Source organism: Parasteatoda tepidariorum, chromosome 4 (assembly GCF_982258835.1).
Source record: "Parasteatoda tepidariorum strain Cologne lab strain chromosome 4, Ptep-v5.0, whole genome shotgun sequence".
NCBI classification, from domain to species: domain Eukaryota; kingdom Metazoa; phylum Arthropoda; class Arachnida; order Araneae; family Theridiidae; genus Parasteatoda; species Parasteatoda tepidariorum.
This window is the reverse complement of record NC_141758.1, coordinates 97,420,491-97,492,579: the sequence shown is the minus strand read 5'-3', so window position 1 is coordinate 97,492,579 and position 72,089 is coordinate 97,420,491. Positions and strand designations below refer to the sequence as shown.

General features: G+C 33.4%; 1 protein-coding gene, 1 long non-coding RNA gene and 1 pseudogene across 3 annotated transcripts; 1 reads left to right on the top strand and 2 right to left on the bottom strand.

Moving 5' to 3' along the window:
• The first annotated feature begins 11,819 nt into the window (after positions 1–11,819).
• LOC107439159 (flavin-containing monooxygenase 5-like) lies at positions 11,820–22,650 on the top strand (annotated as a pseudogene). Its single transcript, XR_015433211.1, has 3 exons — positions 11,820–11,955; positions 17,829–18,458; positions 21,571–22,650. The product of XR_015433211.1 is annotated as a flavin-containing monooxygenase 5-like (transcript).
• A 5,372-nt stretch (positions 22,651–28,022) lies between these two features.
• On the bottom strand, positions 28,023–46,611 carry LOC122271447 (uncharacterized). The gene is made up of 7 exons (XM_087162314.1): positions 46,534–46,611; positions 45,016–45,115; positions 41,081–41,144; positions 39,546–39,588; positions 34,701–34,756; positions 33,176–33,251; positions 28,023–29,023 (listed from the first exon to the last, which is right to left on the bottom strand). Exons 1-7 carry the CDS (start codon positions 46,609–46,611, stop codon positions 28,877–28,879), a joined length of 564 nt encoding a protein of 187 aa, XP_087018440.1. The 3' UTR covers positions 28,023–28,876.
• A 95-nt stretch (positions 46,612–46,706) lies between these two features.
• Positions 46,707–52,866, bottom strand: LOC147812061 (uncharacterized). The gene is made up of 2 exons (XR_015432886.1): positions 52,709–52,866; positions 46,707–46,997 (listed from the first exon to the last, which is right to left on the bottom strand). It is a non-coding gene; the product is annotated as an uncharacterized LOC147812061 (long non-coding RNA).
• Positions 52,867–72,089: the final 19,223 nt, after the last annotated feature.

Below are 72,089 nucleotides of genomic sequence, written 5' to 3'. Positions count from 1 at the left end.
TATATATTTTCAGATTCTTAGAAAAAATATAACTATATCTATTTAACTACATCTGTTGAAAGAGTTGTGTACACAAAAAGATAATTAAAAAAATACCTTAATAGCCATTGATAGAAAGTGAACTTATTTAATTTTTAGAAAGCATAAAGAATCAGAATTTGCATAGTTTTTCTATTTAATTCTATACAATTAGTACTTTATCAGAGTTTTTCACGAAATCCACCTTAAATATAGATTTTTAAAATCCATGTTAAAGATTAATACCATTTACAGAATCCATAATAATTTAGAAAATGTTCTATAAAATTTTTAAAAAAAGGCAATCGTTTTATTTTATTCTCTAAATATTAATTTGAAAAATTATTTTGTTTTACTTTAGGTAGGGTTTTTTAAAATAAATATTTATACTATAATATGTATTCTCCTCAGTAATAAAGAAATTGGAAAAGTTAGTAAACGGATTGCCCAAGACCAAACTAAAGGAAAACAGGGCACTAGGGGACATGTACTATCAGAATTGGCGAAATCAGAATAGTTTAATTAGTTTCTACTTACCAATTTTTTTTTCAAGAAATACAAATAATTTTCATTTAAAAAATTCAAATAAATACAGTCACTGCAACTTCTGAGTTAAAAGTACTAAAATTGAAGGGATATTAAAACATTTAAAATTTCCAAAAGTCTTCTGTTGCCTTTGACCAGTCTCGATTTCCTCCAGTCATCAAACATATTTGCATTGCATGTCATGTAGTTGATTGAATAGCGATAGCATTTTAGGGAATATTTTGTGTATTTAACTCGTCAGTTTATGAAGAAATATAAAATGTACATCTGTTGTGAAGCTATTTTATTCCTAACAAAAGATATTTTTGTCACATGATTATTCTTTTTCTTTTTATGGAACACATTTTTCTCAATGAATTTTTATCAGTCTTACATCTCAGGAATACCAGATCTATAATCCTAAGTAACCATAACAGATTATTGGGACCAGAAATGCAGTTTTAGTCACGAAACCGTAACAAAACCATAATAACCATCATAAATCATAACAAATGATTAAAATTGTACAATATTAGCCAAATAGAAACAGAAAATTTCAAATAATTTGAATTTATTATTAACTTCATCAATTTCGACAAACAAATTCCGAAACTCTTGAAAGCAAAATTTTCTCCTTCTGGAGCAAAAGAAGAAATATTCTGTTTCTTAGATGGTTTCTAACTAAAGAAATTCTTAATCGTTCGTAATCACGTATTTTATACTTATTGTGAGATTAAAAAAAATGGATGTGAAGTTAGACTGTATAATGAAAAAAGTGGCGATGAAATAGTAATAATGGTTTGATTTTAATACAGGACTATTCATAACTGTGTCAGATATTTCAAAACGCTAAATTTGGAAATAAAAAACTGAGTTTTATAAAGCAGAAACGAGTCTTGCTGTTACTGCTGAAACAGTTACGGTTTTATTTAAAGTTGCCAGTTTTGATGGTAATGTTTTTACTCTATTCTAAAATAAATGAGTGTTAGCATTGATTTATTTTGTAAGGGTACACTAACTTCAAGCATGTTAACTGGTAAATGGCCTTTGTTAAATTGCCATCTAAAATAAGTCTGAATGGTTACCTCTTTTCAAAAGTTGTAGCCGAATGAAATATGAGCAGGTTTTGACTATATCAATTGCTATTTAAGTAAATAAAAATAAATGTCTGACAGGTAAGAAAAGTAACACGTGAAAGAAAAGTGCCAATGCAAGTCGAGTGATAAAAGAGTAAATGGTATATGCTGTGCAAAGACGATCACACAAAAAAAGTTTTCCCGGTTTAAATACAAAACTGGTGAATTGAATAAAAAACATGGCACTTGAACAACGAGTGAATTATGAAAAGAAAAAAAAAAACTTTTATTTCAAAAAATAGTAAAAGAAATATTCGACCTAGATTGGAAAATTGTGAAATGACTTTTAAAAAAAAAATAGTGTGTGGAGTACCTCCGCGCGGAAGAAGTTAAACTTCGCAACCTGCGACGTTAATTGTAGAAGAATCAGCAGTCGTAGAAGGATCACTAGTTCTATTCAACGACTCTTTTTCCTGCTCCGCTCGCTTCCGTGCTCTGTAATAACGGTAATATTGTGCATTTTTCCCTCGTTGACCTCTTGAATCAGTGGAAGTGCTTGTGGTTGCCTCGTCGTCTCGCCATGGATAATGTATTTGTATTAATAATGTATGTGAATTCGTCATAATGTAATTTCAGAAGAGAAAGCATAACAATCGATATTCACAAGAGACGTACCTTGACATAACCTTAAATCCGTCACATTGTCCGTGGGATTGTTTTCACTCATTTTTTACAATTGTTATCCTCTAAATTTGAAAATAAAAAATACTGCCCTATTAAATTATATGTGTATCAAAACAAACTAAAAAAATATTTATAGAAAAACAATACTTTCATGACTTTTATTATTTTTATGCTAGTGAGAACCAAAAGAACATGGAAATGAATGAGGGAAAACTGGATCCTACCACGTGATTTCCCGGCCAATAAAAATGTAGCGTTAAACGTTTAACGCAACCTTGTTGGAAGTCGCATAAGAAGTATAACTTCAAAAATTATATAGATAATCATAAAATCCAAAGCATCTTGTACTAAAAGGAGAATGGAATAATTGTTTGAAAAACATTAGTGAAATCAAAATTGTCGAACCCAAGAAAATGCAGACTTTGGATGAAGTCGTTGGGAGAAAGTATTTGGGAAATTAGTTCAAAATGAAAAGAGTTTTGGATAGATTATAAAATTAGGGCAGAAAATTTAAATGTGTTAACTCTAGAAATGGAAAGAAAGAAACCAATACAATTGACTTTTCATGTAAGGAATTTAAAGAAAAGTACAAAAACTCGCTAAATAGCCCGATTGTCTCAAAAGTACACCAAGAGAAAGATGAAAAGAATGGAATTCACTTTAAAATGATAGGCTTTGAAATTATGTGTTTATAAAAATTAAATTAAAATTTGAATATTATACTTAAATAAATTGTGTTTTTCTATACTTAAAAATAAATATTTTTTCATTATTTCTCTACTTATTATGTTTGCCCCATTAACATTAATTTCCACGACTGACATTTAATTATAAACTTATTACAATCACAGAGTCCGGTGTGGCTTAAAATATAGTGATATGACAACTTGTATATTAAATGAAAAAGACGAAATTTGGTTTTTGAATTTTATGCTAGTTAGAGGAAAGCCTGTTCTGTTTTTAAGATGTTGTAACTGGATTTCTTTATATTGTTAGCAAAGCTTACAACTATTTATTTTAAGTAAAAATATCAAAGTAAAAGATCAAAACGTAACAACCTAGCAGATTTTGCAAAGCATAAATGCTACTCTACGAATTGTTTCATTTTATGTTGCATCTTAATTAAATGTTTTGTGTTTGTGATCAAATATCTTATTATTATTTAAACCATAACATCAAACATATTTTACTAAGTATGAGTTAAAAGTCAAACAAATATGAAACTTAACTTAGTATATTTTCAATATCGTTTTCGAAAAAATAAAACTTTTATATGATTCTATCTAATTTCAAAATTCACAAGTTTGAAAGGTCTAACAAATGTAAATCACTGGAATTTTTTTTTTGGCTTTCCAAAAAAAAATATTTTTAAAAAATCATTGGCCAAAGAAAAATATTATTTCCTTCATTCGGTAAATCAGTTTTATTAAGTAATTAAAATAATATTAAAACGATAGGTAATTATCCTATTTAATTAAAAAAATTATTATGTTGTATAAAACATGTTACATATAAATTATTATTGTTATGTAATTAAAATAGCATAAAAAGAATACCGAGCAATAGCCGTTATAATTTATTAAATAATATCAGTGTTAGGAATATACGGCAATGACCTGCGCATTTCACCTTAGTAATAATCCTATTTAATTAAAAGCTATTTGACAGAGTTGGAGAACTTCAGATTACTCGTACTTTATTAAATTGTCAGAATTAAAAATGGTGGAATTAAAACTATCAAAATTAAATAACTCACATATCTTCATCAAGATTTAACATTTTAGTATCTTGTGATTTATATTCCTCTTCGCACAACAGCGAGATAAAAAATGGCTTTAATAAACATAAAATTAGTTTTTTTTTTTTAAGTTTTAAAATAACTATTGTTGCTTTTTATCTGTTGCTGTCAGAAAAGTCAACGCAACAATACCAGATGTGGAAACAAATAATTTCTTTATTTTTAAATACATTTAATGTGACACTCATATCAGACATCAACATATTTTTGCTAATAAAATAAACCGAAGAAAAAAATCAAACAAACTAGAATAGCTTTGATTAATTTTTTGTTTCTTGATATTTTCAATGCATATATAATATGTTAAAAAAATGATTTGATTATTTTTAGTTTTTTTTTAAATACAATTTATAAGAAGTGAGATTCTCAACGGCCCCCTGAGTGCATGGAGCCCTCGGGCACTGCCAGGTGGCGCTCATGCGTTAAGACGGTACCGGTCCCCTTACTTGTTTATAACTAATTTCTTTGGAATAGTAGTATAGTAAAATATAATCTCCAACCGAGTTTGAAAATTATAATTACCATGATCCCAATAGTGTCCTGTTACCAAAATAGAGCATCATTGGTGTCACTAATAGTGTGGCGAAATTTTAAGTACATTTTCTTGTACTTAATTAATTTTGCAATTTAGTTCATAGCTTATTTTTTTATTTCAATTCGTTCCTTCAACCAAAATTAATTAAGCGTAAGTTACGTCAATTTGCCAATGTTTACTCTCTCTCAAGTAATTTAGTAACATTTCTCCATTAATTTTGCTTTTTAGCTTATCATTTTGCTTCAAGTAACTATTATCAATATTATTTATTACTGGAGTAAATTATAATATTGCTGTTTTTTCATGCTTTCCCTCAGAGAATTAGCACTATTTCTGCATTAATTCTGTTTCACAGTACAAAACTTACTGAGCGTAATGACACGGTTCCCAGTAGAACTCCGAAGTCAAACATCACTGGCTGCGATCAGTAAGCAGGTAGGGGATCACTTTAATCATTCTGCGTAGGAACCGAGGGTGCCCGTAATCGGTCCTCGTTAAACTGTTCTACCGTAAAGTGCTCGCGCAATGTGCGCAGGTTGTCGGATTACCAAAGCAGGAGAGCCAATCCCTCGGCAGAGGATCAAAATTGTGATGGAATGTATTCAGATCATCCTCAGGGATGTTTCCCAGGCCAATAGCCCATTGTGACGTAATTAAAGTACCTACTTACCTACCTACAAAACTTATTTTTTTACTTCAATACAGGCTATTTTAAATTATTTAATTTTATAGTAACACGTTTTAAAAGCATATCTATAAGCAAAATAAACACGTTCTATTTTGATGACGCAGCACGCCTATGCAACTACGATCACGTTGATCATTCTAATCTGGCCTAACGAATTAAAAAAATATTAAGTATTACAGAACGCACATTACAACACTTTTTTTTATTAGAGCTGTAAGCTAACAGACATCACTTATGCTATTTTTAATATGTTTGACTAAACTAAATCCCCTGTAATTTATTTTAAAACAACGGCTACCTCTGAGCCAATCAAATGCTCCATTTTTTTAAATGTCTCTGAAAATCTGATTAAAAAAATCAAAAATCGGGTTTCTTACTTATATATATATATATATATATATATATATATATATATATATATATATATATATATATATATATATATATACACAAATAAAAGCAAAATACAAAATTTTGAGCGAAATCGGTTTAATAGCTCCCGGAAAATTGAATTTTGAAAAAAGTCGTATATTTAATATTCGATTTCTCAGAAACTATTCAACCGATGCTCTGAATAAGGGTGGTCCATTTTTTTACGCACTGTATTTATTTAGCTTCATGTTAAATGTCCTATTTTTTAGAGTTTACGGTAAACCCGCTAAACTGATACAAGGACAGACGCGTAAATTCTTTGTTTTAAATTATTTAGCTAGTAATTATGAATAATTTAAGTAATTATTAATAATTTAAGTAATTATTAATAATTTAAGTAGTTATTAATAAAGTTTGTAATTATTACTAAAGTTGGTAATTATTAGTTATTGGTATAAATATGCATACATAGAATATGAGTGATTTGCTATCTTGCATTTCTAATCAATCAAAAATTTGCTTAATCGCACGTTTTTCTGGAATATTTATCTTTCGTTTCTTTTGTTATATTATCACAAATAAAATCAACATTAATAATTTCGCAACGTATTTTGATGACATGGCAGAATTCATATTTTAAAAGGTATATGAAACCACGTTTTTTTTTTTTTTTATATTGATACTTTAGAAGTTGTAAGAGCATGTTTCTATAAATTTAAAAACGGAAACTCAACAATAACTGATAATTAAATTTGCAGTTTTCGATTAAACGCTGGGTAAATTCTGAATACCATATTTTAAATTAAACTATATGTATAAATATATATATAGTCAATCTTTTTGGGGAGTGGAAGTTCTAACTCATATTATTCTATATCTAATAGCATGAAGCAGCACCAGAATATGCAACAAATAATTTTTAAAAAAAGTAAAGGCTGTACATTAGGTGCTAGGAATGCATAGCATTGTAATATTAGGGAAATAATCCATTTTGGAATGTGGATAAAAACCTATTACTACCATACCTATGTTAGACACCTATAATAGGCATAAAAAGTTTCTCATCACCACAATACTTTTAACGCAAACATCAGTAGTATTTAATGTCAACGTTTGTAATAATTTGGCGATTTTCTACGTCCATCAAAAGAAGTACCGATAGTAGTTCATTCGCTAAAAATGATTATAAAAATATTAATCTCCCTATTAATAATTTTAAAGAATTAAAATTAATAAATTTTTGCAATAGAAATTGAAATAAAAATAATCGTTTTATTAGGAATCAAAACTAATCGAGAAAAGATTATATCTCGTTCACCAGGAGTTGGTGAGGGAATTATATTATCGACGATGTCAACCTTCATTTATCAAAGGGTACCTCCAGTTAGAAATTAAGTTAACATGTCTTATATACTAGTGAATTAGTATTTAATATTTATAGTGGTAGTTACACCACTATACTTGACTCTGCCTTCATCACGTTTTACGCGACGATGCCATTTCGTTATTTTGGGGAGAAGGTGGTGAGCAATCCTGAACAAGGTTGCTATTTGGCGATCGTATGGCGAAAATATTTACTTCGCAAACTTTATCCGCATTTTTTAAACATTAAATTATTTAATAAATTGGATGATATCTCGCTGCATTTTTTATAGTATTTCTCTCTTTTGAGTGAATAGTTTGTCCTTTTTGAGACATTTTGCAGGGAAAACAACAGTTTTAAAATATATTTAATTAGCTGGAGAAACGAAGGATATAATAGCAGATGATAAAACGAAGTGACTGAAAAAGAATTAACTATTTGTGTTTGGTGCGCATTAAGGGTTGTCTCAATTTCAAGAGCGGAGATGTTTCTCTTCTTACTCCCCCGCTGAAATGAACTCTGAGTTCGAGGAGGTGAAGTCAAGTGCAACTCCTGGTAAACGAACTATATTCGTAAATGAGAATCGTAAAAATTTGGCATTTTGTTATTGTCGCCAATGATGCTCAATTACTTTTGGTAATAAGTACAAATTGAAATAAGAAAAAAATTATGCTCTTAAAAGGTAAATTAATGGAGTAAAGGTACTTATTCATCAGGATAAACCAGAAAAATTCACCTTATTATTGAAGCCAATGGTTCTTAATTAATTTTAGTAATAGGTATCAATGGTTTTATGTTAATTGGTGCTTTTAATAGAAACTAAATATCCTAATATTCGTACTAAAATATCTGCTATTTGTGCCGTTGAAAGTGGTTTTTATGGCACATCATAAAAGATATGTTCCAAAAAAAAAAATTTTGATTGTGGTACTTATTAATTATAGAGAGTTGACCTCGAAAAAAAAACATTATGCCATGCCAAACGATATAGGGTGTAATTAATCGTTATTTTGATGAGAAGAAGTTCGAGTGTTTTATTTAATTTGATAACATGTTTTATTTAATTTAATAACATAAAGCCACAGGGAAGGGCAATAGATGATAACGGGGGGGGGGATTGGAATTCATTTAGCTTAATTAAATGTATCGGTATGTGTTTTTTAGTTTAGAGCACAATTTCGAAGAGTTTATTGATACCAATTTATCGATTATTCACTTCTTTATATATGCATAATAAATGGATATTCAGATAATAATAAATAATCATCTTTACTTTCACTTCTTAGTTTTTTATTGTTAATTGTAATAAATGAATTTCATGAAAATATTGTTAGAATCGTAATCTTAATGTACGATTGATAGGCAGGTCGCACTAGTGCTGCACGAAGGGCTATTTCATTTATTCCATTACCATCGTTGAACAGCCGACCCAATTTTGGGTTTACGACTACTAATGTTCAATTCCGTACCTTTGTAATTTTGAACACAATCTAGAAGACGAGGGAACTCCTGAATCAAGTATTGGGAGGCATTTGCTTTCACGGAGGACTCTTTGATGGAACTAACTACATTTACTTTACATGGAGAAGAAAACCATGAAAACCTCCCATGAGGGGGCGAGTCCCTCCCAAGGTTTAGAGTCCCCTTGCCCGAAGGCAAGGGGACTCTAACCCCTGATCCGTCTACCACTGATGATGTCACTACGTCAGTAGCGTGGGTCGGTGCAAACCGGAAGCGAATTCGCATCGACCAGTTATAGCTGGGATTCGATTCCAGTTAGCTCATCGAAAAAGCGAATGCTCTATCCCCTGAGCCACCACGGATCACAATGGGCTATTGACGACTGTCTGGGAAACATCCTCGAGGATGATCCAATGACGTACCATCACAATTTTGCTCCTTTGCAGAGGGGATAGCTCCTCCACTTTGGTAACACGACGATCTGCGAGTGAAGTCAAGCACTTTACGGTAGAACAGTTTAACGAGGACCGATACCGCGCACCCTCGGTCCCTACGAAGGCTGATCAAAGTGGTTACCCACCCGCTTACTGATCGGTAGCCAGTGATACTTGACTTCGGTGTTCTACTGGGAACCGTGTCTTTACAATCTGTGCACTGCAGGACAGTGTATGATAGATTGTGGCAGAAAATAATTGTTTACTTGATAATTAATGTAACTTTTTTTTTTGCAATCTTGAGTATTTATGAACCAGCGTATTTAGAACAAGTTATATAAAATAAAAAAAATAAAGTCAATTTCTAGTAAGGTCAACAGAGAAAATTTTTATTTTAGTTACTTTTTGTTAAATAATTGCAAATTAATATAAATATGTATATACATATGACAGAAACACAATATTAAGTGGGAAAATAGATAGCGAATTTCCTTGCAATTTTCCTTTTTCTTTTCTATGCTTGGTGTTGGACTATTATTTTTTTATTTTATTATCATTGTTTGTTACTATTTTCTTCGCTTTCTATTTTTTGAAGTGAAACTTCTAATGCGGCTTCCAACAAGGTTGCGTTAAACGTTTAACGCTCCCATGGCAACGAGCGGCCTGTGATCCTTGGAGGAGATTTTAATGTGAATTTCTCGTTACCTGAAACATTATTAACCTTCCTTAAAGACAAATTTTGATTGGAAATGAAAAATGGTAGGAACGATCCAACAGGGGTAACTACCATTGATGCAGTTTTTGCAAGAAATATTGAAAAAATAGAACTCAAACATTTCCTATCTTACCTTAGTTATCATAATCCCATTGTAAATGATTTGGATATTTCTCCACTCGAAAATGATAATTAAAAGATGCGATCAATTGTGGATTGTAAGCAATGTTAATAAAGTTTGTCTTAAAGAAACAATATGATTTCACTGAAAATCAATTTCTACCCCTTCCTATTTTCATTTCCACATTACGAAGTTTCACTTCTTCCGCGCGGAGGGACTCCACGCACTACTTTTTTTCTTTCGTTTCTAATTCATGAAACTAATGGTGGTCTATAATTTCTCATTTTATCTATCTCTTGCAATTCCATTATATCATGCTAAATATCTTATATATAAGAAATTTTTGCCTCCCATATGAAACTAAAATTAATTAATTAAATTTAATTAATGAATTAATATTTAAAAAAAAATTATTTTATTAACATCAAGTACCATCATCTACCAGTTTAAAAAATGTATTTGAACTCGAATTGGTGAATAAAAAGTACTCTATTAACGATTGAAAACTTTAAGATATATAAATACATATAGGAAAAGTGTGGAGTAATAGTAGGAATTAAAGAAGAAAAAATTATTTAAAATTGTAATTTTGATGTATGATTACAATCAATCGACTATCAGTAATTAATGTAATTTGTTGCAACTTTGAATATGCTTAGAAAACGTGTTGTTTAGCAAAGGAATTTATGATATGTAAATAAAACATGGAGATACTACATGTAAAATGCTTGAAAAATTATTAACGTCCATAAGACGTTTTGTTTTCCTAAAATTCAAATTTCAAATGCAAATGTTTCATCTAGAGCAGAGGTCGCCAAAGTGGTCTATATAGACCCCCAGGGGTCTATTTAACAAAAGTGGGGGTCGATCTGAGCCAGGGGGTCGATTCGAATCGGAAGGGTCGATTGCTGGTCGAAGAAAAAGCAGTTCTTAATACGTAAATCCCAAATATCTAATTGAGTATGTAAAATTTGTGAATTTTTTTTATAATTGACTTAATATCAGTTTCTTTATCGAACATAAATTAATAAACGCATCATCAAAAACGTGGACATCAACCTGCAAGAGGAGTTTGCTGAATTATTATCGGATCTTGAAGCAAAGACGTTTTCTAAAAATTTAACAATAAGTAAATTTTGAACGAATATAAATATGATGCAAAAATATGTAGAACTTTATGAAATAGCTCAGCCTTTTTATGCTAGCTTTTCCAAGTTCCTATATGGTTGAAACCGGTTTCAGTGACGTAAATTCAATCTTAACTAAGTACAGAAATAAATTAAATGTGGAGTTACGAGGGGGTATAAAATTAAAATTGACCAATTTTGAACTCAATATAGCGAGCCTTGCAAAATAACACCAGGCACACTCATCTCATTGGTTAAGAAGCAATAAATCTGTAGTTACTTTACTTATTATTTCTACTTATTTATAATTACTTATTATTTAATAAATATTAAGGTATTTAAATTTCAATATTAATATAATTTTCATTAAACTATTGTTACACAACGTACTATTACTTTAATAAATGTTTAAATCATAAAATAAATGTATAAACACAGTATCTAATAGAGTTTTATCTGAATTAAATGTAGAATGGGGGTCGATGGAGATTTCGAAAAGTTATATAGGGGTCGAAGATGAAAAAAGTTGGGCGACCCATGATCTAGAGCCTAAGAAAATGCATGCAACATTTTATCATCTTTTCTTTTAAGTAACAGTTGATGCTTGGTAATATTTATAAAAGATTCGTTTTAAATATTTGCATGCATTTTGCAGATAATAATTTTTTTTTTATTCCCGCATAAACTCTCAAATATTGTCTACGTAGTAATACGCATTTTTTACGTGATTCAGATTTTTTTTGTGAGGCTGTACTAACAAAAACAATATCTGACCTATTGAAATGTCAGATAATGCATTTTTGTTTTTAAGATTCTAATCATATTCTAGATAACAAGATGGTAGAAGGAAAAAAAACAGAAAAGATTTGAATTACATAACTTATCAAAAAATGTGTATAAATTGACGAGAAAAAGCTTCAGAATGTTTAATCATAACTCGTTTACAACTATTATTTGATGAAAAGCAACAGACAAGTTAAACTATTATTAAAACTAGGAAAATCCATAGATCAGTGGTTTGCTTTGAAGTTAAATAAAGTAAGTATAAAAATAATATGAACAGTTATCAAAATATATTGCGCCCTGAAGTTTCATTATTTTTTATATAAATATATTTGATTGTTTTGATAGTTAAAAAGTTTAAGGTTATTTTTGAATGATTTTAAAAAATAAACTGAATTTATTCGGTATCTGTAATAATTAAAGCAGGATCGTCTCTCTTCTTTGTGTTATTCTTATTCACTGTCTGTGCTGGTGCTTTATTTTTTTTTTTAATTATAAAATACGACGTTTCCTTTTTAGTTATCTAAAAATTGATTCGTAATTCAGTAAAAAATTTGAATAAAACATTTTATTGAATAAAAAAGCATTTTATTCAACGAATATTGAGTTTTATAAAAGCATGCTTTTGATAGAAAATTGATTTTACATCAGATTGGGCTTATATTTAATGTGATTATATTTTATTTTTTGGTTTGTTTTTTCAATAATTGATAAATTTCAATAATATACATATGTTGGTATAGATTTGGAATAGTATATTTATCAATTTCTTCAATAGATATTTTATAATTATTAATACGAATACGTAGTCAACAGTTTTAATTATATTTTTTTTAATTACCTGTCCACTGGTGTTTCGCAGAACTATTTTAGCAACTATTTAATCAGATTTTAACATTTTTAAAATTCTTATTCTTTTCGCTACCACGTATATTATTTTTTCATTAATAAACTAATCAATTTTTTTATTACTTTAATTTCGGTTTTTCCCTTAATGTTAAATTCTTTTTTAACTTATTGTAAAGTTTTCATTAAAAGAAGTTTAGAATTATTGTCAGCTAGCTGAGAACAAAATCATGTGAAGAAATTAAAAACATTCTGTTGTTTAAAGTTATTCGATACGAAACAGCTGACTATTTACTAAGCATACTATTTTTTCGAAAAATGGAGATAAATTACTGATTGTCCTTTTCTTTATTATTTCGTTATATTCACAGTATAAAGATATCAAACATAAAAAAATGTCAAATACGTAGCCAAAGTATTTAAGCGTCTTAAAATATCTCAGTATCTTAAATTTCGTCGCAACATCATAACTATAAAATTGAATTTTTAAATACCTGACCGCTTGTGATTCACAGAACTATTTAACTAATTAGTTCATTATATTTTTTACTCTTTCTTTACTTTTACTTTTTCCCATAATATAGCAAACTATTTTGTTTAATTTTCATTGGTGCTTAAAGGTTTTCTTTACATTTACTCTCGTCGTAATTAATTGTTAAGTTTTTTTTATTGTTTCAGAACTAGTCTGTTAGCTGATAAGGTTTTAAGAACATTTTCTATGCTAAAATTACTGAGTCCAAAGTCTGACTGATCATAGTTAATAAGTGCACCCTTCTCTCTAATGTTGAACAAGCAAATTATTTAATAATTTACTTAATTGTTTCTTATTTATTCTGTTTGTGAAAAGTAAATACATTTTAGTGCAACTCCAAAAAAACCACAACTGTTTGCTTTGTTTTTTAAATGAACAAATTCGAACCGCTATTTTATTTTGATGTTTAAACATATATATTATATACTTAATGTTAAGAAAGCCGCTCTTCTAAAAAACGATGCTGAAAAAATTTGCTTTTGTTAAAATTATTTTCCAACTTTAATACTAAAAATTGAAATTTGTAAAAAGATTCCAAAGCCGTGTAAATTTTAGAATCATTTGATTTGAAAAATGTAATAAAGAACACGTAAATTATTTTGATTAAAAAAAAGTAAGCCGCTGGAAGGTAAAGATACTTTTTACAAAAAACTGTGAAAACCAATTTTTCCTATATTTCGTCATACGAGGATAAGATTACATTGTTCCAAGGAACATACTCAATCATTTCGCTATTTCCAGAATTGAAATCTGATTGCCGAAATAAATTATTCCATGAAAGCTAAAACGATAAAAAATATAACAATTATTATTTATATAAGCTTATTCCATTGATTTAATGATAGCGGTATCAAGGTTCAGCATATGCGATGGATGCCCCTTTTACTATTATACTATAAATGTATTAAATCATAGAGCTTCAATAATTTATTTTAAGCAAATCATTTAACACTTTTAAGCAAATAAGGGTATAAAAATAAATTCGATCGAAATACGCCTAAAGTATACCCTAAAGTATATGTCGAACAAACTGTGGAATCCATAAATAAAAAATACGTTTTCAAACAACTTCGAGTAGACAGAAACGCTAACTTGTTTAAAATAGCCGTCCTTGTAACTATTTCATTTTGATTTATGGTGCTGGGGGACATTTTCACATTTGACTTTTGAAATTTCAATTGCAAACGGATTTTTTTTTATGTCCTTCAAAAGTGTTATTAAGGCTTGCAGTAAACAAAAATTGTACTGCATTTATTTTTTTAGAAAGTAGTGACTAATTATTATTTTTTCAATCTCCGAATCTATACCTTTATCTTATGTAAAACTTATTTTAATATCAAAATACGAAATTTAATATATTGTCCTACTTTATGAATTCATTCAAGGAACTGAATCAAAAAGATAAAAACTTCCTTGATTTGAAAAATAATAGATGATAATAAAAATAGACCTATTTTTCGACTTTTATTTCCCTCTTCATTTTCCTTCCTGAAGTTTTTATCATCAATTATACTGTTTTACATTTTTGTCTCGATCGTTATTTTGATAAGAACTTTGCGCTATTTAAAATTAAACATATGTATTTTAATATTTTAACAGGATTCCTGTCGTCTTTAAAGAAATTAAGAGAACCGTAGCATCCATATTGTATCTATGAAGTTATCATCAACTTTAAAATTAAAATTTTGAGACCAAACATTTCGAGTTAATGAAAGTGACCATTTGATCTTATAAGTTTTTGTTCCACAATATCAGTATACTAAGCATCCTACGAACTCCGTTCAAACGGAGGATATAGTATCGGATAACCGTAAGAAGACAGAGAAACTAAAGAAGCGGTATATGGGGATAAATGTAGTTTCTTGTAATTGAAGATCATGTTGTGCGACATTTTATGGTGAATATGCGAAAATAAGGTTCAGAATGTATTTAAACATCTTATTTTTTTTATTTATAACAGCTTTTTTATTTATACAGCTGACCTAATTTTATGGGTTTACGACTACTGATGTTCAACTCCGTAGCCTTGTAATTTTGAACCCAATCCAGAAGAGAAGGGAACTCCTGGTTCGAGCATTGGGAGAAATTTGTCTTCGTGGAGGACTTTTTGATCGAGCTAAAGCGCATTTGCGTTACATGGAGAGGAAGACCACGAGAACCTTCCACGGTTAACCTGGCGGCAAGGGGACTCAAATCCATGATCCGTTTACTACTGAGGATATTTCACGTCAGCACTGTGGTTGGTGCAAGCCGGATGCTGAATTCGTATCGACTGGGATTTGAACCCGGTTTGCCTTAGTGTAAGGCGAATGCCCTATCGCTCTATCCCATCGCGGCTCATTTAAACATCTTCAATCAAATCATCTCTATCCAAAGAAAACCATGTAACTTAAATATCTGACAGAATGAACCCTGGTCAGCTCATTGGAAGGCAAACGCTCTATTACCCTGAGCCATCACGGCTCAGTAGAAGTTTATTGTACATTTCTATATAATCATTACCTATGACTTTTTTTTATTTCATGTTAAAAGCAGGTAAAATAAAAGTAGATATTTTTCACAGAAAATGATATGACGTCACCAATTTGGTATTTTGAGATCTATGAGAAAGTATGAATTTCAAGTTTATAAAGGAAAAATGACCGATTTTTAAAATTATATTGCTATGAAAGAGCTTGAAAAAATTGTTGCGAAGTTAATTCCGCAATTTCACTGCCAAAAACGGTCGGTTGCTGACGATCATTGCCTGTGACGTCATTGTACGTAAAGCATTCTAGCAAGTACCTACTATCAGTGTTGTTTACATCTACACACACACACACACACATCTTTGTCAATACAGGTTTATTATAAATTTAGTGATGGAGCAATTCAGTTAAGTTCATTCCAAAGCAGAATATAAATTTAAGATATGGATCATATTCATTATTCGATCTCATTTAAAATTCTAAAATATTGAGAACATGCAGTTTTTAAAAATGAATAAGCATGAAAAAATCATAGATATTTAGTTAATAATTTTTAATAATTAATAATTTAGTTAATAATTTGTAACAAACCTGACATTTCAAATTATTGAAATTCAGAAAAACTGAATAATTTTAAAAAATATTAAAATTCGATTTGATGTAGACTAAGCACTCAGTTAGCAAACTGAACTAATGAATAAATAAATATTTTCATGAAACTTACTGTTGTAATAAACATGACATAATAAAACAGCATCTAGCTTCATCAACTAAACATAGAACATTCGAAATATCTGCTTATATTTCTTTACCTACAGCTTTTAAAAAAGAGAGCAGATATTGCATCAATTTGCTAAAAGTGGTAATATTTAGTTAGGCAAAAACAATTTTTAGTTCCTTTTCAGCCAGTCTCTTTAAAATTAAGATTAGTAAACTTTGTTTATTTTCGCTTGTTTTTAGCATTTTGTGCACAGGGAGACTTCGGCCGCCAAGGATCGAACTCACGACATCTTCGACATGGGCCCAACGCCTATGCTATCCAGCCAACCAAGCTATCCTGGTCAGGCTATTGCTCTACATATATCAAGGAAACAGATTACTGACTAGTCGATTAAACTATTATTTTATATTTTACAGCTAAAATGAAAATATTACAATTTGTTGCCTTTTTTGCCAAAACAGTTGATGTAAAATATCTAAGTATTAATTTAAGGTCTAATGCGTAGTCTGTTACCTAAGTTGAGCTTTGATGAGTAACGCAAGAATGAAGAAAAAAAATAAATTTCATTAAAGCTATGTGATTTTGAAAAGAAGTTGATTTTGGGTCTTTTTTGAAAAGTCCTCCCACATTGTCAACAAATTTTTTCCTTCATATTTTTTGTATTTATACCACGCTTTAGAGTATAATACACAGATAAATTCAAATAAAAAACAGTCCCGTAGTGGACTGATCGTAAAGACACTGTTCTCAGTTGAACACCGAAGTCAAGCATCACTGGCTGATGTCAGTAAGCAACGGGTGACCATTTTGATCAGCTGCGCTGGAACCGAGGATAGGCGGTATCGGTCCTCGTTAAACTGTTCTACCGTGCTCGACTTCGCGAGCAGGACGTAGGGTCACCATAGCATGAGAGCCATCCCCTCTGCAGAGGATCAAAAGTGCGATGGCATGTCTTCGGATCATCCTCAGTTGTCATCCTCAGGCGATGTTTCCCAGACCATCGCCAATAATCCATTGTGCAGATGTAGTGCGACGTAAATAAGGTACCAACCAAATAGAAACATTTCTAAGTTTAAAAATGTCAAAATTTTGCCTCCGAAGGTATTCGGATACATTACTGTTGCTGTAGTTCATTTACGTCACACTAGAGCTGCACAATGGGCTATCGGCGACCGTCTGGGAAATATTCCTGAGGATGATCCGAAAACAAGTCATCACAAATTTGATCCTCTGCAGAGGGGATGGCACCCCTACTTCGGTAGCCCAACCACCTGGTCACGAAATCGAGCACTTTGAACAGTTTAACGAGGACCCATACCGCTCACCCTCGGTCCCTAAGCAAACTGATCCAAGTGGTCACCCACCCTCACATTGACGACAGCCAGTGATGCTTGACTTCGGTGATCTGCTGGGAGCCGTGTCTTGACGATCAGTCCACTGCGGGACTCGGTTACTTTAAAATTTATGTATATCTAAAAAAATAATATTTTTTAATCGAATAAATTTAAAAGAAAATTGTTTCGGTGATATTTTTCTCATCGTTCCTCTTTTTTTTCTTCAGAATTATGGTACCAGCACTGAAAAAGAGAATAGCCATTGTAGGTGGCGGTTTCTCTGGATGTGGAATCGTAGCAATGCTGAAAGAGGAGGGCGGCATGGAGCCCATCTGCTTTGAGAAATCAGACAGACCAGGTGGCACTTGGAGCTATAGAGAAGAATCCACAGTCGGAGTTCCTTCAATCATGCCAACAACAATCATCAACCACAGCAAAGAGTTCGGAGCGTTGAGCAACTATCCTCCACCCAAAGAATTGCCCAATTATATGAAACACTCTGAGTTTTTACATGAGCTATGCAGCTGAAAAAGGAGTCTTAAATCACATTCAGTACAACTCAGAAGTCGTTGAGGTAAAACGGGCTGCTGATTATGAAGAGACAGGCAGGTGGACCGTGAGCGTAAAAAATACTCTATCAGGTGAGGTCACCTCGGATACTTATGATGCAGTGGCTATTTGTGTGGGGCACATTAATATGGCCCTCATACGAAGGTCAAGACACGTTTAAAGGGAAAATAATCCATTCCCACAGTGTGAAAGGTGTAGCACCATACGAAAAGAAAAATGTAATTGTTGTTGGTATGGGTTGTTCTGGCTTAGATGCTGCAGTTGAAATCAGTAGCGTGGCAAAACAGGTAAGTGTTAGCTTGATACAATTTGTTTGTGCAACTTAAACGACTCTATTTTCTCATATTTTATCCGTATTTTTTTAAGTCTCGACTTTTTCCTTAGTTATTCACTCTCTACCCCTTAACGATCTGTTAATTTTCAACAACAAAAAAAAACGTTTATAAGATTGCCTATTTTTTATACACGTATTTGAATCACGCTGACATCAAGTTTAAAATAAACTAACTATCTAAATTACCTTAAAAATTATCCTGGTACTGCCTCCTGGTGTGTAAAATGAGAAATGAAATGTTTTCCGGGCAAAAGAAAGGAATTACTTTTATTCTTATTGGCGCGTTACTACTGAACACTCCAGCTCGGAAATATCACGAGAGCGAGAAGAACTATTCGCTATAGAACTATTCGAACTGACGTAAACTATTCGCGTTGGCGAAACACCAAAATTCCTAGCAATAATGCTGATGTTGGATGAGACAAAATTTAAATGGTAATTCAGGGTTGCCAACTTTCAATGCTTTTCATAAATATTTATTCTAGTGGTAGCTATGTTTAAGTTTTAATGTATTATTTTTTATTCATTTATACTCATTTTCCACACCACTATAAATAAGTGATTTGAAAGATCAAGTGGAACGCCACTTTGTTCCAGCTCTTTCGTGGTAAGGATTTTAAAATGTTTGCAAATTACCAAAAATTTTGAAAGCTATGGATTTTTTAGCTGTCTACCACTCTATAAAATATTTTTTCAGAAAGCGCAGTAGTTGGCAGGCCTGGTCATTAAGCATTTCGGACGTAATTTAAATTTGAATCAAATGAAATATCGAAAATTAGAATAGACATATTTTGTACTTCATTTTGTCCCGCAGTGGACTGATCGTTAAGACACGGTTCCCAGCAGATGACCGAAGTCAAGCATCACTGGCTACGGTCAGTGTGCGGGTGGGTGACCACTTGGATCAGCCTGCGTAGGGACCGAGGGTGTGCGGTATGGATCTTCGTTAAACTGTTCTACCGTAAAATGCTCGACTTCGAGTGCAGGTCGTCAGGCTACCGAAGTGGGGGTGCCATCCCCTCTGCAGAGGATCGAAATTGTGATGGCATGTCTTCGGATCATCCTCAGGGATGTTTCCCAGACCGTCGCCAATAGGCCATTGTGCTGCTCTAGTGCGACGTAAATGAACAACAACAGCAGCAACTTTACTTTAAAATAAATCTATGCAATATGAATAAAGTCCCAAAATCAGATATACATAAGTTTCGGTTCTATAATCCCTAGGCTCGAGACACCAAACGAGAGGAAGAAAACGGGGAGGTGATGAAGAAAAATTGGAAGCAAGTTGCAACAAGGAAAAAACTGATTTAACTGGAAGGGAACGAGAAACAAGTTTTGAAAAAAACAATGAAACAAATAAAATAAAATAAAATAAATAAAACTGTTTGTGAGAGCAGAGGTGTGAGAACCTCAGAAGTACGATATTGAACTGAAATAGATTCCCAAACATTTTGAAAGAATGAAATATAAAAATTGTCCTTAATTGGAATTTCTTCGAACTATGAATTGTGTTTCCGTTATTAAGATTGCTTAGCCGACCAGGTGGCCGAGTGGTTAGCGTGTCTGACAGCGGAGCCATTGGCCGTGGGTTCGAATCCTGCTCAGGGCATGGATGCTTCTTTCTCTCTGTGTGTTCTATGTCCTTTCTCCTTTGTGTGAATGTGACCCGCCCTATAAACGAGAATGTGGTTGTGTGACGTGGGCGACGCTGCTCCACAGCAGTGGCTTCGCCACAGGTGCCCACTGGGTAACGAGAAGAGAGTAGCAGTTCTTGCATTCCTGTGGCCAATGGGACAAACCCCAAGTGCCGGCTATTTAAAAAAAAAGAAAGATTGCTGAAGAACAATGTTGAAAAGTTTTTATTAGCAATAAGAATATGAACGAAACTAACTATAAGAATTCAAACGAAGGAAACAATGAGAATACTTAGGGCAATAGTCGGCAGTTCAATACACTGATTCGGAAATATCTCTCATGTTCTTTTGATACAAAAATGACCAAGCACTGCCCAATACACCGTCTATTTAATATACCGTCTAATATATACAAAATTGCTCGGACCGGAAATGATGTAAATAGCCAATTTGTCGTACCCTCTTCATAAATCAAAGCCTTCCAGCGATCCTAACGATATCAAATAGTCGATTAATATAGTAAGTTTAACTAATATGGGGCCGTTCAAAAAGTACGTACACAAAAATGGAGAAATTATAAACCCCTCCCCCCCTTCGTACATTACCGTACATAAGGTCGTACTCCCCCCCCCCCTTAGAGTACGTACATTTTATTAGTCTACCCCCTTTTTTCATAAAAATTAAAATAATTATGTTTTAAATAAAATTAAATATTTATTTAAGGAGTGTGTAGGATAAAGTCATATTTAAATTTGGTGTATGTTTATAAAGTACGTACTTTGTATAATACCTCCCCCCCTCCCCATCGTACAAAATCGTACAAAATAGCAAATCCCCTCCCCCCTTCAGGTTGTACGTACTTTTTGAACGGCCCCTATAGTAAAAATTAGGTTTAACACAAACTGGCGACAAAATTAGAATTTGTAAAAAGTAAATAATAACAATTTAATGAAAAAAATGTATGCTTAAATTTAATTTGAAATTTATATGGTAATGCTTAAAAGAAAGATGGTATAAATCATATTTGAATCCTCTACATAACTATAGAGGAAAAAATTAATATTAAGTTCTAAGTTTTATGCAATAAAATGTCTCTAAGATATATTACTTCAGACTAAACTTTTTCCGATTATTTCATATAAACTTATTCCGATATTCTTTTTTAAAGTAATAATTAAGTTTAAAAATTTAATTTAATTAAGTAAAAATTATATTCATTATGTTTGAAAAAGTCGAGCTTATTTACAAAATCGTATGCGAAAAATACATAAATCTGAGTACTCCATAACATAATTATGCACTCACTAGAAATATATACCGCTCTCACAGTCTAAAATTTTATAACGAATCAGAAAAAATAAAAACTTTTTCCAAAAAGTAAATCTCATAAGAATAAAATCAATTCTTCAATACATATTTTTTTCCTTTTAGGTTTATCTAAGTACACGAACTGGAGCACACGTTTTGAGTCGAGTTGGTCCTGATGGCTTACCAATGGATTATGCTTTGGCTCGACGCTATCTCACCATTTTAATTGACTTGCTTCCGACAAATTTATTAAGTTGGCTTGTTGAAACTACCCTCATTGACACGAAGTTTAATTCAAACTTGTACGCAGTTAAACCAAAGTTTCATGTACTTTCTAAAGATCCAGTCTTCAACGACCATCTTGCATCAAAATTACTCTCCGGCTCTATCATTCAAAAACGAGACATATCGAAATTTACCGAGAATGGGGTCCTCTTTGAAGGCGAATCGTCCGTCACCGAAGCCGATGTAGTTATAATGGCTACCGGATACACGTGGAAATTTCCTTTCCTCGAAGACGACATCCGTGCAGATATGGAAAACCAGCTTACTTTGTACAAATGCACATGGTCTCCTAAATTAAAGCACTCCACATTGGCCTTTGTGGGGTTCTTTTTACCGTTTGGTGCATCTTTTCCAATGGGAGAACTGCAGTGTCGGTGGGTGGCTCAAGTGTTTGCAGGGAATCTAAGACTACCTTCGAGAGAGACAATGATGGATGACATCAAGAAAAGGCTCGAAATCAACGAGAAAAGATATGCACCCTGCCGTAAACAAGGTGTTCGCGTCGACTACACGCAGTTTCAATACGAGATTGCTGAGCAAATAGGCGCTAAGCCTAATTTTTACAGAATGTTGTTTACAGATCCGCAGCTCTGGTTCAAATTAATATTTGGTCCTAGTGTTCCCTATCAGTACAGACTACAAGGACCACATCCGTGGGAAGGAGCGAGAGAAGCTATTATGAAATGTGATGAAAGAGTACTGTGGCCATTAAAAAGAAAGGAAGTAGAAAGAGTGGAATCGTCATATGTTCGATATGCAAAGAAATTTCTATATTTCCTGCTTCCCTTTTCGTAAACTTGGCACTTGGGTTTAACTAGTGTTATGCACAATCATGCTTGTGTATTACAATTGTTGAATGGTTATTTGTTCTGTATTGTATCGATGTATGTACAGATCAAATTTCCTTGAAATCGTTCCATTAGTTCTAGAGATAATCGTCTGCAATTCTGTCTCTTAATCGATAATCGACCAAGTCTGTCTCTTAATTTCTTACACCAGTGTATTTAATGCATAGCTCGCGATATTGAAGTATTCTTTATTGCATAAAAAATCTCTAGATGCAATCACAATTTGTATCTTTCTTATTCAACAAGTATTGTAAATCACATGGTATGATCTTTACTGAACGAAATAGTTTCATATTCTCGCTAACATTTTTAATGAAATAGTGTATTTTATGCATAGTTTGCGATATTGAAGTATTCTTTATTGCATAAAAAACTCTAGAAGCAATCACAATTTGTATCTTTCTTATTCAACAAGAATTGTAAATCACACAATATGATCTTTACTGAACGAAATAGTTTCATATTTTCGCTAACATTTTTAATAAAATAGTGTATTTTGCACACAGTTTGCAAAATTGAAGTATTCTTTATTGCATAAAAAACTCTAGAAGCAATCACAATTTGTATCTTTCTTATTCAACAAGTAGGTGTAAATCACATGGTATGATCTTTACTGAACGAAATAGTTTCATATTCTCGTCAACTATTTTAATAAAATAGTTATCTGATAATCTATTAGATGTAAACTAGAGCTTCATATTTTATGTTATTTATACATTTTGATTTTTACTCCAAATTAAACGTGTTACTCCAAATTAAAATTATTTAATCCGGTGATTTTGCTTTCATTTTGGAAATCTTTTTGTAATCTTTTTGTTTGGAAATCTTATTATCTTTTTGTAAATATGGTGTTTCATAACAAATGAAACGAAGCAAAGGATAAATTTACTAATTATTTGACAGGACATAAAGAGCTAATTTTCTTCTTCACGGTTGGAGACAGTTATTAAATTATTAAAGACTTAAATATGATTACGTATTATTAAAGACTTAAATACGATACAAAAAGTTATAAAAAGGAAATTAAATTACCATTCTGAACTGTCCGAATCTTTCTTTCTTAAATTTTTCAGTGGCAAAGTAAAATGATTCATTCTTATGAGATTAGAAAAGAACAGGAATAAAAGAGAACACATAAAGAGAAAAAGAGCCCATGTCAGATCAGCAGATATCGAGCGGTTCTCCAATATCGCTTCACCCGGAACACCCCGCCATGTCCATGTTTCTGTCCATGACATCGTCCATTCCACAAAGCATGCTTTTAAAACTCGTGAAAATGCCATTTCGGTGAAGGTGGTTCGCCAGGCAGACATGGCTTACCGCGAATCTGAATTCCGCAACAGCCTGTCCACGGGGCTTCTCTGAAATATTTTGGCTTAAGTTATTCCTCCAAGTAATTTCTTCAACAGATTTTTGTGAAATGGAAAGAGCTAGAAGTGTTTGGATGTTGAATTATAGTTCGTTCACCAGGAGTTGGCACTTGGCTCCGCCTTCATCACGTGGTTTCCGGCGATACTATTTCGCTATTTTTGGGAGAAAGATGTGAACAAACCTCAACAAGGTTGCTATTTGGTGATAAAAATATTTATTTCGCAATCCTTATGTGCATTTTTTTAACATTAAATATTTCGTAACTTGGATGATATTTCTCTCTTTTGAGTGAATAGTTTGTCCTTTTTGAGACATGTTGCTGCAATATATTTAATTAGATAGAGTTACGAAAGGTATAATAGCAGATGATGAAGTAAAGTAAGTGACTGAAGAAGAATTCACTGTTTGCGTTTGGCGTGTATTAAGGGTTGCCTCAATTTCAAGTGCGGATAAGTTTCTCTCATCGTCCGAGGAGATGGAGCCAAGTGCCAACTCCTGGTGAACGAACTATACTTGAACATACTACACTATACTATACTATACTTTACTATACTATACAGTACTATGCTATACTATACTGTACTATGCTATACTATACTGTACTGTACTGTACTATACTGTACTATCCTATACTATCCTATACTATTCTATACTATACTATACTATACTATACTATACTATACTATACTATACTTTACTATACTATACAGTACTATGCTATACTATACTGTACTATGCTATACTATACTGTACTGTACTGTACTGTACTATCCTATACTATACTATACTATACTATACTATACTATACTATACTATACCTGGTGAACGAACTATACTAAGGCTTCTTGAACACTGTCCAAATCTTTTATGAACATTATGTAAAGGACAAGGCCTTTACTATCTAATTGGGTATTATCATATTTGACTCGAAAACTAAATTTTGTGAATGGATGCAATAAAAAGTTTTACGAGATTTTAGTTAAATAATTTTTGTAACAAGTAGTTTAAAGTAACAAGAATTATTGTGGACTATATAACCGAGCAATCGCACTTGACCTTAAAAAAACATCAGTGTAGTAGCGGGTATCGGGCAAATGTAACGCCCAAACATCAGTAAGTAACGGGCAAACATCAGTATCAGGCAAATGTATACCGGACAATGGCACTTAACTGGGCACTTAACTGGGCACTTAACCGGGCAATGGCACTTCAATTAAGGCAATGGCACTAGTATGACTAGATCTTTGGTAAATGTCCGAAATATATACTAGGTCTAGTAAGTGCCATTGCCCGGTATATCCTACACGGATTTTTTTTAAGGTACAGTGCCACTGCCCGGTATACATTTGCCCGGTATACCCAACACTGATGTTTTTTTAAGGTTCAGTGCCACTGCCTGGTATACATTTGCCCCGTATACCCTATACTGATATTTTTTTAAGGTCAAGTATCATTGCCCGGTATATATTTACCCGATACTCCAAACACTGATGTTTCTTCTAATATATCGTCAGTAAGTATTAAAATATCGAATAAATGTAATTATATCCACGAATAAATTAATATCAAATCGGATGTAATAAATATTTCGGACATTCACCAAAGCAACCATGTGATTGTCAACATTCACCGATTTCGGTCATTCTCAGTAACATGCACATCATTCACATAATAACCTCATCAGGACGTTTATTTCAAACTTCGCCTAAATAGCATCCGGCATTATATAGAATGCCTAGGCAATGTGTGAAATATAAATCATTTCATACGTTGCCGGCTAGTTTCAGGCATCATATATAATGCCGGATTTCAAACTTTGCCGGTAGCATATATACTACTCTGCATACGCCTCCACATAAGAGCCCGACGATCTGGTGACCCGGACGTGACACTTCTGACTCCAGATAGGAAGGTCACCTATAAGGGGATTTAAATATCGACTATGTTAACTTTCATCTATCTAATGGTACCTCACGATAGAATCAAGTTAGAACGTCTTATATATTAGTGAATTGGTATTTAATATTTATAGTGGTAGCTACGCCGCAGAAATTAAGAATAAAAACTTTTCTTTTGAACACATAATCACGACATAACGTTATAAGAATAAATTATACTGTAGACGAATATAATGTGCTTTCGTTTCATAAAGTTAAAAGACATTGCAATAATTTTCGGTGTGTTTTAGTTTCACGATAGAATCAAGTTTGGATGCAAAAATGTTATTATTAATGTACAATAAGCGTTCCAGTAACGTGAAACCTATTCAGTATCGTATTGTATTGTATCGTGTGTTTACATATTTATTTAATTGGTTTTAGAATCTTAAAAACTTTTTTTTTCTCCATAAAATATCATCAATAGCTTAAAGGCTTTTCTATTGTAACTAGTTGAATAAACTTAAAAGATAAAATAAGTTTCATGGAAATGCAAGAAGATTATAAAGAATTCTTTATGACAAATTGAACTGTAAGCTTTCATAGAAAGTCTATTTAAGGTGCTTATTATTTCAAATTTTGTGTACATAATTTAGTATCCATTAATATAGTATATCCATTAAAAATATGACTTAACTTTAAGTCCATAATAGGTTTTATATTTCTGACTAGAAATGCTTCCCTTTTTTTTCTCAAAGCATGAAAAAGCCACTTTATTGTAAAATAACAGATGGGCTGAAAAGTTCGTAGGTTAACATAGAAAAAATTTTTTTGTTGATAAAATTTCATTTTATTATTCAATATAGTTTCTTTCATGGGCGATACAACAATTATGGCGGTTATATAATTTTTCGATACCATTTTTATAGTACTATTTGTCTTTAGCCTCAAAATAGGCCTTAGTTTCGGTGATTACTTCTTCATCGACGCTAAATTTCTTTCCAGCGAGCATTCTCTTGAGGTCTGAGAACAGGAAAAAGTCGCTGAGGACCAGAACTGGAGAATACGGTGGATGCGGAAGTAATTCGAATGCCAATTCATAGAATTTTGCCATCGTTTTCATTGACTTGTGACACGATACATTGTCTTGATGAAACAGCACTTTCTTCAAATGGGGCCGTTTCTCTTCGATTTCGTAGTTCAAACGCTCCAATAACGCTATGTAATAGTCGCTGTTGAAGGTTTTTCCCCTTTCAAGACAGTCAGTGAATATTATACCATGAGCATCCCAAAATACTGATGTCATAACTTGCCAGCTGTCTGTTGCGTCTTTCCACGCTTTGGAGTTGGTTCTTCTCGTGCAGTTCATTCGGCTGACCGTCGATTGGACTCTGGTGTGAAATTATGGAGCCATGTTTCATCCATTGTCACATATCGACGCATAAAGTCGGGTTCATTACGATTAAACAGCTTCAAACACAGCTCAGAATCATCAATTCGTTGCTGTTTTTGATCAATTGTGAGCTCGTGCGGCACCCACTTTGCCTAGAGCTTTCGCAGACCCAAATATTCATTCACGATATGTCCAACACGTTCCCCTGATATCTTTAGAGTCTCAGATATTTTGATCAACTTCCCTTTACGGTAATCTAAAATTATTTTGTGAACTTTTTTGATGTTTTCGTCGGTAACAGCCTCTTTGGGGCGTCCACTGTGTGCATCGTCGTCGGCGCTCATTTCGCCTCGTTTAAACTTAGCAAACCACTTCTCAATGGTTGATTTTCCTAGTACAGAGTCCGAATAATGTTTCTCGAGCCAAGCCTTGGCTTCAAGAAAAATAATTTTAGCTAAAAAGCAATGATTTATAAACACATGAAATTCCTTTTTATCCATTGTTTTTAAATTAACAAAAGTTGCTTCACTAAAAATACTATATCTCTCAAACTAATAGTCCGACAGCTGTCAAATTAATGCACGTGTCTTTCGAAGGTTAGAACTAACAAAAAATCATATGTATTTAATAATAGTAGCCCCATCTATGTGTCAGCCTACGAATTTTTCAGCTCAACTGTGATAAGCTTTTAAAATTCAGATTCAGACGAATGTTCAATACTTGATAATGAATACAATTATTACCCATACCGTTTGATAGTTTGTAATAATAAATTAAATGAGGAATAAATAATGCATCGAATAAAAAAATATGAATTCTCTTTAATGTTTACATTTCGCATGCTGTAGTGGCATTTCAGTTCTTGCTCTACTTTCAAGTTTGCTTACATTTAGATTAAAGCAATATCCAACAATTTTATAATTCAAAATAGGAAAGAATAGTGCATTTGGTAAAATATGTATGGATTATTTCTCACTTTTTATCTTATTATTCAATTATAACGGCTCTTTCTGAAAAATCCCGGATGTAATTACCGTAAAATACGGTAATACTTATTGTAATATTTTCTGTAAAATCACATAACCACTGCAATTCAATAAATATTAATGTAAAAATTACGGTGTGAAATTTTACGGTATAAAATTTTAAAGAAAAAAAAGGATTTTACGGATCTCAGAGTAAAATTTTACGGTATAAGACATTAAAGGTGAAAAAATGGATATTTCGGATTTCAGGTTGTCAAATACAGTGTCAAATACAGCGTCTTTTGCAGTGCAGATTTCTTTTTAACAAAATTCGTGATGCAAATGTAAATGTATTCAGATAGTTTGTATAATAAATCAGAGATTGATATGATAGAGTACGTGATTTTACACAGTAATACTTACTGTGAAATCACATAATCACTGCAAATAAACAAATATTAATGTAAAAATTACGGTGTAAAACTTTACGGTATAAAATTTTAAGGAAAAAAAATGGATTACACGTATTTCAGGGTGCTAGATTTCTTTACAGTGAAATTGCATTATCACTACAAATAAATAAATATTAATGTAAATATTGCGGTGTAAAATTTTAAGGTTTGAAACTTTAAGGAAAAATATGGATTTCAGGGTGCTAGAACCTTTTGCCGTAATTTGATCCGAATTTTTTCACAGTGTAGATTTCTTTTTGACAAATTTCATGATGTAAATGTAGATGAATTCAGATAGTTTGTATAATAAATCAGAGACTGATATGATAGAGGATCCAATCCAAATGCCCAAGAATCCACCGATGTTGCTGAACAACTCCATTGGCTAGAAATATCAATACAAAATTAATCTTACAATGTATTTTATTCATTAAACAAGAACGAGAAAGTTCATGTAGTAGAACAAATATGTAAAAGAACAAAATACATATAATAGAACAAAATTTAAGGATCACAATGGGTACTAATTGAATTCTATGTCATTGAAATGATACCAATTGAATTCTATGGTGGGTAGGTACTTTATTTACGTCACACTAGAGTTGCTCAATTGGCTATTGCCGTCGGTCTGGGGTGCATCCCTGAGGATGATCCTAAGACATGCCATCGCAATTTTGATCCTCTGCAGAGGAGAGGACTTCTCCGCTTTGGTAGCCCGACGACCTGCTGGCGAAGTCGATCACTTTACGGTAGAACAGTTTAACGAGTACCGATAATGCGCACCCTCCGGTCCCTTCGCAGGCTGATCAAAGCGGTCACCCACCCACTTACTGACAGCAGGTAGTGCTTCATGACTTCGGTGTTCTACTGGGAACCGTGTCTTTACGATCAGTCCACCAATTCTTCGGAATTGAATGGATATTAATTAAATGTGGTTCAGATATTGTATTTTTTTCTGTATTTTAAATTTGCATTATGAAAGTTTTGATAAAATATTTTCCTCAGGCGCCAAAATGAAATAATCTGTATACATTATAAACGTACATCTCCAAACTATTCAATAAATTTTATGTTGTTGTTGTTGTTAATTTACGTCGCACTAGAGCTGCACAACGGGGTATTGGCGACGATCAGGGAGACATCCCGGAGGATGATCCGAAGACATGCCATCACAATTTTGATCCTCTGCGGAGGGGATGGCACCCCCGCTTCGCAATAAATTTTATAATACTACTTTTTGCTTGTTTTTTTTTTCTTATTAAAAGGAATTTGATAGTAGGCAAATAAAAGAGCGTTGCCTCAGGAGTTCAAGTAGATCCTCATATAAATAAGAAAGATGTAGCGTTTTCAGACGTAGCGCCCTTGACGTGAAAGGAAAAAGTTTTGCGTTCTTTAAATGTTTTAAATTGCATTTGTTTCAAAATAGTTTTTTTCAGGTAAGCAAACACGATAATTCATTCAATTTTAATAGGAATGAATTAGAAATTTTAAAACAGGCTTGTATTTTAGTCCTTTATACTGCTAAAAAGGGAGACTACTCTTAATGCTGTTAAACTTATGATAATACACTCATTAAAGATAATAGCAACTCCGGCAGATAAAGTTACAGAAACAAAACAAATATAGCTCATTCATTAAGCCCATTTATTAGCCAAAAGATAAAAAACAAAAAAGATGGTAAGATACCATTCATAAAAACTACGATTTTTGCTCACTGGAGCAATTCTAAAAAATACCTCCTTTACAAAAACTAAATAATACATGATTGGTATAATGGTGGAACGCATTTTGTACCTCCCATGTAATGTAATGCAATACAGTCTTTACAACTCCTGGGCATGCTGAGTATCAGAATATTGAGCTGTTCTTGGGGAAGATGACCACACTCAGCAAACAAAGCTCTCCAAAGTTCCGGTACAAGTTCCATCAACGATCTTCAACTCGTCGGTCAAACCTGTCATGTCCCACTCATGCTTCATCGAATTCAAGTCAGGTTTAAATGCTGGCCATTTCATGCGGATGATGCCCTCAGCTTGAAAGGATTCGTTTTGGATGTTTGCAGGGTGAGAACAGGCGTTGACAGCCATAAACACGAATTCGGCGCCTATTGCACCCCTAAACAGACGTACATATTGTTGCAGAACATGAGACCTGTTCTGGAGACCAGTGTAATTCGACCCCAAATTAGTAATCCTGCACCAGCATGACGGTGTCATTCAATGAAATTATATTGATGGTAACTGACATCTGGATTTTTCCACACGAGATTTCAATGCGAATCAGACGGTAGCTAAACCTGTACTCGTAGTAAAAAAAGCACACAAACCTACTGTGACGATGCTACAATTTCATATTTTCTACTTCAAGCATATTGATGGTGACAGTGGCTCCATCAATATGCCTGCAGCGGCCGTGAGTGGAACACATCTCACAGGACATATAGATCAATATTTCCAAAGCATCTGCACGTGAGCCGTAGTGACTCAGGGGATAGTGCATTCGCCAGTGAAGTGAACCGGGTTCGAATCCAAGAAATGGCAGGTCGATAAGAATTCCTCACCCGGCTTGCTTGACCACAGTGCTGACGTAAACTATCCTCAGTGATAGATGGATCATGGGTTAGAGTCCCCTTGGCCTGAGGCTAACCGTGAGATATTCTCGCCGTTCTCCACACCATGTAACGCAAATACGTGTTGGTTCCATAAAAAAGTCCTCCACGAAGGCTAAATTTCTCCCAATACTTGATCCAGGAGTGCTCTTGTCTTCTTGGTAGGGTTCCAAACTACAAGGCTACGGAGTTGACTATTGGTTGACTACCAATGAGTAGTCCTAAACCCAGAAATTGGGTCAACTGTTCGACGACGGTTATAAGTTGGAACCTGTGGATGCTGACGAAACAGGCTGTATGCTGTGCTCAGTCTGCTTGTTTCGGCAGCTATTGTCAAATACCGATCTTCATCGACGTGTCAACCTGTACACCGTAGAGTGTTATGACATTTCCATTATCTTGGAATCGTTGCCAAATCCTAAATATGACAATTTGGGCTATTCCAAGCTCTTTGGATATTTCCATCTAAGTACGTCCATTAAGCCTATAATTCGACCGTGTTAAAAAAAACTTCCCATGCGTCTTCTGTGTCATAACTGTTCGGTTATGGCACTGAGGGCTTACAGAACGTCTGTGAAAAATGTACTTCATCACCATTTCTTACATAACCTTCTCTCGTTCTTCTGGCGTACTGGTGACTTACTGTAATTTGCATATTATTTTTGACGATGTGTATGATGATTGTGGAGGTGAAATGTTTCCTTTTAGAGTTCTATTTACGTGTGATTATGAATTATCCTTAATTTTCGGAAGCGACTGTAATTGAATATTAGCCTCTTGAGTCCCAGTATCCAAATAAATAAGCAACATTCGTTACAATTTTTTCACTTAAAAATATTATTTAAAAAAAAATTTATGTTGGCATGTCTTTGCAAAGCAATAAATAGACTGCAATAAAGGTTATTAGAAAGTTCAGAAATTCAATCCCAGTATCCAAATATATAAACAACATTCGTTAAAATTTTTTCACTTAAAAATATTTTTAAAAAAAATTCTGTTACCATGTCTTAACAAAGCAATAAATAAACTGCAATAAAGATTATTAGAAAGTTCAGAAACTCAAGTTGAGAAGCATTCTGGACAGTTTTATGGCATAAGAATATTTTATTTTACCTGAGTATATTAGAATTAGTTTCATGTACAAAATGTTACGAAATGCGCGATAAAAATATCGAACATAACCTAGAAATTAAAATTTATCATATTTTATCTTATGAGAAAAAAATAACTGAGCAAGGTTTCGTAAGTTTAAATAATTGGTTGTTTTAAAAAAAATAATAAAAAAACTCAATTGTATTTATGAGTTTTCTCTCTTTTCAGTTATATTTTCTAAGTAAAGATCGCATTTTCTTTTTCAAATTAAAGCTCGGAGATGAATGGTTACCAACTGGCGGCCAACGAAGCCTTTTTTTTCTGTTCCGCGAACTAAAATATATTAAGTGCCATTTTTTTGCGGACAATTTTCGTTAAAAAATCGATATAGGCTTAAGATATTTTTCTTTCGTTTAAAAAAACCTAATTTCTTCGTTTCTGTGAAATTTAACATACCAACAATGCAAAAAAATTTATTTCTCAGGTTTTGAATCCAAGAAAATATTTATAACAGAAAATATTTGTAATTCAATACTTCTGTTTTGTACTACTTGATATAAATATCTGACAGTAATATTTAATGTTCCTTCAAACATAAAAGTCGAATATAAAATTTTGATTAAGTTGCGGCCCGCTATTTGACTGGTGTTTTCAATTGCGGCCCCTAGCTTCATGTAAGCTGGAAACCCCTGGTTTAAACTCTGCTTTTCAGAACTCTTTCTTTGTTTTGCAACTGCATTTTATTGTGTGAGAAACTAGGATTATCTGAGGTAATTCCAACGGGTAAATAAGTTCCGTTTTTTAGAAATTGTTGTATTTAAAACAAATTTGACTTACCGGCAGTTTTGGAACAAAGTGGATTATTCTGATCTTAGCATTTCTGAATGACACTCCGAGATACAGAAATTGAGAGCTGTAAATCAAAATCATAATGAATATTGTTTTACTAAACATATTTGGAAAATTAAATGCTACAATGAAACAAGTTATCATTCTAATTATTTATAAAATTTCTTTTAAAAGCAGTCCCAATGTTTTCCCAGGTGTTGTCTGTCGTCAATCTCTCAGGGGCACCATAGTAGGTGGGCCAACGTTGCTCTCACAGTAAGAAGGACAGGTAGTATAGGGGAGTACTTTATTTACGTATGGGCTATTGGCGACGGTCTGGGAAACATCCCTGAGTATGGTGCACTAAGCAAAGCCTGTACCTCATACCAACGAGCTATAACCAGATTACAAAAAAGAACAAGCTACTAGTCCTGATTTTTTCTAACGGCAGGCACTGAACGTATCGTGTTTCCATGGAAGGTGCGGGTAGTGTTGCTCATCTTACGCTGCCTGGTGAACAACTTGTGGCCAAAGTCACGAAGGCGAGCAACATTATCACCGCCACACATACCCCTTCACATGATGGACCAAATTCACACATCAGAGGACAACACACTGAGACAAACATTCATGCCCTGAGCGGGATTCGAACTGCAGCCACTGGCTTTCCAATCAGGCACTTTTATCACTGGTCGTTCCTGAACTGATATCCAACTCAACAAGTCTGTTTTGCAAGCCGTCGATGTCGACTCACATGTCATCTGTCGAATGAACTCTTTGGGTCTGGTTACTATACCTTTACGTTGCATTTATATAATATAGGTATTGGTATTGAAGCGCGCAAACTGGGACTGTTATCAAATTACATCTCGTTGACACCGGTTAAGGAAGGCGCTCTTACACACGCATATCATCGAGTGGATGCTGCCTAAATACGTTGCTCGTACACGTAGGTCATCGAGTGGATGCTGCTTAAATACGTAACTCGCACAAGTAAGTGGATACTGCCTAAATACGTAGCTCGCACACATAGGTCATTGAGTGAATGCCGCTTAAATACGGTTCTCGTACTCGCAGGACATCACATGGATACTGGCTAAATATGGTGTTCGTAATGAAAAGCTTAGCATAAAAAAGAAAAATATTGAACCATACATATTATACAGGACATTGAGTAAAATCACTCTTCACTTTATATAAAAACAAAGTTATTATTCTCATTGAGTGACGCAAATTAATATTTAAGCCCCCTTCAAAAAATGAAAGAAAGCTTTCTCGAAAGAATGCAAATCACAGTGCAAGAAGGAATGCGCAAAAAGCATCAAAACAGGTTTAGTTGGAAGTTGAAACACTAAACTATTTCTGATAACCAACTACGAACTCTTCTCTGTTTTCAAACTAACGATGGCGTTTTTTCCCTAGGTTAAATATTAATGAATAACAATCATTGAATGTGGAAAAAGCTTTAAATATTCATTTATTTACTCTTAAGAAAAATTACACAACAAAGTGAAATGAATTCAAAACAACTTACGTATTATAAAGATCAGGATAAAGTAATTTTCTTTCTTGATATCCGAATTTTAAGTTCTATGAAAATGTTTAAAGAAAGTATTAATCCGCAGCTTATAAAATATAATAAATACATTGGTTACATTTCATAAGCGGTGTTGGACAGTCAACCCATTTTTGGGTTTAGAACTATCAGTGATTTTGAGTCCAACCCAGAAGGAAGGAAATTTCTGGATCAAGCATTGGAGCAAACTAATCTCAGTGGAGCACTTTTTGGCAGAAGTAAGCAACATTTGTTTTATATGGAGGGGAAAACCATGAAATTTGGTAGCCGGTAGACAAAGATATTCTAACTTATGATCCATCTACCAATAATCATATTTTAAGTCAGTATTGCAATCGTTGTGAGCACGAATCAAAATTCGTATTAACCAGTCATCGCTTTGATTCATTAGGAGACGTTTACTTGGTTCTGAGCCACCGCGACTCAACCAATACACGTAAAGGCCTGGTTTCTTAGGACAGGACGCCGTCAGCTGGAAATCAGCGCTAATCTCTGATTGGTCCATTTGTGAGTTTGATAGTGTACGTCATCGAACGCACTCGATGACGTATACTATCAAACTCACAAATGGACCAATCAGAGATTAGCGCTGATTTCCAGCTGACGGCGTCCTGTCCTAAGAAACCAGGCCTTTAGAAGATTCAGATTTTCGATATCAAGGCAACAGACTTATCAATCAAAGATTATTTTCGATGGATGGAGTAGCTCCGATTTTCTAAAAAAAATATTGTATTTCTTTTCAGACACTGTTGCTTCTTCTTCTTCTTGTTTTCCAAGGTTTTGGATTAGGGTAATGTGCGTAGAATAGAGCAGATTATAACAGATCTCGCTTTAAGGTTAGAAGGTTTACACGTAAACCGCAAAACAACCTTTTTTGGGTTTACATTAAAAGGTTTTCGCTGAGTGAAAATAAACCTCATTTTGCTATCTGGGTGAGGATGATCCGAAGACACGTCATCAGAATTTGGATCTTCTGCGGACGAAATGCCATCCCTGCATCGGTAGCCTGATGACCTGCGCGAATTCGAGCACCTTTGAGGTATAATAGTTCCTACACAGTTCCTTCACAGGCTGACCAAAGTGGTCACTCAACCACAGCCAGCGATGCTTGATTTTGGCGACCTCTGCTGGGAAGAGCCACTAAAATTGCCTCCCTAAAGGCCTGGTTTCTTAGGACAGGACGCCGTCAGCTGGAAATCAGCGTTAACCTTTGATTGGTCCATTTGTGAGCTTGATAGTATACGTCATCGAACGCTCATCTTGAACTACAATTGCCGTCCAACTCAACTGCAGTTAGATTACAACGTGACGTTAACCACAGAAGCAATGGCGGACAACATCCAACAGCACATTGAAATCAGCCAAGATTTTGATTTTGATATTAAACATAGCTTCTTCATTAAACATAGCACTCTTCATTTAGCTCAGCTATAATGTGTTTTTTCTTGGACAAAAACATTATTTACTCTCTAAAACACTGGTCGACAATAACAAAATCAATATAAATTCAAAATAAATATTTGTTTACGTTATTAACGCATGCGCAATGAGAGATAATGTCTGCGTTGGACCAACTGCTCACGCTGAGCTAACAAAAAAGTATTTTTTGGCGTCAGCTCTACGTCAACTTTCCGCTGACGCCCAGATAAGGCGCTAGTTCTAAGAAACCAGGCCTTGAGCTAACAAACCAGTATTTTGTTGGCGTCAGCGAGACGTTGACGTCACGCCGACGCCCAGATAAGGCGCTTGTCCTAAGAAACCAGACCTTAAGGCATTTCAATCCTCAATCATGTTACAGTAGACATATACGAATGACGAGATGGATTAAAGAAATGTCTTGTTCTAAATACTTTCGGTAGCAGTTTTAGTCCAAATTCTTAGTCCATAGTATTTAGAGGGAGGTAGTTTTTTTGTTGAAGTAAAGTATTTTTACGGTTTCAGATACATCTTAATTTGGATATGATGTAGGGATATTTATCCCAGAAAAATGAGTAAAATCGTTTAGGAAAAATTGATCTATTATGTAAAAACTTAATTGAAGATGGCCATATTCCAAAATTATAAAAATAAAGCAAATAAGTCCCTTAACCCCTTAACGATCGGTTAATTTTCAAGTAAATGGTCATAAAAGTGCCGATTTTGTCTAATACAAGTATTTGATTAGTGTTGACGTCTAGTTTCAAATAAACTAATTATCTACAATTACCTCAAAAAATATCCTGGTACTGCCATCTGGTGTGAAAAGTGAGAAATATAATGTTTTCCGGGCAAAAGAAATTAATTAGCTTTATTCTCATTGGCGCGTTACTACTAAACACTTTAGCCCGGAAATTTCACGGGAGCAAAAAATAGAGGGTGAAACCTCACCCCGTCATTTTCCCGGGAGCGAAAAGGGGTAAAAAAAAATCATTCTCTTAACATCGAAAATTTCTGTTAAGAAATCGGGTGGGACCGGGAGGCCGGAGCCTCCGTTCCAATCGCCAATAATTTGAAATAAAAAGTAAATGAATTGTTCCTAACTGAGACTTAGGAGCATGGGAAGAGATCCATGGTTGGAGATTTATGGAAAGATAGCATAGCCAAAAATTAAACCAATCACCCATGATCAATATTAAATTTGAAAATAGTTTGGCGAAAGCGAAACGCGAAAAAACAGTGTGAGAATTAGTATCTATTATATATAATTCTCTTACGTGGCTCCCAAATTTTGGCTGTATTTCTTTTCCGCCGGTGGCAATGTTTACTTTGTTTTGAAAACACCAAAGCATTCTGCCTTTTAATGATGTGTTTCTGATCTAATATATATAATTCTCTTACGTGGCTCCCAAATTTTGGCTGAAGTACTTTGTACAACTAAATAAGATTCTTTTCACAACAGTTAAATATTTACTTTATTTTCTTCATTCATAGAGAAAACAGTCGGCAAAGAATTCTGTTAGGTTAAAAAACATTTCGCTAAAAAAATAACGAATTCTAAAAGAAATAAAAATAAACAACTTAAAAAATAAAAATGCTGTTGCCAGCCATAGAATTTTTTGAAAGTTAACTTAGCAACATAAATCGAAATGACATAGAAGCGCAACTAGATCAAAATTATGATACCTGAGTGCTTGACGTAACAAATTCTTCAATTCTAAAAGTGTTGTATCGCCAAATGCCCAAATTAACAATTGTGTTCTTAAAGAAAAAAGTTTTAAATAAACAACCTACTTCTACAACTGCTTCCTGAAGAACTTGGCTCATTGATTAAAAATATTGTTTTAATTTTACAGTACTAACTTTACTTCTACTTTCATTATTGCTATGACCCTCTTTCATTACATTTCACAACTTCATGCTAAATTTGAGGACTTTAAAGTTGTTTTGTGGTTGAATAACGACATTTAGAAATGTGTACATGAAAAAAATAATATTTCGAGGTTAAGAGTTGCCTCAGAAAAATTTGAATTGTTGACATTGAACTTAACAATGGAAACAATCGTTTTTGTGAAAAATTGAATTGCATTGTTGACATCGAAACTGAAAATATTGTGTTTCAACTTAACAATACTACCTTAATTTATACTTTAGAATTGCCTCGGAGAAATTTGAATTGTTAGCAATGACTTAAACAAAAAGTTTTATTTTAATTGACAAATACTATATTATAATTTTAACTTTTTCTATGACTATACTCATTTTCTTACTCTTTTCTTTGTTTTTTATACAGTTTATTTTTTTGTGATAAAATAAAAAACTTATAGTTGTTCTGCTTCTGAACACTGATGAGAACACAAAATGATGGGCTTCATCAACAATCAAAAATATATACATTTATTTTACAAATTCCATATTATTAAGGTGGTGCCCTTCAGAGAATTAAAAATACAAAATTATCTTCATCAAAGCCGATGCTTTACATCCGGCGTTCAGTGGCAGACTACTATTTCATATTGTTTTACAACACATGGCTTTAGCCCTCTGGTGGGAAAGACTTTAAAACAAAACTTACAACAGTTACTTTTCTCAACAACTGAAATTTAGAATACTGTGATCAAGAAAAATATGTGAACTGTTTGCAATTTCAAATTAATATTGAAATGTACAGGTTTTGAATTTTCTACAGTGAAAAGTTTTCGGAACTTCAGTATTCAAAAAAGTATACAAAAACTAGACGTTAAGAACGTATCCACTGAGCGAGCAAAGCGAGCATTGGATTGCGAAGCAATCCGAAATGAACTGTGAAAGCAGTTCCGGGGGTTGGTGAGCGCCAGCGAGCAGGGGGCGAAGCCTCCTAGTAATCATATAATTGAGAGAATTCTTTTGGTACGAAATAAAGAATAACGAGTTATTAATAGATTATTGTCCTCGATTTAGTCGCGACGGTGAATTAATGAGTCTTACATTAGTATTGAAATAAAAAGTTAGCCGTCATATTGATCGATAAGAAAAGAATAAAATATTTTATATTCACTATTTATAAAATGTAATTAGAATTAAAAAAAAAAGGGTATATTGTAATAGAAACTCGATTAAGAATGATTAAAAAAGTTTAAGTTTAAGAAATTAAAGAAAGATTAAAAGCTAGGGAATATGTAATGCCTATTGTGGCATCACAGTACTTATACTAAGTAGGACATTATACTTGAATAAAAAAGTAAAATACTACAAAATAAAAACTCGTTTTTCAAATATACTTAAATAAAAGGAAAATAATAACGCTTCTATGAGTTTAAAAACGAAAATGTAGATTTTAAAATACTTATAAAATTTTATTATTTTTCGATTTTATAGCAAATAATATTCAACAAAAAAAAATCATACCTCTAGTACATTTTGAAAATGCTTGTATTTAAAAGATCGAGTCCTGCAAAAGAAATTTTCTTTATAATACCATTGTTTAAATTATAAACTGAATTACTTTCTTAAAATTACATATAAAGCATTGCATACCCATTAATAGTATCAAGTGCCTATTAAAGTCTGTTAATAAAGTCAAGTGCCTTTTTTTTTACTTACGCAATATTTTTTCTTCGCATTTTGCAATCATTAATACACATTAACATTAATTTACATTTTGCACATTATTATTCAAAAATATAGACTTATTATTACAGTTGTGTTTGTAAAATATCCACTAAATTAAGAAATAAAAATTTAGTTAATTTTCATGAAAAAATACAAATTTTGCTGGATCAAGATTAATACCCATGCGAAAGCTGATTAATGATTGAAAATTCAAGGACAAAATGCTACTTTTATTTAGATTCGCTTAAAAGTAATAGGGGCGAATGATAAACGGGGGAGTTCCGGTTGGCTCAAATACACAACAATTACTAAAAACAAGCACATTATTAGTAAGATCAAGGGAAAAAGTAGATTTCTAGCGACTGACTAGGTTTACGGACGTTTCTTATATACCTATCTCTACGAGCACGCGTCAATTTGACGCATGAACGAATACAAATAATTGTGATTCTTAATTCAATAAATTTAATTTAGTACAGTTTTATCCACCACTATTTCTAAATAATTCGTAGGCTTATATAATTCACCACTTTTTATTTGGAAAATTTACTTAGTAGTTATTTACCGTTTTTAAACTATTTTGGCGTGTCCGGAGCAGTTAGCATCTCTGCACTTAGAAGCTAATGTAATTATGCACTATAAAAAAATGAAAATATGCGATAAATATTATTTATGATATATTCTAGTATTTTATTTTTTAATACTCGATTTAAGCCACTGAAACCTTGAAAATCTGACATCTATTGACGTTTTGCGTTTGTTCTTTCTATTATTGCTAATCAGCAGCAGTTGTTTATCGCTTGTTTCATATGAGATAACGATATCCGATAACGGATCGAATTATTGTCGGCACTATTTATTATTGATGTGACAATTGCATGTTTACTCAAAATTTTGTCTAAATTACGATTTCGTCAAATAGACGCAGATCCGTAGAGATAGGTATACCACAAAGAGAATTTCAATATTTCAACGCTTCTGAAGAAAATAGACTTCAATATATATTTACCTCGATCAATGGTTATAAGTCATTACAAGAGATAAAATAAAAATTCAAACGGGTTTTATAATTTTCTTTACAAAACTCGAAATGCGTCAAAATGACGCATCCTGTAAACCGTAAACCGGTTATTTTAAACAAAATTTGACTAACTCCGGTTAGATTTGGTATTGCAAGAAAGTGACCGCATTGACCAGGTTCGAATGTCCCATCAACTTTTAAAAAAAAATAATTCAATATTTATATAATGGTTTTGAGATTAAAAAAATATATATTAAATGAATGCATTTTTCTTACATGAGGAAAAACTTCTTCATGAAAAATTACTTACACACATGGAGTATTGCTACACTTTTTCAAACAACTATCCCAATTTTCTTTTGTGATTTTTTCACCTGAAAAATACAATAAAAGTTTTTGATGCAACCTAATGAAAATTTTGGTTCTTAAACCCGGCTCACTCGGATTCTAAAGAATTACTGAAAGAATTATTCAAAAAGTTAAGTGAACAAATTTTCCCTCCACTGCACAGTGGGCCAGAGGACCATGATCTTTGGCCAAAAGTAAAAAATTAAATTTCAACTGAAAAATGCGTAGGCAGGCTTAATATCGCCCTAATTAAGTACTCATAATTATTCCAAACATTATAATTTACTTTTTGGACCGACGAGAGTACAATGTAGTGAAAAATATGTTAAAAATTATTTTTTTAAGTATAACTTTTAAATTTATATTTCAGAAATATATATAGGAATTTCACCTTAATGTTGCATTTTTATCAGAATAATTAGTCAGAAATTATAGTGCAATTTTTCAATTTGTTGGATTAGTTAATACTCTTGGCAAACTTATAGTTTATATCTTATCAATTGACATTTTACAATGTTTAAATCACTTTCGAAACTTATCTCCAAAAAGTTCCACGAGGTAATTAGCTAAACCTTTTTTTGCTGTCTTCTTTGATGTTTCTTCTTTCGAAAAAACCTGCCCCATTTTGCCCATATTGCAAAGGTAGACTAAATATACCGAAAAACAAAAATTATGTTTTCGCTTTATTTTGTAATATTACTTCGGAAATATAATTTGCTTTTCATTTTTAATATAAAATTACGAAAATTATTATATTTTCATTGCTCTATTTAATTATTTAAACGTACTATATATATATATATATATATATATATATATATATATATATATATATATATATTATATATATATATATATATATATATATATATATATATATATATATATATATATATATATATATATATATATATATATATATATATATATATATATATATATATATATATATATATATATATATATATATATATATATATATATATATATATATATATATATATATATATATATATATATATATATATATATATATATATATATATATATATATATATATATATATATATATATATATATATATATATATATACAGGGTAACAAAAAATTATAGGGATCACTTTTGTGGTTATCTACCACTAAAGTTTTGAAACCTTTTTACATATATAGCATACTGATCTAAAGCTCTACTATTTGACTTTCAATTGCAATACTATTTCATAAAATCACAAAAATACTTTTGATGAAATTTGACAAAAAGCTAATTGGTCAAGTACAAGCATTTTTAGAACTTCGATGGAGCCACAAGATTATAGAAACCCATTTTAAAAAGAAAGGTATTGCGATTTCACTCAGCCATATCAGTCGCATCAAGAATTTAAAACTTGGATCGATGCAAAATAATGCAAAACCAAAAAGAAGTGGACGGTCAAGTAAATTGAAGAAATCAGATTTGCAGAAGCTTGATAAGATGACATCAAAACCGGATCCTCCAACACAGACAAGCATGGCTAAAGCTCTTAACGGGAGTCAGCAAGTTGTAAGCTATCATCTAAAACAAAAGTTGAAGAAAAAATGCCATAAAAAACCTAAATGTCATCATTTAAGTGAGAGATCGGTGCAGATTAGGAGGCAACGCTTATGGCCTCTCTACAAGCTTCTCTGTAAGGACAGATGGCGAAAGTTGATTATAACTGATGAAGCTTGGATCTATCTATCAGATACCAATGCTAAATCTAAAGTTCAATATCTTAGCCGTGGACAGAACAGGCGAGACTGGACACCATCAACCACGGTGCCTCATGTCAAAGGCGTAATGGTTTGGATGGGCATATCTTCCCATGGTGTGACTAAACCTCGGTTTGTGAAACCTGGGGCCCAAAATAAATTTTGAGTATTCCATACAGAAGATATTAAAGCCCTTTTTTCAGGATGATTACTGCAGATTGTACTCTAATAGTGATGCTGTGTTCCATCAGGACTCTGCCCCATCGCATGCATCTAAGGTCACCCAGAAATTCCTAACAGATCAGCAAGTGAAATTCCTGAGACCAGAACAATGGATTCCAAACAGTCCTGATGCTTCACCATGCGACTATTTCCTATGGGGACATCTGAAAAACAAACTGAATAAGAAAAGATTTTCTACATTGAGAGGCCTTCAAAGAGCTATTAGAGAAGAGGTGAAGAAAATCCCCCAGGAAATCATTTTGCGGGATTTAAAATCATGGCCGAAGCGTTGTAGACAAATCTATTATGCCGGAGGTCGACATATTGAGAAACATCGCTGAATTTATGTAATAAATTTTGGAAATAGAAACATTCAAAAATGATCCCTATAATTTTTTGTTACCCTGTATATATATATTAATATATATAATTTCTTTTTTTCTTTTTTTTGCTCGTTATTTTTTTTTTTTTTTGTTGGTATTTTTAGTGTATTTCAAAATTTCAACTATGAATTCAATTTACCTGCACATGAAAACCCTAAATAAAAAAAAACAAATTTTGAAACAAATTTTATCGAAATACTAATTTTGGCCATGAAAACTTGGATGCTGGCCCACTGTGCGCTGAGAAGAATTAACTAAACTTTAAAATTGGAACCGTGACGGCTCAGGGAGTAGAGGGTTCGCCTTCCAATGAGGTGAACTGGGGTTCGAATCCCAGCGACGGCTGGTCAGTGCGAATTCCACATCCACTTTGTGCCGACCTCAGTGCTGACGTAAGATATCCTCAGTGGTAGACGGATCATGGGTTTGATTCCACTTGCGGTCTGGCTAACCATGATTCGTGTTATTTTTCAATCCAAGTAACGCAAATGCGGGTTAGTTCCATCAAAAGCGCTCTCCACGAAGGCAAATTTCTCCCAATACTTAATCCAAGAGTTTCCTTGTCTTTTGGATTGGGTTCAAATTTGCGAGGCTTCGGAGTTGAACATTACTAGTCTTAAACCCCTAAATATTGGGTTGGCTGTTTAACGACGGTTATAAAATAAAGCTTTAAAATTATTAAAATCTAATATTATTTAAAAGAGAGTGTTGAAATGCTGAGTTGGGTGCAACATTTTGGTCATTTTTTAAATTTATTTTTAAGTTTTAAAAGGTTGGAGAATTTTATTTTTTCCATCAGTTCCCTTGTTGTAAGACGAGCATTTTGGCGCAAAAGTAGTTTCAAACATTCTTCATCGAACTCAGCCAGAACGAAATGCGATGCAGAGTTTTCCCACTTCCATGGTAAAAACGATTAAAAAATGATTAAAAGATCGTTTATAAATGATTAGTGTGATGGTGGAATTAAAAAAAAAATTTTGCAATTTTTTTTCTTCTATTTTTCAACTACGCTTCTGAATTAATTTCGATTTGGATAATCTCGATTTTTCTTATTGATTTAAGATAATCGCGTAATTTTATGTCTGATTATATTTGCATCAGATAATTCTGACGATTTTGCTAGCAAAATGGTAAAAATAAAGCAAGCAGTAAGATCACAAATGTTTTTAAGGTCACAAGTTTTAGATTTCATGATAATTTTTTTTTCTAATGTAGAGATATAAATAAATAATGATCCTTTAACAGTAATATGTAAATAACTATAACATCAATACGTAAATAACCTTATGACTAATCTTCAAAAAAATGCTTGGAGAATTGATACCGTTCAAAAACTTTTCAAACCGCTTCTAAAGAAAATTGTGGAAATTTTTCAGAAGAGTAGAATATCTAACGAAATTTCTCCAAAATATCAATAAAATTGTTTTAGAGAAAGTGTGTGAGCAATAACTCATTTCTCTATTTGTCCAATGTTTTTTTAATTCAAATTTTATTAACTTCACAGTTTTCAAAATATGAATACTGTATCAACAATACGTTTCAAATGTTAAGTAATCACACTTACCTCTCTTACACAATGTCGCCATGTGACTAATACTTATTGAACGCGGCGCACATCCATATTGTTCCATGTGAAGACGGAAGGCGCAAGTTTCTATGCATTCCTAAAAAATGCAAATAAAATATAAATAAAGTTCATATCTTATATAGTGTGAGTTTCGCGAAAGGGGGCTACTTGGAGCAACTCTAAACTTCCTCACAGTTCCCTGTTTTAACGCTGGAATTCATAATTCAATCATAATTTTTACATCAATATGCCATGAAAGCAACAGAACTATTCAGCAAGGGGAAACTACCTTCTACAGCGGAAAATATCTGAATCTTAACAAACAATATTGCTCCATTTGCCATATGACTAATACTTATTGAACGCAGTGCACATCCATATTGTTCCATGTGAAGACGGAAGGTGCAAGTTTCTATGCATTCCTAAAAAAATGCAAATAAAATACAAATTAAGTTCATGTTTTAGATTGGGCTAGTTACGCGATAAGGAGCTCACAACTTGGAGCGTTCAAAATTTCCTTATAATTTGAAATGTAAGCTAATAACATTTGAAACAAAACAGTTCATTTTACGCTGGCATTCTCAATTCAATCATAATTTTTACACAAACTGTTTAAGCAATTACGTCACGAAAGCAACATAACTATTCAAAAAGGGAAAAAATATCCAAAATGGAGAATATTTGAATTTCAACTAACAATTGGCGATTGAAATGGGCTACAGGTGGCGTAGAGTAAATAGAACTCTCTACCTATAGCTAAACTTCCCATACTCTCACCATTAGATTGTGGAGAGTCATAGAAGAAGAAAGTATGTTAGTTTCTGTCTTGATTTTCAACTAGATTAAAATCTTTCAAGTTGAGAAACTATATGGAACTGAAAACTACATTAAACGTAGTTCTAAAATAAGGAAAATTTAAAAAATATTTTTTATAAATTAAATACGAAAAATATTAAGAGAAGGAAAAATATCATAGTACTTTCCTATACAACTGAAAAGAGGAGGAGAGGAAGGGAGAAGGGCCAAAGGCATGGAACCGGTTTTCTACCCAGATGGCGTATTTGAGCATTGCAATCGCCTATATTGTTCAATTCAAGATTTTCCGGAAGTAAGGGGGGGGGTGTACACTGCTTGTCAATTTCTAAGGAATAATTGATTTATGCAAAGTGACGGCCTACCAATTAAAGAAAAACCAAGCGTAGATCTGTATAAAAGGCAGAGCACATAACCTCTTCTTTAATTCGAAAATTCATGTCAGGAATTTGAACAAAATAGTACTATAGGTTGCTGAATTTATTTCTGTAAAATTCAGTGTGGTGTTGCTATACTTAAGTACAAATTTTTAACAAGATATCATTTGAATTCTTACGATCGTGGACGAGATGTCAGACTACTGGAAGCAGGTCAAAATGTCACCACCGTGGCAGCAGTAATCTCAAAAGGCGTCATCTCGTGATTAAAAAGGACCTCTGAAGACGGGAATGCTATGTGATAGCATGCTAGTAGTCGTTGTACCCAAGTCGAAATTCTCGATGGTCCCATCGAAACATTTTGATGGCTTATGTTGATTTCAGTGTGAATATCAATGTACATTTTTATACAATTGAGAAGAGGAGAAGAGGAAAAGGAGGCGTGTCAAGCCATGGAATCAGTCTTCTCCCCAGATGACGTATTCGAGCGTTGCGATCGAGAAAACAGAGTAAGAAAGGGTTAATTTTTCAGTAACTTGAAATTAACAATTTCTCTACTCTGTAGTTTTTCATGGGAGATATCGATATACAATAAAACATAGCATGCATAAAATACTACTATACATAAAACAGGGTACACACTTCAGTACTACAATACAATAAATCATTACTATACAATACAATAAAGGTGGGCCATACCATTATGTCAACGTTTTCTTCTGTACTTCCTATAGGATTAAACAATGTGCAATTTGTATCATAAGGTTGGGGTAAGAGATGTTGCTCCACCTATGAAAAAATAACATCAACATTTTGAAAATAATATTGGTTGCACGGAAGTGAATGACACAGATTTTAACACAGGGTGGAATTCAATTTTACAATAAACACTGGGCCCAAGTCAAATTTTTAGATGGTTTTCTGTTAATAGACCAAGATATTCTTGATGGTAGCCATCACCCCAATGCCGGTATTCGAACTGATTTATGATGGTCCAGCTTGTTTTGATGATTCCTTCCCGTTGAACCATCAGAACTTTCCATCATAGTTTCTTAAAAATCAAATGTTGAAACGGTCATGAGCCACCATCACCCCAGTGTAGGAATTTGGACAGTTTTACGATGGGTCAACAAGAAAAAGCAAGCAAATTGTTTTGATGGTTTATTCCTGAGAACCAACAAGATTTCCCATTAAACCATCATGGAAATGTATAGTTGGAACCATCATGGACCATCACGGATCACCATGAATTGTTGGTTATGAGAATCAAAATTCTCTTGATGATTAAGCATCCTATTGTATTTAAGTAGAAATTTTCATCACGGAATGATGGAAGTTGTTTGGCATATCAAAAACCATGAACGCATAATGGTAAATGTTGGAGAATGATGACCATCAAATGTTGTTGGACCGTTATGAATCGCGCTGAAACCAACATAAACCATCAAGATTGGCATATCAAAAACCATGAACGCATAATGGTATATGTTGGAGAATGATGACCATCAAATGTTGTTGGACCATTATGAATCGCGCTGAAACCAACATAAACCATCAAGATTGGCATATCAAAAACCATGAACGCATAATGGTAAATGTTGGAGAATGATGACCATCAAATGTTGTTGGACCGTTATGAATAGCGCTGAAACCAACATAAACCATCAAGATTGGCATATCAAAAGCCTTGAACGCATAATGGTAAATGTTGGAGAATGCTGACCATCAAATGTTGTTGGACCATTATGAATCGCGCTGAAACCAACATAAACCATCAAGATTGGCATATCAAAAACCATGAACGCATAATGGTAAATGTTGGAGAATGATGACCATCAAATGTTGTTGGACCATTATGAATCGTGCTGAAACCAACATAAACCATCAAGATTTTTTTGATGGGGTCATCAAGAACTTTGACTTGGGGAGTAAAGGAGCAAAATATGTGTTAGGCACCCAGTATGTAACACTCCTATTACAGTAGCACTAAATATGGACAGCATATTAGATTGAGGCACATATTCATATTCATTTGATTTGAGGCGCATATTCATTTGATGTTGGTCCCCTTTAGCATCGATGACAGCCTGCACACGTCTGGGTACACTTTCCACCAGTTTTTGATTGGTGACCATAGGAATTAACTTCCAGACTTCCATCACAGCTGTACTTGCAGTGAGGAGGATCGTTTTGGCTAGCTACGTAATCTGAGCTCTAATTCTTCCCAAAATGTTCTATAGGATTTAGATCAGGGCTAGGAGAAAGCCAGTCTAGTTTTTGAACAGCCATTTCGTCAAATCCCGTCTGTGCAAGCCTCGATGTGTGAACGTAGAAGCTATCCTGCTGCAAAAGAAATAGGCTGAAATGTTGCCATAGAGTTGGGAGTGCAGTTCGTTTTTCCAACCACAGGAACTAACGGACTTAGACCGAACCACAAGAAACACCCCCACACCATTATGCTTCCACCACCTTAAAAACCGGATGTCCGGATACTTTTGTCAGATAGTGTATCATCATTTTCCGTTCTCCTTTTTTGATTGTGACAACCACTTTTGCTAGGAATGAATATTTCTCTTGATATCCCGCTGTTCTTCCTCCCTTTGGTTGATATTCTGTTACTTTAATGCCCATGTTTTCATCCCCAATGAAATCAGAGAAAAGGATAAAAACTCTCTACTACAGCTTGCCTCGGGTCAGTACCATCTATGCAATTCGGATAACTCACTTTAAGGTGTATATTTTGATGGTTAGAGGAGGCATCATTCCTGTTCGAACTTAGTATGCGTAAAAGTAAAATATAAAATATGTGAAATTTTGGTTCCTTTAACCCCTTAACGATCGGTTAATTTTCAAGAAAACGGTCATAAAAGTACCTATTTTTTTGAAAATAGGCACTTAGTTTAAAATAAACTAACTATCTATAATTACCTTAAAAATATTTTGGTACTGCCATCTGGTGAGTAAAAAGCGAAACAAAATGTTTTTTGGGAAAAAGAAATGAATTAGTCTTATTCTTATTGCTTGTCACTACTGAACACTCCAGCCCAGAAATATCTCGGGAGCGAAAAAAAGAGGGCGAAATCTAACCCCGTCGTTTTCACGGGAGCGAAAAGGTAGGGGTTAATCTGCAGGCGTATTATAAGTTTTATGCCAATGGAACAACGACAAACGAGTTAACGAGACAAACCCACGATTAGCACAATAACCATTTAACACCTGGTGGCCATTAAATAAAAGTGATTTCTAACGGGTAATTCAATTAGATAAAGTGAGTTACTTAAAGAATTTCATAAATTACATCCCGCTCACTCCCCAATGAAAATTTCGATGCACTGATAAATCAGCGATTACGTGTAAAAAGTAATCGGTTTAAACACCTGTTGTGAAGGCGGAAACAGAAAAGTCGATAAACTGTCAGGGGCGTTAGACAAAAGATATACGCTGTTAATTTTGTCGCCAAGCCTCCGCTCTTTACGTCCAATTCCCTATTTAAGTAAGGTGTTTTAAGATTTGCCCTTGTTGGGCTGGCGGGATTCCATATTATACGTGGACTATCAGCAACTGCGTCTCAGCCAGCATCGATGAAGTGCGCGCTATTGACAAGAAAAAAATTATGAAAGAGTTAATTAAATTAAAATAGTTAACGGATGTGCGTAGTGGCTCAGAGAGCTGTGGTGGCTCAGGGAATAGAGCGCTCACCTTCCAATGTGGTTTGAATCAGAGCAATGGCTAGTCGAAATGAATTGCGCACACAGCTTGCACCGACCACAGTGCTGACTTAAAATATCCTCTAGGGTCGACGGATCATGGATTAGAGTCTCCTTGCCGTCAGGATAAAAGTGGGTGGTTTACTGGATTTTCCTCTCCATGTAACGCAAAAGTGGGTTAGTTTCATCAGAAAAGTCCTTCACTAAGGCGAATTTCTTCTAACATTTGATGCGGGTGCTCCCTCCTCTTCTGCATCATATTCAAAATTAAAAGTCTGCGGAATTGAAGGCTAGTAGCCGTAAACTCAAACATTTTACCGACTGTTCATTGACTTTAGTAAAACTTACGTCAAGAAAAATGAGGAACAATACGTAAAACTGCAAGACCTTTCTGACATAAGGAAGTGCTACTGTTTTGTGAAAATAAAACATTTGTAATTCAATGCTTTAATCTAAAGCTTTTTTACACATTGCTGTTGTTTGAGTTTGAAATGTTATCAAAAATTGAAAAATTGATTAGAATTTTTCCCCCTCTTTGGTATTTCCGTAAATTTTTTAAAAAAACTTGATTCCTTTTTTTTTCAGTTTAGGTAATAAATATTTTATTTTATAACCGTCATTGAACAGCCGACCAAATTTTGAGTTTACGACTACCAATGTTCAACTCCGTTACCTTGTCATTTAGAACCCAATCCAGAAGACAAGGGAACTTTTGGATCAAGTACTGGGGGGAAATTTAGACTTAATGGAGGACTTTTCGATGGAACTAACCCGCTTAAGACTACTCATTAATAGTCAACCAATAGTCAATTCTTTCAACTCCGTAGCTTTCTAGTTTGGAACCCAATCAAGAAGACAAGAGCACTCCTGGACCAAGTATTGGGATAAATTTAGCCTTCATGGAGGACTCTCGATGGAACTAACCCGCATTTGCGCTACATGGTGAGAAGATCCACGAGAACCTCTCACTGTTAGCCTGACGATAAGGGGACTCTAACCTATGATCCATCTACCCCTGAGGATATTTTACGTCAGCACTGTGATTAGCGCAAGTCGAATGCGGAATTCTTATCGACCAGCCACCTCTGGGGTTCGAACCCAGTTCACCTCATTGGGAGGCTAGTGCTCTATCCCCTGAGCCATCGCGGCTCTCATCATCAGGTAATCTCCAAATAAGAGAGAGAAAGAGAGTAGTTAAAGGCCGCTGGATTGTAAATTAGCGCCCCGATCAGTATTTACTTCGCGTTTATACACTGCAGATGTAGTTAAGTGGATGGTGGCAGATAACTGAAAATGGATTGACGAAAACGCTTTTTTTCAGTCCTATAATATAATTAGAGGAGTTTGTTGTTTGGAATTCATCCAGTTCCTTGTAACAGTATTCAGATATTTATAATAATAATAACAAAAATATTAACAAAAAATTATCATTTGAAATATAATGAGATATTATCATCGATAGCATCTGCATGCTAATTCATCACAGTGGTCACAAACATGGAAGGAAGGCAAGATATTTCATAAAGATAGAGATTTTCATAGCGATCCATAACCTGGAATGACCTCTTACGCCGCTAGGGGTTGGAAAGATAGAGTTGTAGAGCCCTAGTTCATGTTATTTACACCTTTTCTAATGATTATTGTCGAAAGTTGTTTTCAAATAGATCTAGAATGTTAAATATTTTATCAAACTTAATGATTTGGCGTGTGCCTTGTGCAATTCGTGAACTTGGCAAGAATAAGAGAACCGCCAAATGCCTGTTTATTATGAGAAATCTTCTCTTGTGTCATATGATGCAAGTGATTTTCGATCTTTATGAGTCCTATCTTCTCTGCAAATTTATAATAGCTGTTTTGAATTAATTTTTCAATAGAAAAAGGAAGATTTGGCTGAAAATCAGTTGAACTCCAACAACGAGGATCCCTGCTTTTTAAAGACCATGACAGAGAGCTGGTATAACATTGGCATGCCAAAAACTTTAACAGTGCCTACAAAAATAGAAAGACTGAAGAAAGAAAATTGTCGTGACCCATCTTTTGAATGATATATATGTTACGGTGAAACACCAAAATCTGGAGAATGTTGACATTCACCGGTCGTTAATATTATTATATCTATTTGATATATTTATATTTATTCTATATTTTAATACTTACTGACGATAGATTAGAAGAAACATCAGTGTTTGGAGTATCGGTCAAATATATACCGGTAATGGCACTTGACCTTAAAAAACATGAGTGTAGGGTATACCGAGCAAATGTATACTGGGCAGAGGCACTTGACCTTAAAAAAACATCAGTGTAGGGTATACCGGGCAAATGTAAACCGGACAGTGGCACTTAACCTTAAAAAACATCAGTGTAGGGTATACCGGGCAGTGGCACTTAACCTTAAAAAAACATCAGTCTAGGGTTAAAATATCGAATAAATGTAATTATATCCACGAATAAATTCATATCAAATCGAATGTAATAAATATTTCGGACATTCACCAAAGCATATCTGTGATTGTCGACATACACCGGTGAGGGTCCGAATGTAATGAAATATTTGATCTTTCACCGACGAATTTGGTGTTTGTCGACATTCACCAGTGAAAGTCAACAACCACCGATTTCGGTCTTTCGCCGTGACATATATATTATAGGAAAGAGGTTTTAGACCTTAATGTCTACCAATCGCATGATAAACTCTCAGTCACGTTTCTTTTATTGTGGGGAGGGGATCATCTCGTGATTGCAAGACAGTAGTTTCGTGATTACTCTTTGTATTTCGTAAGCAATACTCACATATTCGGTTACTTTAATAGAATGATATCCTGGCGCTAGAAGCTTAATACCATGTTTGAAAGGATTCACAAGTCTTCTGGAATCGTGCATTGAAAAATAAATGGCCGGTTCAGCTCTAGGATCAATATATTCATCCGAATATACGTTCAACCAAAAGATGATATCTGTGAAGCAAAAAAAGATATATTAAAAAGCCGGAAAACAAAAACAAAATTGAGAGATCTTCATCAGCCCCCGAGGCTATATCTGCAAATAGAAGTACTTTCTAATGCTGTATCAATATAGCCAAATCAATATATATATATATATATATATATATATATAAGAAACATATATGTTCAAAATGAAGAATAAAACAAAGAAAAATAATAGACAAATGAAAAAAAGGGGGGGATAATAAGTAAAAAATTAACAGACAACAGTTTTAAAAAAAAAAGGATTTAATTTTATTTAAAAAAACGGAAAAAAACCGAAAAAAAGATATAATCTTTTCGTCAGCCCACAGGATTATATCCGCAAAACAGAGTGTTTCATGATATTGTATCTATAAAGCCGAAGCAAAATATATTAACACAATAGTGTGAGGAGAACTCAAAAATTTTTTTATAAAAATAACAACAAATAAAATAGATCACAAAAAGTAAAAATAAGTAACATGTAAAAACAGAAAATAAGATAAAATAAAAAGAAAAAACATTAAAAAGGGGACTGTAGAGCGAGTAGCAAAATCAGATCTACTTACACGGACTGAAAATTTTTCAAGAATGATTTAAAAATGTTTTCGCAGAAAGATTGCCAGATTACAAAATATGAAAACAAAAGCGTAAATTGAGTGTAACAAGAGAATTTAAAGTGTCGTTCTTACTGCACTGCTGAAGTGATTTGTTATTCTGAGCTTTGATTTGTTAGTTACCAAGGATGGGCCCGAAATGGATGTGCGCAAGGTAATATTATACTGGATAATTTTAGAAATTGATCATAAATAAATTCAGAACAGAGATATTTATTTAAGAATCATATAAAATAGAAAAGAGAAACATAAATTGCCTATTTTTGCAAATAATTTTAGCCGCGGATTTGCACGATATGGATTAGCACATAGAAAAATTATTTAAATTATCAAAGAAAAAATTTTTAATAGATAATTTTAACACGGATTTGCCCGAAATTGATTTGCACATGGAAAAATTAACAAAGAAAAAAATTTTAGTAGATAATTTTAGCCACGGATTTGCCCAAAATGGATTTGCACATGGAAAATTTTTTATAAATTAATAAAGAAATTTTTAGCAAACAATTTTAACCACGGATATGCCCAAAATGGATTAGCACATGGAAAAACTGTATAGATTAACAAAGGAAAATATTTGGTAAAGGATTTTTTAGTACATAATTCTAACCACGGATTTGCCCGAAATGGATTTGCACATGGAAAAGTTATACAAATTAACGAAGAAATTATTTAGTAAATAATTTTGGCTATGGATTTACCTTAAATGGATTTGAACATGGGAAAATTATTAAAATTAACAAAAAAAAATCTTTAGTAAAAATATTCACAAAAATATACGATGATTTCAATGATTTTATATAAAATTTTATTACTTTAGTTGGGTATCCATTGTTTTTCATCAAATTTTGAAAGAGTTTATCGATTTGTTTTTTGGATAAATAAATATTACTACATATTCTTTTAATTCTGTTCATTTCATTAAAAGTGGTATTTAAATAGATGCTCCTAGAAACATTAGAATTCCATAGAATTTATAAGAAACATATATATATATATATATATATATATATATATATATATATATATATATATATATATATATATATATATATATATATATATATATATATATATATATATATATATATATATATATATAAATTGAAGAATACACCGGAAGTTTTCTAAATTTCTTCCTGTTTCAGAAAACTTGTTATTTGTCTATTTTTATATGTTGATCATTTCTGTTTATAGGCATTTATTTGTGTTGCTGGGCATATTTGTAGCTCAAAGTAAACCCTATCAGTATTTGGGAGATACGAATTTGTTTACTTACCTTTCAAACTATGAACAGTTGTCTCATTTTTCCCAATAGTCTTATGTATATTTCTCAGAGTAATGGTTCTATTGAAATCTGTCCAAAATAAGAGACGATGCTTTAATCCATAGGTCCTACAAAGTGCTGGTTCTCCCTCGTTGTTGAGAAATGGCACCAGGTTAAACAGTCTTAAAAAGGGACAAAAATAAATGTTAAACACGTGCAAAACATGAACTTCTAACATTGCAGTTGCAGAACTGGTTCAATAACGAAAACTTAAAAATCATTTATGAACTTCATATTTTTACATAGTGCACTAATGAAAATAGATATAACTGAAATTCGTGTTTTTAAAAAAAGGAGAATGATGAAAAATTTCAACGAGTCATTAATTGTGAGTTCAATAGATTTAACGTCGGGAGGATCAGGGGGTACGTACCCCCCCCCCACCACCACCAATAATTTTCCAAAACTTCAACAATTTCTTGAAGTTATTACTTTTTTAAAATCCGAAACTTCCAACAACTAAATATTAATTTAAAAGACTATATACCTTAAAAAAATCATCAGTTTTCAATATTTTACGCATAATTGATCGGAAATATTTTAGGATTATCACTTTTTTGTAAAGGCTATCTTAAAAACCAGTTAAAGAATTTCTTAAAGTTGTTTTAATATGAACTCCATAAAATAAAATTTAGGAACAATCAAACAAACTTTCAATGAAACAGAATTTAAGTATTATTATTAGTTGTTTTTAGATTGCAATTATAAGTAGTGGCTATTTTAGTTCAGCACAATATAATTGATTTAGTCGTAATTATTATTTATCAACACTTAACACTACTCTCAAAAGTTTTTTAGATTTTTCTACCATAATATACTATAGTATGGCCGCCTATTGATCCATAAAGTAACTACACAGGTAGATTGCATATTGGAACAACACCAATTTTTCATTAAAAACCTTAATTGTTAATAACTTTTTAATTGTTACTTTTACATGTGTACTATTTAAGGAAAGATGTCTGTATCTATAAATCTACTTATATTGTTCTTATAATGTATCATTAATAGATGTCTGCATCTATTAATGCAATTTTGAGTAAAATAGATTTTTTAAGTTAAAAAAAAATTATTCAGTTTGAGAATTGAGACCAAGACTGGCGTATTTTCTACCTCCTACGATATATCCCCACTTTATTACCGAAAACATGCGAAGTGTTGTCATTGGTAAAGAGTTCAGCTACGGGCCACCGGCAATTCATTATAAACTTCAATATATTTAGTACTAAGAGAAGAAGAAACAGTGATAGGAAGAAGAAGCAGAGAACAGAAAAAGAAGCAGAGAACAGAAGAAGAAGCAGAGAACAGAAGAAGCAGAGCAGAAAAGAAGAAGCAGAGAACAAAAGAAGAAACAGAGAAGAGGAAGCAAAGAAAATAACAGGAATCCGAGTAGAGAAGAAGAAGCAGAGTTGAGAAGAAGAAGCGGAGCAGAGAAGAAGAAGCGGAACAGGGAAGAAGAAGCAAAGAAGAGAAAAAGAAGTAGAGCAATAAGGAATCTGAGAAGAGAGGAAGAAGCAGTGAAGAGAAGGAGAAGCAAAGTAGAGAAGTAGAAGCAGGGAAGAAGAAACAGAGAGCAGAAGAAGAAGCAGAGAACAGAAGAAGCAGAGCAGAAAAGAAGAAAAAGAGAACAAATGAAGAAGCAGGGAAGACGAAGCAAAGAAAAGAACAGGAATCAGAGCAGAGAAGAAGAAGCGGAGCTGAGAGGAAGAAGCGGAGCACATAAGAAGAAGCGGAGCAGAGAAGAAGAAGCAAAGAAGAGAAGAAGTAGAGAAATGAAGAATCTGAGAAGAGAAGAAGAAGCAGTGAAGAGAAGGAGAAACAAAGTAGAGAAGTAGAAGCAGAGAAGAAGAAGCAGAGAACAGAAGAAGAAGCAGAGCAGAGTAAAAGAAACTTTTATTTTTTTCCATTAAAGAGTATAAAAAAAAGTATTTTCTTGGATCTTAAAAACATTATCTAATATTTTTTACTTGTAAAATTGTCTTTACCTTCTCTCATAAGGATTAGATAAACTGTTTTCGTGTAATTTATGTAAAACGTTTTTATATTCGCCTACTGCTCTTTGCCAGCTATAGCAGTCATCTTGGCATACAGGATTTTCTTTAAAAACCTAAAAAATAAAACAAAATTTCAAAATATTGATATTATTTTCTGTTACAGTTAATATATTTCATATCATGCTATAAATTAATTCACGCAAATCTTATGAATAGCGAATGGATGCAACTAGGTGTAAAGTATATAGTATGAAAAAATGGCTTACACTGTAAAAATTGTGGTGTAAAACCAATACAAATTTGATGCGAGAAAAATCCGAAGATTGTAAGTTATTTCCAGTTAATATCAAATTGCAAGTTCTTACATGCTTTAAAGGGCATAGTTAAATCTAAACACTTATGGATACAGCACTCACCCCTAATAAGGTGAGTCGAGTTCGAATCCTAACGATGGTTAGTCGATATAAATTCTGTCCTAGGCTTGCACCGACTTCAGCGCTGATGTAAAATATCCTCAGTGCTTGATGGATTATGGGTTAGAGCTTGGTCAACTAGGAGGGGGCCCCCTTCCAGTTGGCCATGGTAAAAGTCCTCTTGACTGAAGGGTAAACATGGGAGATGTCTGTGTTTTTCCTCTACATGTAACACACATGAGAGTTAGTTCCATGAAAAAGTTCTAAACAAAAGCAAAATTTCCTTCAATATTTAATCCAAGTGATCGCTTGTCTTCTGGGTTACGTACAAAATCACAAGGCTACAGAGTTGAACATTTGTAGTCTCAAACTTAAGTCGGCTGTTTAATGACGGTTACAAAAAAAGTTAAGTACTTCATACTTATTGATTTTATGTATATAATAGTTAATTCGTGCAATATAATAGTTAATTCGCATACCTCGTACTACAAATTTTATGCAGATTTTTTGCAATCCACACTTTAAAAGGTATACTTTGCATCTGATGTATTGAATTTCTTACACTGTACTTTTTTAATTTGAATACTTTATACTTAAAATATGACGCATTAGACTTGGGCAATGCAAATACATTTATAGGAAGGAAAGCAGGTGTAAGACTTACGCCCAAATACAGATTTTCCAGGTTGCAATATCTGTGATACTTGTTGCAAAACTCTTCCTCAGATTTGAAGAATTGGCATTTATGTGGCTGTTCTTCACAAACTAGTTTTCTGTTTCGTCTTAAAAGAAAATCAATAATTATAAACATATAAACTCCCATGCAATAAGTTGAAGAGGATTATTTTCTTTTTAAAGATCCGTTCAGTCACGAAATTAAAACTGCAATGAATATCCGATATTCATTACCGTATGAGAAAAATGTTGAATAGCATAAGAGTAGCAACTTGTTTTGATGGTTTGTTCATGTTAAACCATCAGAAATTTCCATCATATTATCTTAAAAATGAAATGTTGGAATGATTGAATTATGTTTTTTTTTTTTAAATTTAATAAATTATTAATTTCAGTTGTAGTTATTTTTTTTATCCCAAATGATCTAGCTCAGTGACACCTCTGTAAAACTAAAAATCTCTAAAAGGTTCAAAAATTAAATAGGATCTCTTGAACATTAAAATTTCAGAATATGATTGTTTGAGGCCTGATCATCAATTTACACGTAGAGAAGAATTTCCGGCCCTTCTAAGGCCAAAGCGTAAAGAGTTTGATGTGACCACTCAAAAAGCGCAAGAGAACCGACTGTTGTTTCCTAAGAATATTGAGCTGGTGGTTGCTCTCTGAGGTGCCATTTATAAGCTGGTCGTGTGTTTTATTCCATTTTTTTACAAGGAAGATTTCAGTGTAAGTTACCCAAGTCAAAATTTTTCATGGTTTTCCATTGATGGACCAACATAATTCATCAATAATTCCATCATGAACCACTATATTTTCAATAATTTCATCATGATGGTAACTATCATGGGTAACCATCACCCCACTGTAGGAATTCGGACTGATTTATGATGGTTCAACATTAGAATATCAACTTGTTTTGATGGTTTGCTCAGGTTGAACTATCACGAATTTCCATCATGATATCTCAGAAATCAAATGTTGGAAAGATCATCATCAACCATCATCCCAATGTAGGAATTCTGACTGATTTATGATGGTTCAACATTAGAATATCAACTTGTTTTGATGGTTTGTTCAGGTTGAACTATCCCGAATTTCCATCATGGTATCTCAGAAATCAAATGTTGGAACGATCATCATCAACCATCATCCCAATGTAGGAATTTGGACTGATTTATGATGGACCAGCATAAAAAATCCAAATTCTTTTGATGGTATATTCCTGAGAACCAACAAGAATTCCCATTAAACCATCATGGAAATGTTTAGTAGGAACCATAATGGACCATCACGGATTATCATGGATTGTTGGTTCATGAGAGTCGAGCTTCAGATTATGGGTAACCAACATAGTATGAATGTTGCATTTTTCATCATAGGAATGATAAAAGTTTGGCATGTCAAAAACCATGAGTGCATAATGGTAAATCCTGGATGACTGTAAGCATCAAATAAAGTTGGACCATCATGAATCGCACTGAAATCAACATGGCTTGGGTAAATTTGCCCCATAAACATAGATTACTCACCTATTTGCATCACACAGAGTGATTGCTGGACGATCTATGTATATTGGCCTCTCCATCATTACTATTGAAGTAGTTTCGTAAGCAAGATATTGTGATGCGAAGTGATATGTAAAGCATAGAAATCCGATTAAATTCAAAAGAAATATCAATAGCTTTATCCATTTTTCTGTCACGGACTTCGATGACGTGAAATCTGCTATGGAAGAAATGAACGATCTCTTGAATATCCTTACAGCCGGAGACGCTTCCTCAATCATTTCCTTTCTTTTCTGCTGAGTTCTGCTTTCAAATAATCGAAGAGTATTATTTCTTTTCTAAAGAAAAAAGAATACAGTTTAGTTTCAAATTCATTTGAAAAAGGTTAAAATACTTTTAAAATGGTTAAACAAATCTTCGGTGACTTTCTCTTTCAAACTCTTTTCGACTTTTTTCAATTTAAAAGTATAGTAATATAAATAAATAATGTCCAAAATCATACATAAATTTAAGTATAAATTAAGGTTTTTAAATAAAATTAGTTACAGTGTTCAGTAAAAGTGAAAATTAAAATTTAAAAAAAATCATCGAATACAATGAACCAGTTCGAAAAGAAAAGGAATATCCGAAAGTTAGGAGCAAACAAATTATCATAGATAGCTGACAAAAACGCGCACCACACCAAAGTGTCAAGTGAAATTTTTAGTTAAAATACAGCCAAGCATGGCAAAAACGATGATAAAATAAATAAGAAAAAGAAATAATGGCATGAGAAATAGCTATATCATGGGCTTTATAAGATAATCCAAGTCGGGATTGCCCGGTTGGTAGGGCGTTGCCCCCGAGTTCAAGAAGTCGGAAGTTCGATTCCCGCTGGTCAAAGAATGCTCGTGTCTGGTGACTGGTGAAATTTAAATCTGTCGGGTCACAAAGTTCTCCATGTTCCCATAACAAATCAATACCTCTGTGGGTACTGAATTGGAGATTGATCGTTCTCTGGTTCAGGTCAAAATTACGATCTGTGGAAGAATGAATAAATATATGAATGGGTACATCATATACACGAGCTGTGACGTCATTCTTGTGGTGTATTCTTGTGCATAGATGACGCACTGAAAAACTAGAAGCTCATCCTCTACCTTAAATTCGCTTAATTTCACCACACAGGCTTGCTAGTATTGGCAAGTGGCATTAGAGATGACAACAACATAAGATAGTCCAAAAAAGATGAAGAAATTGAATTGTACTTGAAGTAGGCTTAAAAGTGGGACATTTCTCCACCTATGGCAATGCAGGTCATAAAACTAATTCTTATGCTGTTTATGAGGTTAAGAAATGTTTTAGAAATATAAATTTAATGTCTTAGAATAATAAATTCCATCCCTCCGTTAAGTGCTAGTGGATTCTTCAAGCTACAAAAACATTTTAGGCATACATGATGAGATTCAGGTCTAGATATATGACTTGCAACTCCATACTCTAAATGCCTTCATCTTCTAGGCAATTGCTTAACCAGCCTTGCAGTGCGGCGAGTTGTCCACTGAACTGGAGACCAATGGCTAGTGGGAAAAATATTACAAGAGTCTCTAAGCTTTTTTTTTCTTTTCTTCCAGACGTGAACACGTACCTAGGTTTGCAAAACCCTTAACCGTATAGTCCACGTCTGGACGACAGTCTAGCTCGCACAAAACGCGGCACATAAGTAAACCATTACAAAATTCATAACTGCACCACAATTACAAAGCACAATTGAGCAATACAGATGACAATAATGCGTATCACATTAGTTAAATTTATATAAAAAAAAAATTGTAGCAAAGAGAACAATAAATGAAGCGAATTTTGTTATATACATAATAATTGAAAGAAAAAAGAAGCAAAAAGAAAACAAATAAAGAAAATGTAAACGAGGACGAAATGTATAATGAAGGACAAAATCAAAAACTGCTAAACGAAAGTCTCTAAGCTCTAAATCTAATACTTTCGGGAGCTCTGAATGCGAATGCTACCGTAAAAAATGTGCAAGTCTATGGTGTTGATAACAATCTTGACATGGTACCTATTATGCAGTACCTATTATGTTACCTATTATGCACTGCATAATAGGTAACATGGTACCTATTATGCAGTGCAATTGAAAAAAAATGTAAGTGCTACACGATCGATTTCAAGATAAGTGGCATGACAGCTGTTTTTCTTGTCGATTGCTAATGCTAGGAACGCTAAATTAGACTTTCAGAAAACTGAGGAAACAAACCTTAATTCTGAATATTTTTTTTGTACAATATATGGCTTATTGTACAAAAATGCCAGTTATATAAAAATCTCAATTTTGATTTTTTTGCCATTTGCGTTGATTTTCTCGCTCAAGGCTGCATTGATCGCCACATTTTGCCTCCTCCGTGATTTAGAGACAAAGTTTTGGTTCCCTAGTTCTCCTCAAATTTAAATGCGTCGAGAATCATTGTTAAAAATTCGAACCACAAAGCTGAATACACTCAGAGAGTGATATAATCACCCTTTGAGCATGTCTGAGATGCTCTTGTCAAAATAAGTATCCGGACACCCTGTGGTGTGGACTCAAAGCGTCCAGAGGTACATATTAATATGAAGTTAATGTCCATTTTGCATCGATGACAACCTGATGCACACGTCTAGGAAGGCTTTCTGCGGTTGGAAATATGAACTCTGAAATGCAAGTGGACATTCTGGACATTGCTGCACTCCTATATCTATAGCAATATTTCAGGGAAGGCCCATTTCTCTTCCAGCAGGATAACTGCTCCATTCACGCATCGAGGCTTACACAGACGTGGTTTGATGAAATGAGTGCTCACCAACTGGAATGACCGTCTCACAGCTCCGATCTAATTCCCATTGAACACTTTTGGGACGAATTCGAGAGCAGATTACGTAGCCAGCCAAAACGACCATCATCACTGCTATCACTCACTTCAGCTGTGATGGAAGACAATTCCTATCAAAAACTGATGGAAAGTCTTCGCAGACGTGATCAGGCTGTCATCGATGCAAAAGGGGGATCAACGTTCCATTAATATGTGCCTCGAGACGCTCTAAGTCCATACCACTGGGTGTTTGGATATTTTTTGCCAGACAGTGCGTTGCAATAACAACTTATTCTTGAGTTTTAATGTAATGTGCTAAAATGTGTTTCTGAACCTTTGTCCACAAATCTATTTTCGCTTTTTAAATAACTTCAATAACCTGAAAGATCATTATTTTTTCTTTAAAAAAAACTACTATGGCTCGTAATTATTTAAGAGTAGAACTATATGAAGGCCTTAAATAAATAGTGGACTAACCTAATTTGGTAAAGCAAAGTTTTACATTGCTTTTAAAATAACGAGTGATTCGAAAAATCAGACAGTGAAAAAATGAAAGGGCGTACAAATCAACAGTTTACTGCAATCTGATAAAAAAAAGCCAAACAATTTATTCTCATAAACATTCAAAATTGGTTACAAAGTTCGTTAATAGATTCTACTAAACAGTAAAACTATAATCGCGGGTTCAAAACTAAAACGACGCTTCTGCATTCACTTCTCATTGAAATAGCATGAGAAGTGGTGTCGTTTTAGTTTTGAACCAGCGATATACTCAAAGAAACTTCTATTTGCTGTAACAATATATTGCGGACTGAGGATAAAACTGAAAGCAAAGGATTGAAATTTTTTTTGGTAGTTTTTCGCCATCTTAAAGTTTAGTGACTTTTTAATAGTTAGGTGACGCTATCTGTATAAATTTTTTGATAAACTTAGCAGAACATAATTTCCAACCATAAATTTCTGCCACTTTCTGTTTTTCCTTATCTGATTTTTCAAACCGTTGGTCATTTTTGAGTCGATATTCGGTATAGAATGACTTACAAAAAGTGGATAATGAAATCATAGAAAAAGAGAAACAGATAATATAAGTATTTACCCTTTTTGAATAGGTGGCAATTAAAAATAAAATTAAGCAAATTCTGACAACTAAATCAGTCAACTGCAGAAGTGATATTCCAGTCCATAGCCCAAGGATACCGCCGATTCTGCTCACTATTTCTAGATACTGTTAAATGTGAAAATATCTATTACAACAAAGCAATATGGACAAATGAAAACTAAGTGGGGTCAATTGTAACATTTTTCACTTAACTATTTTTAACTAACAAAAAAATCCAATATATTATTAGTATTAATTGACAGACGAGTAAAGTAGACTATCCTCTACTAGGAAAAAAATACCTTATTTTAAATGTTATTATATTAGTTATTAAGAATTTTTGACAGTCGTGCATTTGTCACAATTGTCCCCTTTACGGGGTCAATTGTAACCGTTCGTAAATTCAACTAAAACATAGTTAATTATACATATTATCATAGTTGTGATATATTTTTTCATTAATCAAAATAGTAGTGATGTTTCAGGAGTAAAAATAATAATGAGCAGTGACCTAAAGGGTTAAACTTTTAACTTTAAGGGGTTAAAAATTTTAATTTATGCTGTGAAAGATGACAAATAAAATAATGCATATGCAACATGATATAAATGATATAGGAAACTATTGGTGGTTCTTAAAGAGTTAAGTAGTGGTTTGTAAACATAAGATTATTTATTTTCAGCTGTTGCAATCGTCCCTTTACTTATTGTTCTAATCGTCCCCAAGACGCCATTTCAGTTTCATTTGTTAAAAACAATGCTAGTTAATTAACAAAACTAATTTTTTTTCTATTGAAATGTTAACTAAGATGTCTACTTACATATTCGGTTAATAATTTTTATTTATTTAAGCAAAATTACTTTGTTACAATATAATATTCCAATACCAAAAAAGCTACTTGCGTAGCATGAAAATATCTTTTGTGATGTAACTCTTTCATGTAGATTTATTAAATACACCTTGTGCGCCACCTAGGAACCAAATCTAAAACCCGACACTCGAAATTTTTGCTCTGTTACAATCGTACCCTGTTACAATAGACCCCACTCTCCCCTACTGTTAATGTAACTTACTGTATACTTGAGTTGAGCTCTACACTATCTGGTCAAAAGTGTCCGGACACCTGGTTGTCATGGTGTGCGGGGGTGTCTCTCGTGATTTGACCTGGGTCCGTTAGTTCCTGTGGTTAGAAACATGAACTCTGAGATATATGTAGACATTCTGTACAATGCTGCACTCAAAACTCTATGGCAATATTTCGGCGAAGCATTTCTCTTCTAGCAGGATAATTGCTCCATTCACACATAGAGGCTTGCACAGACGTGGTTTGAAAAAATGAGTGCTCAAAAACTGGACAAGCCTTCTCAGAGTTCCGATGTAAATCCCAGAGAACACCTTCAGGACGAATTATAGCTCAGATTACGTAGCCAGCCAAATCAATCATTCTGACAGAAAGCACTCCCTTCAGCTGTGATGGCAGCAATTCCTATGAAAAACTGGTGGAAAGCGTTTCCAGACGTGTGCAGGTTATCATCAATGCAAAAGGGGGACCAACGTCATATTAATATGTGCCTCTGGACGCTCTGAGTTCATACCACTGGGTGTCAGGTTACTTTTGACCAGATTGTGTGTTTTGAAATAATCTGAGTTATTTAAATATAACGCACATGTATGCCGTAATTCAACGAAAATACTCAGGAATTTTTGTTTCCCTCTGGTAGATGGCGCTGAAGGTTATTTTAGTTAATTTTGAATGAGTATCTATACCCCTCATCACTACGAGGAAAAGTTTATATCACTGTATCGGGTCAACTGGATCAGTAGCTGACAATTATATTGTAATATAATTGTATTGAAACGTGATATACTCCATAGAGAATATCTTAAACTTACTTTCTGAGATCCAAGATTGATAACTTATAACTGGATCATGATATTTAAAACACTTAAATTGCTTGAAATTAATTGTAACATATACAGGATAGTTCAGATTATTTTATTTTACAACCGGTTTTAAGCAGCCGACTCAATTACAAAATCCCAATTTTATCGATGTTCAGCTCTGCATCTTTCTAATTTTAAACCCGATCCAGACGACAAGGGATGAAACATTAGGACCAACTTGTTTTTATGGAGGAATTTTTCGTAGAACTAAACCACATTTGTGTTACATGGTGAGGAAGGCCCAGAACAAAAATCTCACACAGTTTGCCCAGCTACAATTAAATTCTAATCCATGATCCGTCTTAAAGTGAGAATGTTTTTACGTCGTCACGAAATAGATGTGAGCCCGTCTCTTCTCTAGAGTACACTAAAAATACACGTTTTTATTCGTACATTCTCTGCACATTTGACGGTTAGAAGCCGCTTTGATGGTAAAACGGTTTTTCTATGTTTTCTATCATAAACATAAATTGTCAGTTCAAATGTAAGTTTTAACCATACAGTTTTTCTATACCGTAAATGTACCTTTTCTTAAATCATTTTGTGGGGAGTGCAGTTATCGACAATGTCAACCTTCATCTATGAAAAGGTACCCCAACATAGAGTCGAGTTAACATGTCTTATATACTAGGGAATTGTAGTTGTAATTTTGCAGTAGTGGATACGCTACAGTACTCCCCCACCAGAATTATATCCGTGATAGAATTCGATACATGGATATCACTAGTTGATTCATTGCTGTTTTGTGAGAAGCCGGGAAAGCTGTATTAAGATCACCTTACTTTTTGAGTGCTGAATGTGAGAGGTGTATTAACTTCACGGTCGTAGTCGCTCGTGTGTTGCCGTTAACAGTCGAGCATATGCAAGCCGACGTTGCGCGTGATCGAGACGATACTGAGTAGCAACGATACTCAGATACAAATTTCTCCCAATACTTGATCCAGGAGTTCCCTTATGTTCTGGATTGGGTTCAAAATTACATGGCTACAGAGTTGAACATTGAAGTCGTCAATCCAAAAAAAAAAAAAATTGGATCGGCGGTTCAACGACTGTTAGAAAATAAGATAAAACGTTAAAGCTGTGGAGGCTCAGCGGATAGAGAGCTAGTTCCAAAAATTCCCCCGATGACTTTCTGATACGAATTCTGCTTCCAGCTCGCACCGCAACCACATTGCTGACTTAAAATATCCATATTTTATGCAGAACAGATTCAGTTCATATATTGCATAAAGAAAGCGTCTTCTTAAACTCTAAATATCCGATTTGAAGTCAGATTTACTTTGTTACTTATACGACAGAAAACCTGAATTGGTCTAGTAAAGAAGCTCATTTTAACTGCAGATTTTCTACGTAATTTTTAGGGAGAAAACTTACTCTTGTAAAAAATCGTTATGATTACGGATCTACTTTGCAGTTTTCATCGCAAAAACGTAAAAATGTATCCTTGGATGTTAAAAAAATATCGTTGAGACTGCGGATGTACTTCGTATGTTTCAAGATTTTTAAAAAATACAATCCAGCTGCCAGTTTGAAAACGCTAATTTTACCGTGATGTTTTGTAGAAAACCTTGTGGCAATTTTCTTGATGCTAATCATCTTACTTTCTGGCAGTTATGTGAATACGCGAATGTTCAAAGTTGGGGGATGTTCTTCATTTCAAAGAGAGAGAGAGAGCGAGTACTACAGATCGAAATTCAACCTTCTACGTGCTTGATGACCAAGCGAGGATTTGATAAAAGAAAAGTATAAATGTTTGTGATATACCTGTACTCTAGGAACTGACGTCACTTTCGATAGGATGAATTGATTGAATGTAATCGTCAGGGATATGTTATTATATCTGCAAAATATTTTGAGTTCTTTAAAAAAATGTAATTTTTTTAAGAAAGAGATTTAAATTTTAATAAACAAAGTCCTATTTTATGATAATAGTACATAAAACTGCCTTATGGACATAGGAGAGTCCCACGTTGATTTTTTCCGAACCAAATCAGTAAACAGTTTCAATCGAGAGCCTCCAAATCGGAGTGACATACGCACACATGGCATAGCATGTTTGAAGAAACGGGATGTTTGTGCAAAGGAAAAACTATGAAATAATGTATGGCGTGAAAGGGACTGCCACCTAGATGTTATCCGTGAGACCAAGGGAACTCACATAGAAAATATGTGACGCATGTATACAAAGTTCGTAAGTTCCTTTTACATTCTGTACAAATTTTATCGATAAATACTGTTTCAATGAATAGTTATATCAGTTTGTAATCACGCTATATTTATTTTGAATTACCCTGTCTTAAAATATTATGTGGAACAATGTCTTTTTTTTTCTCAATATAAGTTCCATTAATAAAATAATTGTGCTTCTATTGCTTTTCGAAGAAGTTCATAAAGAAGTGTCAATAACTTAAAGGATCTATTCATATTTTTGTAATCATTGTCAAAAGTGAAGGCAACAGAATACGTTAGGGGTCTTAGGAATAAATATTTGAGCAAGGAAAAGAAACTTGAACCACTATTGAAATCTGATAATCACTATTGAACTGCAATTCGATGTTCCTTTCAGTTGAGCTCATTTAATAATAGCTGCAATAGAACCGGCAAGTATTTTAATCAAGTGAATATTTAATTTATTAAGTCCCGCAGTGATCGTTAAGACACGGTTCTCAGCAGTTCACCGAAGTCGAGCATCACTGGCTGCGGTCAGTGTGCGGGTGGTTGACCACTTGGATCAGTCTGCATAGGGACCGAGGGTGTGCTGTATGGGTCCTCGTTAAACTGTTCTACCGTAAAGTGCTTGACTTCGCGTACTGGGCTACCGAAGTGGGGGTGCCATCCCCTCTGTAGAGGATCAGAATTGTGATGGCATGACTTCGGATCATCCTCAGGGATGTTTCCCAGACCGTCGCCAATAGCCCATCGTACAGCTCTAGTGCGACGTAAATGAACTATAACTACAACAACATTTAGTTTATTAAAAAAAAAGCTTACCTGCAATACATTGCATCCAGATCTTCAGTCTCGAGTGAGTCAGCTTTTGAGGAGTTACACTGAAACGGAGAAATTAATTTAAAGAAAAGATAATACCAGAAGAATAAGATAATTGTGAATGTGAATTCATGAAGATTTACAATACTTTGTCAATTATTTTATGTAATTAATGCAGTTTATTTTGTTATTCAACCATAGCCCTTCAGTTGTATGTTTTAGAGTCGTTGTTAGGGCTGTTTTTCGAAGACTCCGTCGTAATATACTTTTTTAATAACGGCAGGCACTGAAGTTCCGCTCTTCGTTTTAGAAGATGCCGGAAGTGTTGCTCATTTATCGTTACCCAGTGGGCACCTGTGAACCAAAGTCACGGAGGCGAGCAACATTGCCCACGTCACACTGCCACAAATACCCGTTCATAGGGTGGGTCACATTCATACATTCACACATCAGAAGACAACAAACAGAGAGAGAAACATCCATGCCCAGAGCGGGATTCGAACCCGCAGCCATTGGCTTCGCAGTCAGGCACGCTAACCACTCGGCCACCTGGTTGGCTCCGTCGTAATATGAAATGATGCTATTTTTATAATTGCTGTGAGTTTGCAACTGTTACTCATGACTGTTAGGACAAGTTTAGAATGTCTAAAGACAGCGCTGCCTGCGCTTGTTTTGAAAATGGAGTAAAACTTCAATATAGAGAAAAGCCGCAATTTTGTGAACATGCAAATCGTTTGAGATCTATTTTTTTATTATTTAAAAACGTAGTTCAATTCTTCATTACATGAGCTCATAAAATTTTGCAAAATCTGAGTATAAGTCAGTGATTTTGATAATTTTCATCAAAGTGGATAAATATCGCCAAATTGGCGATTTTTTAAAAAAGTTTAATAACTTATAATATTTAAGTTATTTGTCTGTTCTAAAGCCCATATAATTCTTCACGGCAAGATTTAATTTTAAATCATCGGGTTGAATCAAGTGCAAGGCACTTAAACTATGGCCTTTTTATTTCTCTTGGCGACAGAGCTTCGAAATACAGCTCTAATGCTGAAATAAAAAAAAAATATGCTCTATAGTAGTCGTGAATCTACTAATTATAAGTATTTGCATTTTGATAATATCAGACAAAAGCATTATTGAAGAAGGCAGTGTTAAAAAATATCGTCCATTTTTTTTTCTTCATAAACTTCATTGAATCGAATTGGATTGCAAGAATCTCCGTTAGCATTTCGATTTATTTTTATGTGTGCATCTCTGTATAAGCAAGTTTTCTAATCATTTCGATATATATATATTAATATTTTTTTGTCATACTTTTATTTACATATGTTTACTTCATTCTATTATATGAAAGATTTTACAATAAACAGGCACAGAAATTATTAAAAAATTAGTAAAATTATCAGAAATTAGTAAAATTATTTTGAAATAAATAAAATCATTGTGCAAAAATTTAATAACATACCGTTATTCGACCTTTGTTTATTAGCTCCACTTCATATATTTTTTCACTGAAATTAATGAAAAAAAAAACAATTTTTCATTAAAAATGAATGAGTTAATTTTTTTTTTGTGTTTTTATGCAATTCTGACTTTTGAAAATTGAAAAAAAAAACTTCATTCAGCAATATTTCACGAAAATTTACTGACAAATAAAAACATTTCGTTATTTAAATAAAATATTTGTTACAATGGTGGTTAATTTGTTAGAGGCTATTATAATAACGCGACAAAAAAATCCAGCATTTCAAGTTTTTATCAAACTAAATAGAGTGAATTCTTAGTAAAAATAATAATAAAAGCAAATTCATTTGCTTTAGAATTAAAATGGAAGAAGTTGGACATGTTTGGAATAGTTGAAGAAAGCAGAACAGTCATGAAATAAGAATAAAGCGTATTAAAATGACTGATTATTAAATTGATAATTCCGATTAAGTGACCGAATCAACCGAATTAAGTGAATCGGTAAAATATTACTTGATCCAAAAATTTAATTCGCTTCAAAAATATACTTGTATAAAAAAAAATTCATATTTATTTTTATTCACCCTTGGCTACTGAAGTTTATTAAGTTTGTTTCTCACCATAATTTCCCATCCTTTGTTTTATTTTTATAATTTTATAACCGTCGTTGAACAGACGACCCAATTATTGGATTTACTAATGTTCAACTCGGTAACATTGCAATTTTAATCCCAAACCAGAAGACAAGGTAACTCCTGGATCAAGTATCTGGAAGAAATTTGCCATCGTGAAGGACTTTTTGATGGAACTAACCCGCATTTGCGCCACATGGAGAGGAAGGCCACGAGAACCTCCCACGGTTAGCCTGACGGCAAGGGGACTTTCTTTTTCTTTCCTTCCAGACGCGGATACTTACGTAGGTTAGTAAAACCCTTACCCGTATAATCCGCGTCTGCCCAACCTCAACCCCGGGAGCGTGCTTGGATCAGTGGCAATTATTTAGAATTTCAAAAGAATGGTGGTTACAATTTTGTTTACAAATATACAGAATTATTGATTTAGAAATTGTTTAAACACCAATTTTCTTTTTATAAGTATATAGCAAGGGGACTCTAAGCCATGATCCGTCTACCAGTGAGGATATTTCACGTCAGTACTGTGGTCGGTGCAAGCCGGATGCGGAATTCGTATCGACCAGCCATCGCCGGGATCGAACACCGGTTCACCTCATTGGAAGGCGAACGCTCTATCCCATGAGCCATTGGCTTCCCATCTTTTGTTGGCAACTTCACGTCTTATATTTCAAATCGCTTTTGTTTTTTCTCATTCACACCTGCGTCTTGAAAATGAGCGGCTATTTCTGAGCGCCTGAAACAGTTCTGACTGTTATAACCAATTTTTGAAGCGAACGGAGTTTTTTAATCATGTAAAATGCGTTATTGCTAACGAAAGCTGAGGGAGATAGAAACTGAGGGGAGAAATCAAATCAGAATAGAGTACATTTAAAGTGGGGACGTGGCACAAATGTTGTCTTAATTTGCACCTTTGACCACAGCCGTATCCAATGGCTACCGCGATTCCTTTCTTTTCCCCCAGCAATTTATCTTCTATTTTTTGCTGGAAACATACACATATAGTTCGTCTAAAGTAATAACTCCCCTAACCATTCATCTGGGCCAGTGGTGGTGACTATGGTAACGAGGTATAACTATTTCAAGTAGGGATGTGGGATCACTGTTTAGGACAGGTTTTGGCTCGAGTCGGAGAGAGAATAGGAATATTTTTTTTAATGTGCTAGCCTAGAGTAAAGAGAAGCTACCCTCCCTGAAATATGTTATTTTTGTTTCTATAGCAGAATACAGCCTCAGACTTTGTTGCGGGAGGAGTTCTTAAAAGAGACAAACTATATTTAACCGATTCTATTTTCATCAATCAGGTGGTTCCATCATATCAGTGAATCGCGATCACATATTCGTGATTGTGCTATTCTCCTTTTAAGACTCACAGTATTGTATATTAAAAAAGCCTTTCTGACTCAACCGACTCAGGATCGTAGGGACTCAATACGTTACTTTTAATTTACCATCTCGATTTTACGTATCAATTCATCCTGATCTCATCATTCGTATAATTTCGGGGAACTCTATCAAAGTTCTTGTTGGTCACATCAAAAAATTTTGATGGTTTATGCTGATTTCAGTGTGATTTATGATGGTCCAACATAATTTGATTGTCGCCATCATCCAACATTTTACATCATGCGTTCATGGTTTTTGATATGCCAACAAGCTTTCCTCATGGAATGATGGAAAATTTTACTTTAGTACTATGATGG

Coding starts and splice junctions, on each gene's coding strand:
- LOC122271447 (XM_087162314.1), bottom strand. CDS start 46,611: ATGTACATTGATATTCACACTGAAATCAACATAAGCCATCAAAATGTT. Junction 45,116..46,533: donor CATCGAGAATTTCGACTTGG/GTACAACGACTA, acceptor TGCATTTTTTAG/GAATGCATAGAAACTTGCGC. Junction 41,145..45,015: donor GGCGACATTGTGTAAGAGAG/GTAAGTGTGATT, acceptor TGTATTTTTCAG/GTGAAAAAATCACAAAAGAA.